Source organism: Impatiens glandulifera, chromosome 9, assembly GCF_907164915.1.
Source record: "Impatiens glandulifera chromosome 9, dImpGla2.1, whole genome shotgun sequence".
In the NCBI taxonomy this organism is placed as follows: domain Eukaryota; kingdom Viridiplantae; phylum Streptophyta; class Magnoliopsida; order Ericales; family Balsaminaceae; genus Impatiens; species Impatiens glandulifera.
In genome coordinates, this window is record NC_061870.1 from 26,364,931 (window position 1) to 26,425,878 (window position 60,948).

General features: G+C 28.8%; 4 protein-coding genes across 6 annotated transcripts; 1 reads left to right on the forward strand and 3 right to left on the reverse strand.

Annotated features, from left to right (window-relative positions):
• Positions 1-13,442: 13,442 nt before the first annotated feature.
• On the reverse strand, positions 13,443-15,369 carry LOC124914542 (scarecrow-like protein 15). The gene has a single exon (XM_047455118.1). It carries the CDS (start codon positions 15,122-15,124, stop codon positions 13,574-13,576), a length of 1,551 nt encoding a protein of 516 aa, XP_047311074.1. The 5' UTR covers positions 15,125-15,369; the 3' UTR covers positions 13,443-13,573.
• A 9,249-nt stretch (positions 15,370-24,618) lies between these two features.
• LOC124915133 (probable protein phosphatase 2C 55) lies at positions 24,619-26,728 on the reverse strand. 2 transcript variants are annotated; one of them, XM_047455797.1, is made up of 5 exons: positions 26,603-26,728; positions 25,942-26,265; positions 25,495-25,819; positions 25,222-25,371; positions 24,619-25,092 (listed from the first exon to the last, which is right to left on the reverse strand). In XM_047455797.1, exons 2-5 carry the CDS (start codon positions 26,259-26,261, stop codon positions 24,790-24,792), a joined length of 1,098 nt encoding a protein of 365 aa, XP_047311753.1. In that variant the 5' UTR covers positions 26,262-26,265; positions 26,603-26,728; the 3' UTR covers positions 24,619-24,789. The 2 variants fall into 2 exon arrangements, with proteins under 2 accessions (XP_047311753.1, XP_047311752.1); XM_047455796.1 differs by lacking the exon at positions 26,603-26,728 and having other exon boundaries at positions 25,942-26,276.
• A 3,288-nt stretch (positions 26,729-30,016) lies between these two features.
• Positions 30,017-32,325, reverse strand: LOC124915488 (probable protein phosphatase 2C 80). Of its 2 annotated transcripts, XM_047456212.1 has the most exons (5): positions 31,982-32,325; positions 31,290-31,688; positions 30,850-31,174; positions 30,578-30,727; positions 30,017-30,459 (listed from the first exon to the last, which is right to left on the reverse strand). In XM_047456212.1, exons 2-5 carry the CDS (start codon positions 31,682-31,684, stop codon positions 30,157-30,159), a joined length of 1,173 nt encoding a protein of 390 aa, XP_047312168.1. In that variant the 5' UTR covers positions 31,685-31,688; positions 31,982-32,325; the 3' UTR covers positions 30,017-30,156. The 2 variants fall into 2 exon arrangements, with proteins under 2 accessions (XP_047312168.1, XP_047312166.1); XM_047456210.1 differs by lacking the exon at positions 31,982-32,325 and having other exon boundaries at positions 31,290-31,763.
• Positions 32,326-44,881: 12,556 nt separating this feature from the next.
• Positions 44,882-47,558, forward strand: LOC124914225 (probable mediator of RNA polymerase II transcription subunit 26c). The gene is made up of 9 exons (XM_047454733.1): positions 44,882-45,749; positions 45,863-45,931; positions 46,001-46,083; positions 46,161-46,228; positions 46,331-46,392; positions 46,483-46,516; positions 46,601-46,713; positions 46,901-46,994; positions 47,081-47,558. The coding sequence occupies exons 1-9, from the start codon at positions 45,339-45,341 to the stop codon at positions 47,197-47,199; spliced, it is 1,053 nt and encodes a 350-aa protein (XP_047310689.1). The 5' UTR covers positions 44,882-45,338; the 3' UTR covers positions 47,200-47,558.
• The last annotated feature ends 13,390 nt before the right edge of the window (positions 47,559-60,948 follow it).

The following is a 60,948-nucleotide window of genomic DNA, read 5'->3' on the forward strand; positions in this document are numbered from 1 at the left end:
AAATATATAAAAAATGTATAAATAAAAACTAACGACAAAATATATAAATAAATAAGATAACGATAAAAAAAACATTTTAAATTATGTGTTAGATAGTAATAATCACCCTTTCACAACATCCTCTGCATATTAAATACAAAATATATAAATAGATAAACTAACGACAAAAAAAATAAATATTTTAAATTATTTGTTTGTAAGTCATAATTACATTCCACGACATTCTCTGTCTATCTTTAACTCATATCTCATATCTCCTATCTCTTATCTCATATCTGATATCTCCCATCTCTCATCTCTCATCTCCCATCTCTCATCTCTTATCTTCTATCTCCTATCTCATATCTCCTATCTCCTATCTTCTATCTTCTATATTTTATCTTCTATCTTCTATCTCATATATTTTATCTCCTATCTCATATCTCGTATCTTCTATCTTTGCTCAACAAATTATAGTAATTATTTATTTAATTTATTTATTCTCCTAATATTTCTCTAAAAAAATATGATATATATATATATATTTATAAAATATATCTATGAATATATGAATATGCTAACGACAAAATATATAAATAAATAAGCTAAAAAAATATATAAATAAACAAGCTAAAGACAAAATATATAAATAAAGAAGCTAACGACAAAATATTTAAATAACGACAACAAAATAAACATTTTAAAATATGTGTTAGTTGGTCATATTCACCTTTTACAACATTCTCCTTATACTAATATATGAATAAACAAGCTAAATAAACAAGCTAACAACAAAATAAATAAATATTTTAAATTATTTATTAGTCATTCATAATCACTTTTCCACGATATTCTCAGTCTATCTTTAATTACTCTATCATTAACAATATGAATTAAAATATTCACACATTACACTAAAATATAATTTTTACTAAAAATAATATTTAATTCAAAGAATAGTCATACTCTCTCAACAAATTACTTAAATAATTAATTATTTAATTTATTTATTCTCTTATTATTTCTCTAAAAAATATAATATAATATATATTTTTAGTTTATTTATAAAAAATTTCGCTTTTTATTACTCTAAAATATATAAATAGATAAGCTAACGAAAATATATATAAATATATAAGCTAAAAATGTATAAATAAACAACTAACAACAAAATATATAAATAAATAAGATAACGACAAAAAAAAAATATTTTAAATTATATCTTAGTTAGTCATAATCACCCATTCACAACCTTCTAAATACAAAATATATAAATAGATAAACTAATGACAAAAAAAATAAATATTTTGAATTATTTGTTAGTATGTCATAATTACATTCCACAACATTTCTGTTTATCTTTTAACTCCTATCTCCTATCTTATTTGCTCAACAAATTATTTAAATAATTATTTATTTAATTTATTTATTCTTCTATTACTTTTCTAAAAAAATATAATATATATATTTATATATTTTGTTAGTTAATTGTTACTTTTCTAAAATATATATAAATAGATAAGTTAACGACAAAATATCTATGAGAATGCTAATGACAAAATATATAACTAAATAAGTTTAAAAAATATGTAAATAAACAAGCTAAGGACAAAATATATAAATAAAAAAGCTAACGAACAAAATATATAAATAACCGACAAAAGAAATAAACATTTTGAATTATGTGTTGGTCGGTCATATTCACCTTTCACAACATTCTCCCTATACTATATATGATATATGAATAAACAAGCTAACGAACAAAATTAATAAATATTTGAATTATTTATTAGTCACTCATAATCACCTTCCACGATATTCTCTATCTATCTTTAATTACTCTATCATTGACAATGTGAATTAAAATATTCATTCATTACACTAAAATATAATTTATACTAAAAATAATATTTGATTCAAAACATAGTCATACTCTCTGTTCAACAAATTACTTAAATAATTATTTATTTAATTTATTCATTCTCTTATTATTTCTCTAAAAAATATAATAAAATATATATATATTAAATATATATTTTTAGTTGATTTATAAATTTTCACTTGTTATTACTCTAAAATATATAAATAGATAAGCTAACGAACAAAATATATAAATAAATAAGTTAAAAAATGTATAAATAAACAACTAACGACAAAATATATAAATAAATAAGATAACGACAAAAATAAAATAAACATTTTAAATTATGTGTTAATTAGTCATAATCACCCTTTCACAACCTTCTCTATCATCTAACTACAAAATATATAAATAGATAAATTAATAATAAAAGAAGTAAATATTTTGAATTATTTATTAGTGAGTCATAATTACATTATCTATCTTTAACTCCTATATCATTGACAAAGTGAAATTATTAGTATAAAAATAATATTTGATTCAAAATATAGTCATATTTTCTGCTCAACAAATTACTTAAATAATTATTTATTTAATTTATTTATTCTTTCATTATTTCTCTAAAAAAACATAATATAATATATATATATATTTTAAAATATATATTTTAAGTTGATATATAATTTTTGCGCTTGTTATTACTCTAAAATATATAAATAGATAAAGCTAACCACAAAATATATAAATATATATATATATATATATGAATAAGAGACAAATATATATATAAGCTAAAAAAATGTATAAATAAACAACTAACACGACAAAATATATAAATAAATAAGATAACGACAGAAAAAATAAATATTTTGAATTATGTGTTAGTCATAATCATTCTTTCACAACATTCTCTACATATTAACTACAAAATAGATAAATTGATAATATATATTTTAAGTTGATTTATAATTTTTCGCTTATTATTACTCTAAAATATATAAATAGATAAACTAACGACAAAATAAATAAATATTTTGAATTATTTGTTAGTTAGTCATAATCACATTATTGTCTATCCTTAACTTATCCATCATTGACAAAAGTGAATTTATTAATATAAAAATAATATTTGATTCAAAATATAGTCATTCTCTCTCAACAAATTACTTAAATAATTATTTATTTAATTAATTTATTTATCCTCTTATTATTTCTCTAAAAAATATAATATAAAATATATATTTATATATATTTTTAATTAATTTATAAATTTTCGCTTGTTATTACTCTAAAATATATAAATAGATAAGCTAACGACAATATATATAAATAAATAAGTTAAAAAAAATGTATAAATAAACAATTAACGACAAAATATATAAATAAATAAGATAACTATAAAAAAACATTTTAAATTATGTGTTAGTTAGTAATAATCACCTTTCACAACCTTCTCTGCATATTAAATACAAAATATATAAATAGATAAACTAACGACAAAAAAATATTTTAAATTATTTGTTAGTAAGTCATAATAAATTCCACAACATTCTCTGGCTATCTTTAACTCCTATCTCATATCTTTGCTCAACAAATTATTTAAGTAATTATTTATTTAATTTATTTATTCTCTTATTATTTCTCTAAAAAAATATAATATATATATATATTTATAAAATATATCTATGAATATGCTAACGACAAAATATATAAATAAATAAGCCAAAAAAATATATAAATAAAAAAGGTAACGACAAAATATATAAATAAAGAAGCTAACAAAAAAAATATATAAATAAAGAAAACAAAAATAAACATTTTGAAGTATGTGTTAGTTTGTCATATTCACCTTTCATCTCCTATAAATGTATCATCTATGTTTTCTCTATTTAAAGACTTGAAAAGACTTGAAGTGTGTGTTAGTTGGTCATATTCAACTTTCATCTCCTATAAATGTATCATCTATATTTTGATATGCTATATTCTAACCATGTATATTTGATCAGTAACATTAGACTCATTAATTTATTGAGAAGACTCATGTTGGTCATGTGATATAAAAGTACATATTCGTTTATATAATATCTCCATTATTCTATATCCTACATAAAATAAATAATTAAAAATAAATATGTGTCAAGCCCCTAAATAAAATCTAACAAATACATTTATTTGTTGAAATAATAAATATTGTATCTTAGAAAATATTTTTTTTTTTGTATAAAATAAAATATTAATAATAATTACTTTAATAAAATTATATTTAAAATTAGAATACTATAATTATGAATTAGTTTTTTTTATTAATTTTTATAAAAGAAAGTGTTAGTTTATTGTAAATATTAGAAAATAGTGTTTGTATAAAATAAAAATTTTATAAAAAGAAGTGTAAGTTATTATAAAATAAATATGAGAAGCAGGGTTTAATCACTTGACCTCTATTATAGATTTCAGCTCCAATACCATCATAACAAAGCCTTATTTGGTAAACATATATATATAAATTAAAAATATGTATAAATAAACAACTAACACGATAAAATATATAAATGAATAAGATAACAACAACAACAAAAAAAAACATTTTGAACTATGTGTTAGTCATAATTACCCTTTCACAACATTCTCTGCATATTAACTACAAAATATATAAATAGATAAACTAACGACAAAAAAATAAATATTTTGAATTATTTGTTAGTAAGTCAAAATAATTTTTTTGAATTATTTATTAGTCAGTCATAATCACATTCGAAGATATTCTCCGTCTATCTTTAACTTCTCTATTATTGACAAAGTGAATTTATTAATATAAAAATAATATTTGATTCAAAACATAGTCATTCTCTCTCAACAAATTACTTAAATAATTATTTATTTAATTTATTTATTTATTCTCTTATTATTTCTCTAAAAAAATATAATATAAAATATATATTTATATATATTTTTAAATAATTTATAAATTTTCGCTTGTTATTACTCTAAAATATATAAATAGATAAGCTAACGACAATATATAAATAAATAAGTTAAAAAAATGTATAAATAAACAACTAACGACAAAATATATAAATAAATAAGATAACGATAAAAAAGCATTTTAAATTATGTATTAATTAGTAATAATCACTTTTTCACAACCTTCTTTGCATTTTAAATACAAAATATATAAATAGATAAACTAACGACAAAAAAAATAAATATTTTAAATTATTTGTTAGTAAGTCATAATTACATTCCACGACATTCTCTGTCTATTTTAAACTCCTATCTCCTATCTTCTATCTCCTATCTCATATCTCCTATCTCTTATCTCCTATCTCCTATCTCCTATCTCCTATCTCCTATCTCTTATCTCCTATCTCCTATCTCCTATCTCCTATCTCCTATCTTCTATCCCCTATCCCCTATCTCCTATCTCCTATCTTTTACTCAACAAATTATTTAAATAATTATTTATTTAATTTATTTATTGTCCTATTATTTTTCTAAAAAATAATATATATATATATATAATATATCTATGAATATGCTAAATATATAAATAAATAATCTAAAAAATATATATAAATAAACAAGCTAAAGGCTAAAGATAAAATATATAAATAAAGAAGCTAACGACAAAATACATAAATAGCGACAACAACAGAAATAAAGATTTTGAAATATGTGTTAGTTGGTCATATTCACCTTTCACAACATTCTCCTTATACTAATATATGAATAAACAAGCTAAATAAACAAGCTAACAACAAAATAAATAAATATTTTGAATTATTTATTAGTCACTCATAATCACTTTCCACATATTCTCAGTCTATCTTTAACTACTCTATCATCGACAATGTGAATTAAAATATTCATTCATTACATTAAAATATAATTTATACTAAAAATAATATATTCATTCATTACATTAAAATATAATTTATACTAAAAATAATATTTGATTCAAAACATAGTCATACTCTCTGTTCAACAAATTACTTAAATAATTATTTATTTAATTTATTCATTCTCTTATTATTTCTCTAAAAAAATATAATATATATATATATATATATTAAATATATATTTTTAGTTGATTTATAAATTTTCACTAGTTATTACTCTAAAATATATAAATAAATAAACTAAAAAAATGTATAAATAAATAAGATAACGACAAAAACAAAATAAATATTTTAAATTATGTGTTAATTAGTCCTAATCACCCTTTCACAACCTTCTCTACCATCTAACTACAAAATATATAAATAGATAAATTAATGATAAAAAATAAATATTTTGAATTATTTATTAGTGAGTCATAATTACATTATCTATCGATAATTATTAGTATAAAAATAATATTTGATTCAAAATATAGTCATACTCTCTACTCAACAAATTACTTAAATAATTATTTATTTAATTTATTTATTCTCCCATTGTTTCTCTAAAAAAATATAATATAATATATATATATATTTAAAATATATATTTTAAGTTGATTTATAATTTTTCGCTTGTTATTACTCTAAAATATATAAATAAATAAAGCTAACGACAAAATACGAATAAGAGACAAATATATATATATATATAAACTAAAAAAATGTATAAATAAACAACTAACACGACAAAATATATAAATAAATACGATAACGAAAAAAACAATAAACATTTTGAATTATGTGTTAGTCATAATCACCATTTCACAACATTCTCTGCATATTAACTACAAAATATACAAATAGATAAATTAACGACAAAATAAATAAATATTTTGAATTTTTTGTTAGCCAGTCAAAATAAATATTTTGAATTATTTGTTAGTCAGTCATAATCACATTCAAAATAAATATTTTGAATAATTTTTATTCAGTCATAATCACATTCAACGACATTCTCGGTCTATTTTAACTTCTCTAACAAAGTGAACTTATTAATATAAAAATAATATTTCATTCAAAATATAGTCATTCTCTCTCAACAAATTACTTAAATAATTATTTAATTTATTTATTATTTCTCTAAAAAATATAATATAAAATATATATTTATATATATTTTTAATTAATTTATAAATTTTCTTTATTACTCTAAAATATATAAATAGATAAGCTAACGACAATATATATAAATAAATAAGTGAAAAGAAATGTATAAATAAACAAATAAAGACAATATATATAAATAAATAAGTAAAAAAAATGTATAAATAAACAACTAACGACAAAATATATAAATAAATAAGATAACGATAAAAAAATATTTTAAATTATGTGTTAGTTAGTAATAATCACTCTTTCACAACATTCTCTACATTCTCCTCTCTCCTCTCTCCTCTCTCCTCTCTCCTCTCTCCTCTCTCCTCTCTCCCATCTCCCACCTCCCATCTCCTATCTCTTATCTTTTATCTCCTATCTAATATCTTTGCTTAACAAATTATAGTAATTATTTATTTAATTTATTTATTCTCCTATAATTTCTCTAAAAAAATATGATATATATATATTTATAAAATATATCTATTAATATGCTAACGATAAAATAAATATATAAATAAAGAAGCTAACGACAAAATATATAAATAAAGAAGCAAACGACAAAATATTTAAACAACAACAACAGAAATAAACATTTTGAAATATGTGTTAGTGGGTCATATTCACCTTTCACAACATTCTCCTTATACTTATATATGAATAAACAAGCTAACAACAAAATAAATAAATATTTTATAAATAAATATTTTGAATTATTTATTAGTCATTCATAATCACTTTTCACGATATTCACAGTCTATCTTTAACTACTCTATCATTAACAATATAAATTAAAATATTCACTCATTACACTAAAATATAATTTATACTAAAAATAATATTTAATTCAAAACATAGTCATACTCTCTCTCAACAAATTACTTAAATAATTATTTATTTAATTTATTTATTCTCTTATTATTTCTCTAAAAAATATAATATAATATATATTTTTAGTTGATTTATAAATTTTCGCTTGTTATTACTCTAAAATATATAAATAGATAAGCTAACGAAAATATATAAGCTAAAAAATGTATAAATAAACAACTAACGACAAAATATATAAATAAATAAGATAACGACAAAAAATACATTTTAAATTATATGTTAGATAGTCATAATTACCCATTCAGAACCTTCTCTACATACTAAATACAAAATAGATAAATAGATAAACTAACGACAAAAAGAAATAAATATTTTGAATTATTTGTTAGTAAGTCATAATTACATTCCACGACATTATCAGTCTATCTCCTATCTTTTATCTCATATCTCCTATCTCCTATCTTCTATCTTCTATCTCCTATCTCCTATCTCCTATCTCTTATCTCCTATCTCCTATCTCCTATCTCCTATCTCCTATCTCCTATCTCCTATCTCCTGCTCAACAAATTATTTAAATAATTATTTATTTAATTTATTTATTCTCCTATTATTTCTCTAAAAAAATATAATAAATATATATATATATATATATATTTATAAAATATATCTATGAATATATGCTAATGACAAAATATATAAATAAACTAAAAAAATATATAAATAAACAAGTTAAAGACAAAATATATAAATAAAGAAGCTAACGACAAAATATATAAATAATCACAACAAAAATAAACATTTTGAAAACTGTGTTAGTTGGTCATATTCACTTTTCACAACATTCTCCTTATACTAATATAATAAACAAACTAAATAAAAAGCTAACAACAAAATAAATAAATATTTTGAATTATTTATTATTCATTCATAATAACTTTTTTCACAATATTTTCAGTCTATCTTTAACTACTCTATCATTAACAATATGAATTAAAATATTCACTCATTATACTAAAATATAATTTATACTAAAAATAATATCTGATTCAAAATATAGTCATACTCTCTCTCAAAAAATTACTTAAATAATTATTTATTTAATTTATGTATTCTCTTATTATTTCTCTTAAAAATATAATATAATATAATATATATTTTTAAATATATATTTATATATTTTTAATTAATTTATAAAATTTCTATATATAAATATATAAGCTAAAAAAATGTATAAATAAACAATTAACGACAAAATATATAAATAAATAAGATAACGATAAAAAAACATTTTAAATTATATGTTAGTTAGTCATAATCACCCATTCACAACCTTCTCTCCATACTAAATACAAAATATATAAATAGATATAATGACAAAAAGAAATAAATATTTTGAATTATTTGTTAGTAAGTCATAATTACATTCCACAATATTTCTGTCTATCTTTAATTCATATCTACTCAACAAATTATTTTATACTAAAAAATTATTTTCAGTCTATCTTTAACTACTCTATCATTAACAATATGAATTAAAATATTCACTCATTATACTAAAATATAATTTATACTAAAAATAATATTTGATTCAAAATATAGTCATACTCTCTCTCTCAACAAATTATTTTAATAATTATTTATTTAATTTATTTATTCTCCTATTATTTCTCTAAAAAAAATATAATATATATTTATATATTTTGTTAGTTGATTGTTATTATTCTAAAATATATATAAATAGATAATTTAACGACAAAATATCTATGAGAATGCTAATGACAAAATATATAACTAAATAAGCTAAAAAAAATATATAAATAAACAAGCTAAGGACAAAATATATAAATAAAAAAGTTAAGAACAAAATATATAAATAATCGACAAAAGAAATAAACATTTTGAATTATGTGTTTGTCGGTCATATTCACCTTTCACAACATTTTCCCTATATTATATATGATATATGAATAAACAAGCTAGAACAAAATAAATAAATATTTTGAATTATTTATTAGTCACTCATAATCACCTTCCACTATATTCTCTGTTTATCTTTAATTACTAGACAATGTGAATTAAAATATTCATTCATTACACTAAAATATAATTTATACTAAAAATAATATTTGATTCAAAACATAGTATTCAACAAATTACTTAAATAATTATTTATTTAATTTATCCATTCTCTTTTTATTTCTCTAAAAAAATATAATATAGTATATACATATTTTTTAAATATATATTTAGTTGATTTATAAATTTTCACTTGTTATTACTCTAAAATATATAAATAGATAAGCTAACGACAAAATATATAAATAAATAAGCTAAAAAATGTATAAATATATAAATAAATAAGCCAAAATATATAAATAAATAAGATAACGAACAAAAATAAAACAAACATTTTATTATGGGTTAGTTAGTTATAATCACTCTTTCACAACCATAAACTAACAACAAAAGAAATAAATATAAACTAACAACAAAAGAAATAAATATTTTGAATTATTTATTAGTCAGCATAATTACATTCCATTCTACGACAAAGTGAAATTATTAGTATAAAAATAATATTTGATTCAAAATATAGTCATTATCTCTGTTCAACAAATTACTTAAATAATTATTTATTTAATTTATTTATTCCCCTGTTATTTTACTAAAAAAATTTAATATAATATACATATTTTTTAAAATATATATTTTTAGTTGATTTATAAATTTTTGCTTGTTATTACTCTAAAATATATAAATAGATAAGCTAACGAAAATATATATATATATATATATTTATATATATTTTGTTCGCTTATATATATATATATATATGAATAAGCGATAAAATATATATAAATATATAAACTAAAAAAATGTATAAATAAACAACTAACGACAAAATATAAAAATAAATAAAATAAGAAAAAAAAAATATTTTTTGAATGATGTGCTAGTCATAATAACCCTTTCACACCATTCTTGGCATACCAACTAAAAAATATATAAATAGATTAACTAACGACAAAATAAATAAATATTTTGAATTATTTGATAGTCAATCAAAATAAATATTTTAAATTATTTTTTAATTAGTCATAATCATAATCATATTCCATGACAATCTCTATATATCTTTTAACTTCTCTATCATTCACAAAGTGAATTTATTAATATAAAAATAATATTTGATTTAAAATATAGTCATATTCTCTACTTAACAAATTACTTAAATAATTATTTATTTAATTTATTTATTCTTCTATTATTTCTCTAAAAAGAATTATATATATATTGTTAGTCGATTGTTATTATTCTAAAATATATATAAACAGATAAGTTAACCCAAAATATATGCTAACGACAAAATATATAAATAAATAAAATAAAAAATATAAACAAAATATATAAATAAACAAAGTTAATAACAAAATATATAAATAAGGACAAAATTCAAAAGAAATACATTTTGAATTATGTGTTAATAGGTCATAATCATCTTTCACAACATTCTCTGTATACTAATATATGAATAAATAAGTTAACGAACAAAATAAATAAATATTTTGAATTATTTATTAGTCACTCATAATCACTTTCAACGACAAAATATATAAATAAATAAGCTAAAGATAAAAGAAATAAACATTTTGAATGATGTGTTAGATTGTTATAGTCACCTTCACAACATTCTCTGCATATTTTTAATTTGAAATGTACAATTTTAAGTCTTTAACTCTTATATTATTAACTAGCATTTAGCCCGTGCATTTGCACGAGTAATAATATAAAAAATCGTGAAAAAAATTACGGATAACATTTTTAATTTTATTTTTAACCGTTTTAAATTTATGGGTGGGTCAACACATAATCCGACCCAAGTATCCATTTACTCAACATCATTATATATTAGTTAGTTAAAAAGTTGAACTTATATTAATATTAAAACGTCCCGCATTTATCAAATTTGGTGTTTGAATTTAATATATAAAGTCTTTGTACCCTAGTTGGTTAAAGAGTTATACTTGTTTTGTTAAGCTGCAAGTTCGAAACATACCTCTAGCTTTTTTAATTTTATTTTTAACCGTTTTAAATTTAAAAACGGGTAAACCCACAATCCGACCCAAGTATCCAAATTAACCACAGCTCTCGACCCGGCAATCCGGACACTTTAAAAATTAAGCATCATTATATATATATAGATTAGTTAGTTAAAAAGTTGAACTTATATTAATGTTAAAACGTCCCGCGTTTATTAATTTGGTGTTGAATTTAAAATATAAAGTCTTTGTAGCCTAGTTGGTTAAAGAGTTGTACTTGTTTTGTTAGGTTGCAAGTTCGAAACATACCTCTAGCATTTTTAATTTTATTTTTAACCGTTTTAAATTTAAAAACGGGTAAACTCACAATCCGACCCAAGTATCCAAATTAACCACAGCTCTCGACCCGGCAATCCGGACACTTTAAAAATTAAGCATCATTATATATATATAGATTAGTTAGTTAAAAAGTTGAACTTATATTAATGTTAAAACGTCCCGCGTTTATCAAATTTGGTGTTGAATTTAAAATATAAAGTCTTTGTAGCCTAGTTGGTTAAAGAGTTGTACTTGTTTTGTTAGGTTGCAAGTTCGAAACATACCTCTAGCATTTTTAATTTTATTTTTAACCGTTTTAAATTTAAAAACGGGTAAACCCACAATCCGACCCAAATATCCAAATTAACCACAGCTCTCGACCCGGCAATCCGGACACTTTAAAAATTAAGCATCATTATATATATATATAGATTAGTTAGTTAAAAAGTTGAACTTATATTAATGTTAAAACGTCCCGCGTTTATCAAATTTGGTGTTGAATTTAAAATATAAAGTCTTTGTAGCCTAGTTGGTTAAAGAGTTGTATTTGTTTTGTTAGGTTGCAAGTTCGAAACATACCTCTAGCATTTTTAATTTTATTTTTAACCGTTTTAAATTTAAAAACGGGTAAACCCACAATCCGACCCAAGTATCCAAATTAACCACAGCTCTCGACCCGGCAATCCGGACACTTTAACAATTAAGCATCATTATATAGATATATTTATTATACTTTTACCTAATTTTAAGTAAACCAAAATATTTTCTCACTATTATTATTTTTACAATTTTTAATAATAAAAAAATAGTATTTCTTATTTATCAATCTTTATTTTGAGCATTATTAATATTTTTTAATAATTATTTTCTTTAATTTTATATAACTTCAATTAGAGAAGAGGATAAAATAAGTAGACAAACATAAATTTTATCAATTTTTTTTATTAAAATAATAAATTAAATTGATTTTTTTTAAATGTTAGGTTATATCACATTTTTATTATAAAAAATATATATATATATAATTCTTTTAGGTTGGGCTCCACCACATAAACCCACTGACTTCAAGAATAATAAGATACAAATGGGAAGATTTTATGTCCAAGTAAAATATATTATTATTATTATAATTCATTAATAAATAAATAACTATTCTTTGTAAAAATTTACTAAAACAACTAATTAAATTATACATTTTACTAATAATCAAATTAATTTACATGTTATAATTTAAATTAATTCTAAAAATAAATGAAATTAATAATATAAACATGTCAAAGGCTAAAACTGATTTGGTCCACATGAATAAACATTTGTTATCAAACAAATTCAAAAATATTTTAGAAAATAAATTAACATAAAATGTTACAATTAAGAAAATTAGACAACAATAATCACCATAAAAACATTCTTAGAATTACATACATATAAAAAACATAAGCCAATTACATTGTTATAATATTTTTTCCCTCCCACAAAATATAATAAAAATACAATTATTGTTGTTAGCACTAGCACCTCCATACTGACGTGGCAATTAAGGGCCTATCATGCCAACACAGCACCATCTCAGCCTGTCGTTTTGCCACGTGGAAACCCCTAACCTGTACTTTCCCCAGCAAAAACTCCGCCTGAAAGTCAGCAAACTGGCTCAGAGCCACCGCCCGCATTCTCGCCGCCGCAAACGCCTCCCTCCAATGCGTCGCCCGTCTCCCCGCCGCCTCCACCGTCGCAATAATCTTCGGCCGGAGTAAGAAATTTTCAATCTTTCGAACACAATCGTCGCCGCCTCCGATTACGTTTGCAGCATCCAGCGATTCTATGAACGTTGAGTAGAATTCCAGTCCGTCGATCACACTCCGACGTAAAGAAACCTCGCCGCCGTCCGCCATGCCGTCGCAATCGACGTGCACAACCACGCTCGGTGATATCTGCCGGAGATCGTTGAGGAAACCGGGTCCGATTCGTCTGATTATCCCTGGGGATAAGAAAACAGCGATTTTCTCTCCTTCGATGAACTTGATTGACTTGAATGATAAGAAATCGAACGTTCGGGTTGAAACGAAATCGATCTCGAATCTGATTTTGAGATCAGAAGCGAAGTGGGTTAGATTATCCATGATCAATCTCGACTCTGCAACGTACTCTTCAGGAACAACAGCTGTTATTCTCACCACCGGCGTTCTAGATTTCCTCATCTCAGAGCGATCAGCGATTTCCTTCATAAACGATGCCCACTGACCGCCAAATCCAATATCAAAATCTATAACATGTACGATCATCGAACCATCAACAGCCTCAAGAATGGCCTGATTCGCGGTAAAGTTAGAGAACATGGCGATCGGCGATATGTTTGAGAAATTCTTGTAGGCTCGAATAGCCTGCACGACTTCAGATGATGACGCGGGTCTAATAGGCTGCCGGTTCGAACCAGAAATCAAAGATTGAAGACCCTCTTTGAAATAAAAGGCAGCCCTTTGAAGAGGCTTACCTGCCGGAGACGGCAATTGTTGATTCAACCTTTCCAATATCACGTTTGCCAATTGTTGCTCCTTTGATTCCAAACATTCAGCCGCACGAATAAGATCATCTAGGAAATTCAATTCACCAGCCCAGTAAGCATGAATATCGTCTGATAGATTGAGATTTGGATTGATAACTTGATCAGAGAGTGCGAAATTGAGTGGGTGTGAGGTTTGGGCATGTGAGAATTCAGGAAAGTGAAGTTCTGAATTGGGATTTGGGTTTAGATTGAGATCATCATCGTCCAAACCCAAGTCTCTCATCAAAGGCTCCCAGTCGTCGGACTGGTTAAGAATGTTGTCCAGCTGAATTGAAGCGTAATCCTCGGGTAGGGTAAAGGAAAGGAGATCGGAGAAGGCTGAAATGTCTGGAGGGCTTGGACTCCGGCGTAGGTCAAGAACAGATTTGGGTTCGTAGATGTTGAAAGAAGTGGGTGGTCTAGGCAGAGTAGCCGCCGGTGGAGAGGTATTGCACGTGAAGAAGATAGGTTTGTTGTTTGATGACTGATAACTTTGGGTTGAGTTGAACGGGACTTTCATTTCTCTTTCATGCAATTCTTCTTCTTCTTGTTCTTCTTCACCGGCGAGTATCTGAATCTGATCTGATCTGGGTTTTTGAATAAGGGAGGGGGGGTTTTGGCAGAGCTATGATTGATGGGCTTTTATGTTTGAATTTGTGGGTGTGGGTGGGGGAGAAAGCATGCAATCGTGGGCGATCTTCTTATCTTTTGGGAGAAGACATGACATGACTTGACAGACATGCACAACACGAGTAATGAAGATGATTAAGTAAGCTTTATTAGAAGCTTCAAAATGAAGGATGTCTAAAAGGCCAACCTTTTATTTTTGCGCTTCTGCTTTTTGTTGGATTCGCATCTTCTTACCTTTCTTAATTATTTTCTAATTCCATATTCAACTTGCTTCTTTTAATACTTGTCATCTATATTCATTTTCCAACTGGGTTAGCCAAGTATTCACTTCTAAGTATGATTATATTGTTGATTGGGGAATGAAATCTCTTGAGGAGATTCATAATTAGAATCTATCTAATGCAAAAATATGTGTATTGGGAATTAAATGTGTTTGAAGTCATTCAACTTTACCCGATGATTGTTGGTTGATTTGTAAAGATTGTTTCGGTACGACAATCTATTGTGAACTTCTCAGATGTTAGGATCGAGATGTACATGTTAGAAAGACGGTTTCGGTATGACAATCTATTGTAAACTTCTCGGATGCTAGGATCTAGATGTACATATTATCTTAAATTAAAGACATAAAAGACTATGGTTAAACTGATTAAAACTAATGATTGATTTTCACATCTATGATATATTAAGTTAACAATTTATGGCACTTTTAATTTTTACTAGATTCAAGGAATCTTTGGACTTCATTTATGAAGTTTATTCTAAATGTTCCTCAACTAGTTTTTGTTATAGTTTTTACTAGTTATTAAGTATAGTTATGAGTTTTTTAATCATCTGACTTTTCTAATGTCTTTGTAAGCTCTTGAGGTTAAGGTTCTATGTTTTTTCTTTGACCTACTTTTGATGTTTTTAAAGTCAATTATTTTATCAACTCTTTGTGAATTTTTTTATTCAAAAAAATATAAAAGCTTTATTAAATAGAAAACAAACAAATTGTTATGAATACATGAAATTGAAACTATTATTAATTAAATTTTGTAATGAATCCAACTAACATGAAAAATTATACATTTGGAGTTGCCTTAGATATTTAACTCTAGATTTTACTTTGACTACTAACAAACTCTTAAACTTAATTTTTCATTTATACTCTTAAAAGTTTCATAGTATAAAACTACAAATGAACATTTGTTATTTTTGAAATTGTCAATAATTTTTGAATTCACGATATTATAGTAACAAGTATTATACGGTCATAACTATTGCGTTATATCATTAAGTTAATCAAATATTTGTATAAACTGAAAATAAATTTGTAAACATCATCCATATTAAAATTGGTCCCCATCCACCTTAAATCTCAAAATCTTGATCATGGACCATGATCTCTTAACAATATTTCCCACATTCATTGAGTAGAATCTAGTAGCTTTAATTTAACTATAAAGTTAACATGTTAGATTCATATGATGCCAACTATTTTTACAGATCCGGGTAACATTCATATTCAAGTCCAAAATATAAATCTTTTAAAGTTTATAATAAATTAGTAGTTTTTAAGATAAATAATCTATATTGTATCTTAGGTTTGGTTATTTCAAAATGCATTTTGTTTTTGAAACTTTTTATTGCATTATATTCAAGCCCTTCTAAATTTTTCATATTCAAACCCTTTTAACTCTAATTTCTAGCTCTGTTTATGGGTATAGCTATATTACTTTTTTTTCAAATTCAAATTTACTCCAACTAATATATTTTCAAAGTTATTAATAATGATTTAAAATAAATTAAAGTGAAGAAAAAGGACAAAAGTAAAAAAAGAAGAAGGTGACACTTTGTAAAGGAAGAGTAATGAAAAGCAAACTCACTATCGCATTTATGAAGAAGACTTTACAAAAAAAAAAGAAAAAAAAAAAAAAAGACAATCAACCACCAAATTCGGCCGTTAAAGTTCCATCAATGGAAAAAAGCATCCTCTCATCTTGTTTGGTTTAGACAGAGAAACAAGAAAAAGAGTCTCTTTCAATTTTCTCTATTATAAGTTCTTACTGCGTGATTTCTCCGCTAAAGTTTGCTTTTACATAACATTATTGAAAAAAAATAGAAATTTTAGTAGAATTCGGTAATAAAAAATAACATTATTCAAGTTTTTTATATTTAAGTGAAAAAAAAGAAGTTACATTCATAACAAAAGCATTAATTTTAAATGGGTTGCAGTATTGTTAGGCAGCATCTCAAAGTGAATATTGATATTGGTTTTTAGTAATTTTCTTCATCTAAAGGCAACTTTGATTTCCTCAATTAGTGGCTTTTGGTGTATTCTTTGTTCACAACTTTAAGATTCAAGTGATCATATACTTGTTTTTTTATTATTATTATCAAACATAGAATACAAATTATTAGCAATTTTAGTTTTGAGACTTTAATATTAGTTTTGGATTTAAATTTAGATAGTATATTATATCCTCGAAGCTCGTCAAATCAACCACCAATCTCAATCGATCTTTAATATCGTGACTTCACACTTCGGCCAATCAATGTCTCATTCAAATATATTTTTAACCACCAATCACAATTAACCTCTAATCTCGTGATCTTACAATCCTTTGTTACCGGTCATTTATCCTTTATCAAATCAACTATCAATCTCAATCTTACCAGCTCTTATCCTTTGCTAAATTAGTCACTAATTAGATTGACCTCTCGTATCGTGATCTCATACTTTCATATGTTTATAATCTATCACAAATCAATTATCAATCAAAATTGACCTATAATCTCGTGACCTTACAATCATTTGTTACCAGCCTTGTATCATTCGACAAACTAACTACCAATTTTAATTGATCTCTCATCTCGTGACATCATTATCACACGTCTCTTATCTCTCGCCAAACTAACCATCAATCTAATGAACCTCTACATTTTGTGACATTACACTTTCATACGTCTCTTATTTCTCTACAAACCAACTACCAATCTTAATCATACTACCACACATCTATTTTATTTCTAGGGAAACTAAACACCGACATGAATCGACCTATCTCTCGACAAAATAACCACAAATTCTAATGTTATCGGCTTCTTATTCATCGGTAAACCAATTATCAATCTTAACCGATTGGCTAAAGGTAGGGATGACAATGGATACCTTACCCGTTGGGTAGTGAAATACTCATCCCATAACTCGATTTATATTTACTACCTGAATCCGACGAGTATCACTATTTCTATCCCCATCCCAGATTCGTCGGGTACCCGATCCCCGTCGATGGATACCCCATTACCCAATTAAAACTTAAAATTTTATAGAGGTTGGAGAAGAATAAAAATAATTGTAATTCATAATAAAGTTAGTAATATCGAAAGATTACACAAAAACATTACTTGTCTGTATACTTATATTGCAGATCTTAAAAAAAATAACAACTTTGTTGTGCTAAAGTGAAGAAAAATGTAGAATGAATGCTGAAAAAACAATATATAAATTGAATAGGAAGAGTTTAGAAAGGGAAATACATTTTGTTATTAAATAAAACTTGAAAATGATGAGAGAAATAATTATTTTGAGAATATAAACAAAATATTGTTGGAGTGAAGTGTGGATAAGAACAAAATATTTATGATAATATTTGTAATGATGATGTATTTGAAATGTCATATTAAATTTTAATAAAAAAAGCATTTATTTTTTTATATATAGTCGGGTATCGGGTTTGGGTTTTGCATACTCCCCATTCCCGACCTCGTACCCGATCGGGTACCTTCTCCTATACTCCATGCATGACCCTGATCCTGTACCCGATTTAAAATATCCGAAATCGACTATCGAATACCCACGGCTTCAGCTCACCCCGATTTTTTTTTTACGGTTAAAATGTGACATAACCCCTAATTTTTTTTAAAAAAATTCAATAGAATTTACTATTTTGTTTATTTAATTATTAAAAAATGGTAAAACTTAAATTTATTTACTCGTTTTATCCAAAATTTTCTCGTTTTTTATTTTAGCCTACCCTAAAATTTTTTTAAGCCCACCCATCACCAAATCCTAAGTCCGTCCATGGGCATACGAGTAAACGTTATCATCTCTAATTAAAGAGTTGTACTTATTTTGTTATTTTGAAAGTTTGAAACATGTATATAACATTTTTAATTTTATTTTTAGTCGTTGTAAATTTATGGGTGGGTCAACCCACGGTCCGATCCAAGTATTCACTTACTATTAGTATCATATATATATATAAATTAACCTAGGGGCTCGGGTGGGCTTCAGCCCATCCCGAAATTTTTTTATTTTTTTTACTGTTAAAATGTGACATTACCTCATAATTTTTTTTTAAAAAAAAAATCAATAGAATTAATATTTTGTTTATTTAATTATTAAAAAAAAATGTAAAATTTAAATTTATTTACTCGTTTTATCCAAAATTTTCTAGTTTTTTTATTTTAGCCCACCTTAATTTTTTTTTAAAGCTACCCCATCACCAAATCTTAAGTCCGTCCCTGGCTCTCTCGACTCGATAAATCAAGCAAATTCAAATTAAACATTATATATATTTTTTCATTAAGAAAAATAATATAAAAAATAGAGTATTTTAAAATATAAAAATCTTAAAAATCATGGTAAAGGTGATGGGGGCATGGAGAGAATATATTCGAATTGTGAAAAGTGCTAGTCACTAAGGAGGGGACTGTACTTGACCTTTCATTTCTATTTTTAGAAAACATGCATGAAATATTATCATTTAGCTAATAATACATTTTTTACTACCAGTGGATCATATTCAGCCAACACTATATAAGGATAATTTGTTATGAACAAGTTGAATTCTTTTTATTAATATTACTCTCTAATATAATAAAATTCGTGTGAAAAAATATAGTTTAAGAATTAAAGATCTCGTGTAAAATTTCAATTAAATATTTTAAATTGAAAGTTGTAGGTCATTTTATATTGAAAATAGTCCTATTTTTTTTTTTTAAATAATAAAAAAGAAATAAAAGTCCTATCATAGAAAAGAAACAAACCATTACAACATAAGGGATGATATATTAAAACTAAAATTAAAACACTCAGATTTAAATAACTTAATTTTTACATAAAGACAACATAACACTTTAACTTTTCTTACTTTATTAATGAAGATTATATATAATAATAATAATAATTTGTTGGAGGAAAAAAGTAATAGGGCCATCCTTACAAAAAGATGTTTCAACTTTCCAACCCTTATTTTCAATTAAATACTAAAGATACTGATCAAATACCACTGGCAATATATACTAAACTTTATAAAAATTAAATGAATTAATAATAATAATAATCACACTATAGAACGTAATGAATAATATTATGTTTCTGAAAGTATATACAATAAATGAATATTATGTATCTTTATTTATTTTATCTTTTGATCACATGATAATCATGTCTTAGTCTAATAATTAATTTAATAAAGCAATTTAATTATTCCCCAATTTTTGCTTATTTTTTCACCTTTTAATTTGATTCCATCCTTATAAATTAACACCATTCATTGACTCGCCTAACTTCAATTGGGTCACACCTTTAAATGATTGAAGTATGTAAATGGGTAAAAGAAAATAAATATAAATATGTTAATTTCAATTTTAACTAATTAAATTGTCAGCAAATTTCAGTTTCAAACTTCAATTCAAATTAATGATTTTAAGATTTGGAAGATTTATTTAGGGATAGTAAACTTAATATAGGATTATTTCAAAATAGTTTTTTCTTTTATTGAGAAAAGGGATTATATATGTTAGATGATCATATTTTATTAATTAATTTAGCTGATAATTTGATAAAGAAATTATTCATGAATAATATATTAATTTATTCAAATAATTAGATTTAATATATAAATAATTCACATCAAATAAGACGATTCCATGATATTTTGGTCTTTCCTGATATTTTAACTAATTTTAAAGTTTTGGGTTTGAAACTCAATTTTTATTAAAAAAAAAAATCATTCTTTAAAATAGAATAATACAATAGAATATTTGTATTTTCTTAAATTATAAAATCATTCATTTATTTATATTGAATATTATTTTACATGCTCTCTCCCACTTGTTATCTTCTTAAGTTTTGTTTGTTTTTGTTTAGTATTTCAATTTTCTTGTTTCAATTTTTTTTTTAAATGAGATGAGACTAATTTACAATCTTATTTTGTTTTTTTAAAAGTAAACACAATTTATCATTCTTAATAAATAAAACTATAAATTGATCCATTCGTTGACAATATATTTATCTTCCTTTGGAAAGATTAAAATAAAAAGAGTACATCCATTCTTTTGAGGGTATATTTATTCATATATATATTCTATATCCTTTTATCATCCATCATTTTTGAATGACATCATTCATTTCATTTAATTATATTCTCCTAAGCGACAATTCATCATGAAAATGACAAAGCGATCACAAATTCCATATTTTGTTTGTCCTTCAACTCAAAATAAAACCCATTACTTAAATTAAAATATATATATATATATATCATGTTCTATTGATAAGAATAAAACATAAAATTTTGATATTATAGGTAAAAAAAAGTTCATTCAAACTATCTTGGTTGGTTAAAAAATAATTAAAAATATTTATTTAATTATGAGTCTATGAGTCTTAATTAAATAGGTTAAAGAGAAAACAATTTCAAAACACTTAACTCAAAATAAATAGGACAATGTTATATATTATAAAAATTGAAAAGAAGTTGTCAAAAACAAAAAGGATAATGTCTACTTAAAAGTCAATATTGGATGAGAATATATAATATATATATATATATATATATATATATATATATATATATATATATATATATATATATTGGGTAAAGTACTTAAGGACTAAGGTTTCTAAATGAGAAAGAAAACTTCAACTACACAAAAGTATATTTATGTGACAATAATTGAATTATGAGATTCTCAACTCTCTCTCTCTCTTATCATTCACCAATTCATCTAAAAAGATATGTAGTCCATGCAAATTCTTAATAAATAAAGAAAAGAAAATTCACTTAGGAAAAATAATAATAATAATAAATTAAATAAAATTAAATTATCATAGATTTTAAGAAAAACAATTAAAAAGTTAAAGAGTATGTTTCAATGAGTGAAATTAAAATTAGAATTTCATTGAAATTTTAATTTCACGATATTGAAAAACTATAAAATTGTGAAAAATAATAATAAAAATATTATTATCTATATTATTAAAATATTAGTTTGTCACAACCTAATAGGATTATATAAGTGTTAAGAATTTTATCTATGATTCAATTCTCATTAAAAAAAAATGTTCGACAGATTAACTTTCTAAATAAAAACAAAAATATTAGCTTAACACGTTAACTTTCTAAATTCAAAATAATATATATATATATACTAAATTAAAAAATTTATAGTGGTTCTTTGAACTTTAAGAATTTTATTTTATGGAACATATACATATATCAATATGCGTGGATCTTAGGACTAGTGATGAATCTTTTCCGCCCAAAATGGGAATGGGCTAGATAAAATGTAAGAATTTCATTCACTGTATATCTAAATAATATAGGAAAATGCATTTTGGTTTCAATAGGGACATCCCATCCAAACCGTTTTCAACATAAAAACAACAAAAATTAGAACAAACATATAATAATCAAGTGTTATCCATTAATTCTAGTTTGTGGTTATTCTAAAATTTTAAAAGAATTTACCTAGCATATGAATTTATACTGTAAATCCATAATAAAAAAAATGTTTGTGATTGTTCTAGAAAAAATGAAACAAAAGATAGAATAGTCTCTCTTCATAGCCCGAAATTTAGAATGGAAAAAAAACGTATATACTAGAAAAACTCGTAATGAATGACGTGATCTTGCTCGCGAGGGTAATAAAATTATTTGTGAGGCTGGAAAATGAAGTTTCATCTAGCTGCTTGTGAACTTCTTAAACTAAAAAAAAATAAAAGTTTGAGTTCAACTTGTTAATTGTGTTTTAAACATAAAATAATAAAATATTTTTGTTAAAAATAAATAAATATTTGAATTACAATCCAAACTAAAAATAAGTAGAATTAATTATAATAAAATCACATATAATTTCAATTATAATTCTTAATATTAAATTTTTTGTCAAACTTATTAATTGAAATAAGATATTCCAAATTCAATTTAATGGTTACTGAAAAAAAAAATCTAATTTTGAAAACATCATTGGGCACTTGAATTTTATCCAATTAAAAAATAAACATATTTCATATTGATAATTAACAACACAATTTATAAAAATACTTGAGCTTATAAATGCACTTTTTTCAAAGTAACAAATTAAGCTTAAATTCCAACTTGATCACTCAATACAGAGATTGACATTTTCTTGTTGAATTTAAAAGTTAATTGGATCTCATTTATCCACATTATTACTACCCACTATTTACCATTGTATTTTTGCACATTTAACATGATTTCTTCTTGTTTGTTTTTGGTATTAGGATATTCTTTTATTTGGCAATCAAACAAGGCTTGACATTTTCTTGACACTGTCTAGGTGATCCAATTAATATTGAATTTACATGAATGTCAAATTTAAGTGTTCTCATATAAAACGTTTTAAGTTTGAGCTGGAGTGAATGTAAATACCGAAGTGATACTACGGGAAGAAAAAAATGTAAAAATGTTCATTTTAAGCAGAATATTTTATTGACTGCCAAATATTTGAGGAAATGGCACTATGGGTTAAATTTGTAATCTTGTTTCTTGCAATAAATTATTAAGATAATCATTTATTCAAATCATCTTTGTTTCCCATTTTAGTAACAAGAAATAGGTTTAGTGTGTTGGAGTATTCATGATTGAGGTAATGATTTAACGATTAGGATAACTCCAATGCTAAAAATTGATGATTATACTGTTGTGATAACTTTTAAAATAAATATTAAAAAGATTCAGGCTTGAGGAACACAAATTGCAAGTTTATAGGATTATTTGAAAATAATATTTGTAATCAGAAAAGGGACTATAATGTCAAAAGGGTCAATAGCTTACTATTTGATAAATGATTCATTATATAATAAGATATTGATTAATTAGATTTGATTCTAATGACCCAAATTAAAACAAGAAGTTCTATGACATTGCCCATTACTCTCTTCCATCATCCCCTAAGTTTGGTTTTTAGTTGTGTATTTTCTTCACTTTTCCAAAAACAAATATCATAGCAAAAGAGTAGAAAACATAACAATAGAATTAGAAATATCTATAAACCTTAACTAAACATACAAAAATAGGCCAATAATGTAATTTGAAAATTGAAAAGAAAAAAAAGATCTCTTTTTCTACTAAATATGCAATTTCCCAACATCACACAAGCAGTTATCATAAATGGCACTACAAAGAAAATCAATTATTGTCAAACTCCAAAACAAACAAACAAAAACCTCTAAGCCTTTTTCAGTTGGGTGTTTCAAGTTCAGATTTACCAAAATCAACACCAACCCTTCTCATTAATACTAAATAAATAAAAACTCCATCAGAGTTTACTACTACAGCCACTTGTTACAAAGGAAACGACGACTGTAGTGTCATCGAGTTTCCCTCCATAATAATGAAATCCAGCTTTTTGTGACTCAACAGAGAAAGGCGACTGTCTGTTCGTGTCAAGAGCTCGTTTCCTAGCAAGGGCTGCAATCTTCTGGGCCATAACTTGAGGGTCCAATCCTGCCTTAACTGCATCAACTATAACTGCTGTTATCTCCTCGTTGTACAAGTTATCAAACAGTCCATCCGACCCGGCTACAATTATGTCTCCTACTGACACTGGCACTGTGAAAACCTGGTTTAATTACAAACAAAACACATGTATAGCTTAATCTATATGAATTCAGTTCATTGGATAAATGTTATTCAATAGTCAATATATACCAATTCATTAGTTAAAAAACTACAAAATCTGACTTAATACCTGTCCAGAACTTGGTAGATCAGATTGAGTTCCCCTCTCAAGTTGATAGGGGTAATTGAACTCATGTTGTAGCACAGGTGATCGGAAAATTGAAATTCCATCTCTAACTACTATAAATCCACTATCCCCTAGATTTATTGCAAGCAGTCCCTGTTGAGAATTAAAGTCCGATTCCAATTATCAAAATGGATCAATGTAATATCAATCATCTTCATTCTAATTTGATTTCAGAATCTCATTTGGAAAAGCAAAAAGATGATAATGATAGTGAACCTCAGTTGTAAGGGTTATGATACAAGCTGTTGAAGAACCTTTTGCTTTTGTGAGTGAATGAGCTTTCTCCAGTACTCTTGCTGGATCTACAGAACCCTTTGGCTCATCCCTAATTGCAGCAATCGAGTTAGACATAAGCTCGCGTGCATAGTATCCTGCATCAACTCCAACATCTGCCCATCCACCAACACCATCAGCTACTCCAATTGTTTGTTCTTCTTCACAGATAAAATGAGCATCTTCTCCACCTGTTTTTACCTTTTCAGGATGTGGAAGATAGCAAGATCCAGAAACTAATCTTAATCTTTTCTCAACAACAACATTCCTGAAATGAGTAATAAATAGAATAATAAGGAATCTAGCACTAGGCACAGAAACAGGACTCCATGAACAACATATTAACATGAAAAATGAAGAAGAGAACAATAAGGATAACGAATCACATACAGGTCTGAGGACATGGCTGAGTTAACAAGCTGTTTGCCAATTTTCAAACCATCACCATATGAAGTGGTGGATGAGGTACAAAACCAATTACTCCGGCGACCAACAAATAGACTGGAATTGCAAGGTTTCTTGGCACTGGCAGGTGTAAAACTGTATTGCCTATAAACGCCATACCCTTTTGTCCTTTTTTTGAGTCTCAAACTAGTACAATCTATTTGGCAATGACGAGCACATCCATTGCTGAAATAAACCCCAGCTGGTTTTGCAAAGTTGGAAAGATTCCTACAAGTTGCCAATGCCCTTGTAAGAATGGAACGCATCTGTCTGGATATATCATAATCAGAAGTCAGAACAGGACAAATGGGTCCATAAAAGAAAGGTCTTTTTTTTTATCTTAACCTAAAAAATTAATAAACTAGACGATAGGATAGAGATCACATTCCCTAATGAATTGAGGGTTTTGAACAACAGAGCTAAATAATCACGGGAAAACACAGATAAAGTATACAAGCCAAGGAGCACAAAGAGAGCTAAATCATGTGAAAGAGACGGGCGGCGCATTGAGATTGAAGATAGAAAAACACCAACAAATGGATGATTCTATGAGAAGAGAAAACAACATAATAGAAATTGCAATTTGAGGAATGATAAATCGACTAACTTGAAGACAGCTTCAAAACTCCACACAAGCCCGATCAAGAAGAGAGAGCAATCACTATTCTTATTGGAAAAATATGGTGTTATGTTCTAAGTCTCACAATACTCTCTGCCTCCTTTTGAATAAGAGATTAAGAGCTCGTTTGATCTAGTGGTTATTAGGATTTTATATAGATTTTGCCCAAATAACCTATGTTTGACAAAATTAAGAAAAAAATCAGTTTTTTTTTTTTTTTTTCCTTTTTACCCTTTCTTTTGTTTTCACTCCTTCTTTCTACTCTCTCTCTCCTCTAACTGAACTTATATATATATTTAATAGTTATAATTAATAATTCAATTAATTGATCATTCTCTGTTCTATATTTTTTTTCTTTCATCTTTCTCAATTTTTTTTTAAAATTATTTTAAAATTTTAATTAAAACAAGGTATATTTATAAATTAATTATTTTGATATTTAGATATATTACCTTTATTTTTAATATAAATTATTTATTTAAAATTTTATAATATAGTAGATTATAATTAGATTTAGATTGTGTTTTAAATTTTATTTAAGATAATTAATAAAAAAAATTAAAATGAAATAATTTTAGAATTTAATTTATATTAAAATAAATTAAAATGTAAATAAATATTATATATATATATTAAAATAAATTTTTATTAATATAAAATAAAATATTAAATAGAATGTAATTTAAGTATTTATATAGATAAAAGACTTTCATTACTATATAAATAAAAATTTAAATGAATAATAATTTAAAGTTAATTTATATAAAAAAAAATTTGAATAAATTTTTTTATAAATATGTAATTTAAATGATATATATTTATAAATTAATGAAAATAAATTTTATAATATAATAAAATATTATAAGATATATATATTATTTTTTATTAATATAAAATAAAATATTTAAGTAAGGGTAATTTAGGTATTTTAATGAATAAAAGGATTGATTTGATTTATGATGGGATTGTTGGGTTTTAGGATAAAACCTGGGTTTTATCCCAAAAACCCAAAGATCAAACGAGCCCTAAGAGTAGTAGATACAATTACATAAAAAAAAATATATATATAAATTATATAATTTTTGTTATTTTATATTTGATTGATATATAAGAAAGTGTAAAAAATATAAAAAGATTATTTTATTTTTTTATATAAATTATTTTTAATTATTATTTTAATATTTATTTGATTTAGTCTAGTATTTTATTTTGTTTAATTGTACGTGTTAAATGAAAAATAATTATTTATAGTTATAAGTTTCTTATATTTTTATTCTTCTTATTCAAATTAATGAATTATAAAATATAAATTATTATTCTTATACCATTATACATTCTAGCAGACTAGTATTATGTGGTGATTTCAACTCCCATAAATACTGCAACACAAATTATACAAAACCACAGTGATTATGAGAGTTAAGTCTCCAATCAAATATCTAAAATGACTTTGAAGGTTTTTTAATAAAAAATTGAAACCATAAACTTCTACTTGCGAGATATATCATTTATTAGATAGACATGGAGTTATGTGTTATTCCTTTCTATTCTCCTTTTGAATTTAGAATCTTTATCTCATGCTTACATATAATAGAAGAGTATGTTTCGTTTGATCTCAAAATCAATTTGTGTTGTTGATAACTCAGTTATCAATTGAAGGAAAGAGAAAGATATAGAAATAAAAGTTTTAATAAGGCTTGTAACTGTTTTTTTCAGTTATAATTTTATAACTAATATAAAGTAACTTACTTATGTACTGTATATACAAATTTCAAAATCAAATACCTTACAAATTTGCTGCAGGTACAATTATATTGTATTTAGTATTTACAGTCTTATACGGTATAACTAAATGGAGATAAAATAATTATTCTTTTACTCTAAGAAAGAAATCCTCAAATATTTTATTATTCCTTAAAATCTTAACTAAATAATTATTCTTTTACCCACTATAACATTTAATGGTGAAAATGTTTTTAATGAACTTAATAAGTAAATCGAAAAAAATAGAGTTACAAAAAATGAGATTGTTACAAGATTGAGATGTGTTTCGAAACTTTATTTAAAGATTTACAAATACTCTTTGAGGAGAATGAGCTAGTGTTTAATAGTGTAGTTAGTTAAACGAATTTTTATAATATTTTTTATATTAAAAATGAGAACATATCTCATTAATTCTTTTATAAATTATTTTCATTACCAATAAATATTATTTACTTAAAAAAAATACATACCTTAACAAAATAAAATTACAAACTTAGGATAAGGGAAAATGTGGAATGGAAAGAATATATGTTCTATAGAAGAATATATGTTCTATAGCAAAACAAAAGAAAAGTTTATGAATATATTGTTTGATACCGTTTATTATTATTTAAATGCAACAATGATACTGTATAATTTTATTATAATTTATTCTTTTATTTTATTTGTAAATATTTTGGGTTAATTTTATTCATGTTCAAAAGTGGTAATGTTTATCTTTTTTTATAATATTTTAACTCATATTTTACACCATAATATTATAATTTAATCTTATATTAATTTAAATAAATAAATGATTTAAAAAAAAATATAATTTGTTTTTGGTCTTTTGTTTTGAGATGAAGAAAATAATAATACTACATCAAGTCAAACAGCCTAGACGCAACATGCAAGAAGCACTGGACCTTAGATCAACCCCCAAATCAAAAGATCATATAAGGACCCAAGTGCGGCACAAACACCCAGGTCAACCATAGCGGGACGCTCGCGCTATGGAAGGGCGACGAACGCGCGGTCAGCGTCCCTGCTGTCCACATTCTTCTTCTTGCGGCGCAAACAAAAAAGCTCCACTTAGGGAAAATGAGACATAACGCATTAATGGACAGTTTTTAAAAGTTTTCAGATTTTGAACCTTTAGAGCTAGTAACCTCGGTTTATTATTGGATCAATCAAAACACGTTTGTTGAATCACTTTTAAGTTGTGTAAGCCCCGATACCTTCCATTCATCATGTAGCTTTGTGAGTTTCCAAATATTCGATAACGAAAAAAATGCCAATCTTTGTGTTCAAGTTTGTGATGTAGTTTAGATCTAAGCATGTTATGTAACAATTCTAGACCTATTTGAATTTGCGAAAGAGTTTAGAAAGAAAAAAAGTTCAGTTTCAAAATTTTCGAAACCACATGTGCAGGTTTTGTTCTATGTATGGTGAATCTATTCTAAATGTCTTGTAGGAATGTTTAACACAACTAGAAAACGATTAACATCTCTGTCCAAAATTGCATAAGTTTTGGCTTTTGAGGATCAAAGACATCCTCTTTTTCTACTAAATATGCAGTTTCCCACCATCACACAAACAGTTATCATAAATGGCACTACAAGAAAATCAATTATTGTCAAACTCCAAAACAAACAAACAAACAAAAACCTCTAAGCCTTTTTCAGTTGGGTGTTTCAAGTTCCAGATTTACCAAAATCAACACCAACCCTTCTCAAGTAGAAGCAGATGGAGCTTGAATACATGTTTTATTAATAATAAATAAATAAATAAAAACTCCATCAGAGTTTACTACTACAGCCACTTGTTACATAGGAAACGAGGACTGTAGTGTCATCGAGTTTCCCTCCATAATAACGAAATCCAGCTTCTTGTGCCGCAACAGAGAAAGGGGACTGTCTGTTCCTGTCCAGAGCTCGTTTCCTAGCAAGGGCTGCAATCTTCTGGGCCATACCTTGCGGGTCCAATCCTGCCTTAACTGCATCAACTATAACCTCCGTTATCTCCTCGTTATACAAGTTATCAAACAGTCCATCCGACCCGGCTACAATTATGTCTCCCACTGACACTGGCACTGTGAAAACCTGGTTTAATTACAAACAAAACAAATGTATAGCTTAATCTAAATGAATTCAGTTCATTGGATAAATGTTACTCAATAACAATTCATTAATTAAAAAACTACAAAATCTGACTTAATACCTGTCCAGAACTTGGTAGATCAGATCCAGTTCCACTCTCAAGTTGATAGGTGAAATTGAAGCCATGTTGTTGCACAGGTGATCGGAAAATTGAAATTCCATCTCTAACTACTATAAATCCACTATCCCCTAGATTTATTGCAAGCAGTCCCTGTAGAGAATTAAAGCCCGATTCCGATTATCAAAATGGATCAATGTAAAATCAATCATCTTCATTCTATTTTGATTTCAGAATCTCAATTTGAAAAGCAAAAGATGATAATGAGAGTGAACCTCAGTTGTAAGGGTTATGATACAAGCTGTTGAAGAACCTTTTGCTTTTGTGAGTGAATGAGCTTTCTCCAGTACTCTAGCTGGATCTACAGAACCCTTCGGCTCATCCCTAATTGCAGCAATCGAGTTAGACATAAGCTCGCGTGCATAGTATCCTGCATTAACGCCAACATCTGCCCATCCACCAACACCATCAGCTACTCCAATTGTCTGTTCTTCTTCACAGATAAAATGAGCATCTTCTCCACCCGTTTTTACCTTTTCAGGATGTGGTAGATAGCAAGATCCAGAAACTAATCTTAGTCTTTTCTCAACGACAACATTCCTGAAATGAGTAATAAATAGAATAATAAGGAATCTAGCCACTAGGCACAGAAACAGGACTCCATGAATAACATGAAAAAGGAAGAAGAGAACAATAAGGATAACGAATCACATACAGGTCTGAGGACATGGCTGAGTTAACAAGCTGTTTACCAATTTTCAACTCATCAAAGGTCACATCAGCCTCAGCACCATCAGCATACGAGGCGGTGGATGAGGTACGAAACCAATTACTCCGGCGACCAACAAATGAACTGGAATTGCAAGGTTTCTGGGCAGCTGCAAAACTGTATTGCCTATAAACGCCATGCCCTTTTATCCCTTCTTTGAGTCTCAAACTAATACCAGCTTTTTGACAATGATGAGCACCTCCATCGGTAAAGTAAACCCCAGCCGGTTTTGCAAAGTTAGAAAGATTCCCACAAGTTGAGATTAAGCTATCCACCACAATGTCTCCTGCAGATGCAATTGAACCGGTGGAAGCCATTACCCTTGTAAGAACGGAACGCATCTGTCTAGATATACCAGAATCAAAAGTCAGAACAGGACAAATGGGTTCATAAACGAAAGGTCCGCCAAGTGTTTGGGATAATCATAATAATATATGTTAAGCTAAAAGAATAAAAATTTATAAATAAGCTAGACGATAAGATAGAGGGTTGTGGACAACAGAGCTAAATCACGGACAGGGTATACAATCCAAGGAGCACATAGAGAGCTAAATCATGTGAAAGAGACGGGTGGTATTGCATTTTAAAGGTAACACCAACCAACAAATGGATGATTCTATTAGAATTTGAGGAATTACCTCAGGAATGATAAATCGAGTAACTTGAAGACTTCACTTTTGGTCTTTGCAGTTCTCTATTTCTTCTCATGAACTCAAAACTTCGCCGCTGGATTGGGTCTTGTTCGGATTGGGATTATAATAATCTATTAGGTCATGACAAAAATCCCATTTTGCCTCCCCATTTCTTCTCTAAACGGCAGCAAAACCCTCAACGATTTGCGTCGTCCTCTTTGCAATCAATCGAAGCCAGTCGTCGCGCAAATCATCGGACAACAGAGGTCATCTTCCCCGATTGGGATCCCTTTCTTCTTCGTCTTCAGCAGATCGCCTCGGAGAAATCGCCGTCTTCCTTGTTCTTCTGCTTCTGTCTTTCGTAAATGATTGTATTTTTTTGTATGATTTGAAAATTTAATGGAAATAATATAAGAAAAAAATTAAGATTATAAATAATTATTAAACCAACCTAACTATGTACGAAAAGATTAGGATTCAATGAAGATATGGTTAGCGTTACTATTAAATTCACATAAACTTATAAGTAAGTGAATTTATTGAATATATAATTTTTATATAATAAAATGACTTATCATAGTTAAATATTGTTGTAATATTTGATGCTTTAAAATTATCATGTCTAACTACTAATAGGACCATAGAGTATATTGTTCATAGAAAAATGCATATTGAATTATTGATGCAATAACCAAGTGAGACAGACCTAGTGGTATATATATTGAATATAGAGAATATTGAGCAATCACGGTTACTATTTAAAAACATTGTTATCATATAACTCAAAATACTTTCAATAAAACTAATTATCCTTGTACAGTGTACTTCATAATTATTTTAAAAAATAAAGTAAAATATGCGTGTAACTTTTAGTCAATTACTTTTATAAGGTCTTAAAGATATGTTTTATGCAATAGTTGAACTCAAGATAATAATACTTTTAAATTATTTAACTAACTATATTACTTTGTTAATTTAAATATAAAATTATTATATATTTTTAATATAACATACCAATTAAATAAAAAATAAAAACAATTTTTTTTTAGGTCTCTTCAACTTTAGGGTGACTCTACTCACCCTAAAGGTTTTAACATATTTATCATAAAGTGTCAAAATAGAACTCTTTATTTGGTATATTTACCATAAAGGGTCAAAATAAAATTTTTTATTGGGTCAGTTAAGATTTTGAATTTATTTCTGTTTGGGTTTTTATGGTAAAATTATACAAGATGAGGGATTGTTTTAACAATTTCAAATGACATTAATTTATTACATCGGAGACATTTATAAATAAATAAAATTTTATTTGATTACTTTAATTATTAAATTTTAATTAATTAAGAGTTTTTATTACTGAATTTTAAAAAATTAATAGTGAAAATTTTCTATTAGTTAAAATTCGATAATTAAAATTAGTGACATTAACTAATTATTTATTTATAACAAAATTTGATAATAAGCTAACAACGTTTGAAATGGTTAGAATAAAATTTCATTTTTTATAACTTTAATACTAAGAAGTATTGGTGAGATTTGAAAGAAAGGTCATAAATCTTAACTGACCTTCTCGAATAAAGAACCCAATTTGATAATTCCACCATTTATTATATAAAAATACTCAAAAATATTTAAAAAATTATTTTTAACTTCTTTCTTAACTATCTTTTTATTATATATTATTTTATTTTATAAATAAATAATATATTTTTAAAAATTTAAACTTTATAACTAACCAATTTAATTATATATTATTTTATTTTATAAATAAATATTATTCTTTAAAATCTTAATTTTACAATTAAACATTTTAATTATATATTATTTTATTTCATAAACAAATAATATTAACAATATGTAATATATATTAATAATCCACCATCATTTCTTTATAATAGTTATATGATTAATCATATTAATCATAGTTAATTTTCTAGAAAAGATTTCTAAATATATTTTTAAAACATTAACTCCATAATTAACTTTTTATTATTATTATATATTATTTTATTTTATAAATAAATAAATAATAATATTAATAATTGTATATTAATAATTGTATGCGATTATTAAAATATATTTAAAAGACAATTAATTATAAAAATAATTAATTTTGATTGGCCACCAAATTTTATAACTTGTTATTTCCTTAATCTAAAAAAAAACTAAGGATTGAAATAATATTTTTTTTATAAAATTAAATTTAATTAAGGGTCATTTTTAAGAGTTGATACTTAATAAAATTCAAGATTATATATAAAAATTTTAGTGATAATTAGAAAAAGACATTTTTATTATGTCTTTTGAACCTATTAAAAAACCGTCTTTATTTCACAAAATTTTAACTATTATTTAGTTCACAAAATTTTAACTATTAATTAGTAGAAGATTTGATTTTTATTTTTTTTTCATATTATTTTTCATAATTTAGACATATATTTGATATTTTAAATTTAAAAATTAAATAAACATTGACACCTAACTACTAACATTGATGTCAAAAATTATGAGAATTTGTACCTAAAAATATCAATTGAAATTGAAAGTGTTAAAAAAAATAAAAAAATTCAAACCGACCTTTTATAAAATAGTATTTTATGAAATAGTATTTTATGAAAATATTTTTAAAATCATTTTCTATTTTTTTAAAATTTTAAAAATAGTTTAGGACTTTAAATCTTGAAGAAAACATTTAAAAAAAGCAAACAGGCACTTGGGCAAGTGGATTGTGCATTAGATGGACCACCGTTTCTCGAGACACGGTTCGGGCACAAGCTAGGCCAACTATTGACACTATCTGGGTCGGGTTCAACCGGTTTAACCTTCGGTCAACGTGCAGCATGAAGCGCTTTGGGTGGACCAAGCGCGCGGGTTAACTCAAGCGGAGTAGCAGAGTTTTTGCCAAATTAACTTCGTCTTCAACCAACAGCCAAGACCTATTGCCAAACTAATTTCGTTTCCCCATTTAGAATTTGTCTAATGTGGTCCGGAGTCGTCATTCAACCACAAGGAGTCTAGGGAACTCCGACAGTATTTTCCCCAAAAAATTGAATTTCGATTTTTAAAATCTTAATTTTCAAATGGGATTTCCAGTAGTTTTCTCATATTTATTAGAATTGATTTAAATAGAAACATCATAAATGGCTATAACTTTAGTTCGATTCAAGAATTGAAAATGTTTTATACAAACATGCATTGTATCGATCAAAATTGATTTGAATATACTCTTAACATCACTAGAATGTTTTGGAAGATTTAGGAGTGACTATTTTTGAGTTAAGACCCAAGAATAGAAACCCTGATTTTAGAATTTTTAATTTTAAAATTGATTTTTTCTGTTTTATAGCTTAATTCGTTTAATTTTTACTTCCATATATAGTTTATAAATGACCTTAGAATCATTTTCAAACCATAAAATCAAAGAATTAAGCAAGGTTAAAAAACACTAAAACTGAAATATAAAAAAATCATGTTTTGTTCATGATATTAATTACAACGTGTTTAAAAAACTAACATTGAGTTGGAAAACACCTAGATTTTTGTTAAAACTTTAGAATAAGTCATAACCGAGCTTTGAAGCTCTGCAAGATTTAAAAAAAAATACTTAAAAATTTGAGAATTTTAAAGGCGGATCTTAATTTGATGGAGGTTGATTAATCTATTAAGACTTGATTCTCCTCCTTCATTTTGGCCAAGGGAAGCTATTTATAGCCATCCATGGTCGGTTAGTTGATAAGTGGATCGAATTCGGGACAAAAGATATTAATAACTTTTATTACCGGGTCGATTACTATCTTTTTAGGTCACGATTCGACTTAGGTTGATAGGCGAATTGATCATTCTTTTTTAATTTCATCGTTTGGTCAGTAATTGCGAAGTTTGATTCTTGGAAAAATTAAACTTTACGGTTGTTCTTATCTGGTTGTCGCGAGGAAGAAGACAACACAAGACAAAACAACGTCGTTTTGTTCCTTGGGTGGACGTGCAATCCACATTCTGTCTTTGTTTCGTCGGCGATGGCCGATCTTTTTGTTGAGGCATTAGCATTTCTGTCTATTGATCCAACGAGACGCGAAAACGTGCTACTTCCGTTGAAACGGGTGACATAGTGGGTTGACCTGTGTTGGATGATGGTTAGTAGCTATTCGAGATATGGTTTGACCTACTACACCAATATGTTTTAAGCCTTAAGAACTTGTTTGAAATTAATTCTTTCTTTCTCATTTTAGTTTTATTTTAATTTTTAAAAATACAAAAAATATAATTAATAGACATAAGACTTATTTTACATATTTTATTTAATTTTTATGTATTTTAGGGTTACCTAAAAAATTATTTTTAGATTAAATGAACATAACATTTTTTCAAATAATTATTTAATTTACTTTAACCTTTTTAAAACTAATTTGGTATTGTTTTATACCATCATTATTTCAATTTATTTATTTAATTTATTTGATTTAATTCAAGATACAATAATTATTTCAAATATTAATTTTATTTTAGTTTATTTTAGTTTTTATTTTATTTTTTTTTAAATTATTATTATAATATTTATTCAAAATTATTATTTAAAATTTATAAATTGTAAGGATAAAATTTTACTATTTAATAATTTCTTCCTAGACCGAATTTGAATTTAACAAATTTGTTTTAGAAAAACATTCACTCATTAATAGTGAGATTATATATTGAAAGAATTTAGAGTGGAGATATAAGGGCATTTGTAGCAGAATCCTTAAAATGTGTTATATCTCTATTATAAAGATAAATAATATAAAGTTGTAAAAAAAATGTTTTATCAAATTCTCTATCCTTATAATTTTTTAGGGATGATGAATAGTGAATCTTTATATTTAAGGATTACTATAGCATCCCTAAATAATAAAATAATATATTTTCTCTTTCATGTCTATTTAAATATATATGAATAAGTAATTAAGTGGTTGAGGTGGTTGAAAAGTTGGTTGTTTTAATTAATATTTAAATGATATATGGATAAGGATAAGGAAGCTGATATAAAATAATTTATATTTTAATTCTCTAAAATATAGATATTATTATTTTATATTATTTTTAAAAATACAAAATAAGGAAGCCAGTACAAATGCCCTAATTTACTTTAAATTCAACCATCAAACTAAATTAATTCATTAATCTAACTATTAGTCTTTCATAATGTTCATTCCACATTTCCCCTTATATATAGTTTGAATTGTTGTTAGCAAATCACTTAAATGATTGTCATTATTACAATAACAATTAATAATATTAAATATATTCAACATTGTTAATTATTATTCAATCTTAATTTCATTCGAATTAAATTTTATCATTAATTTACATTTTTAGTTTGAATTTTATTTAATTTGTTTACCGACATCCTATTTCCATTTACTTAATTGAATTATTCTAATTCTAAATTCAGGCTCTTGAACCTTCTTAAATGTTTCTATATGGAAAGTTGACTTTCTTTCACCTAGAAACTTTGTTCACCTATAATAAATTTAATTATTCTACATGTGATTTGTGAAGTCATATATATCTATAAAACAAGCACTGTTAGAGATTTACAAATCTTTTACCAGTTTCAATTTTTGTATTACAATTGGTTTCTAACTTCTATACTCTTTATATTGATATTCATAGGGTGTAATATGATGTTTTTTTATTATGACGATGATTTCTTTTGCTCTCGGTCTCTTTGTTTTCTCTCCCAGGGAAGAGCAAAACATAAATTTTTCTTAAAAAAAAAATATTGTTTTATCGTCTTTCATGTGAGGGGAAGTGAGGGAAACATAGAGAGATTTCAAGAGGATCTTATCACTTTTTATTATAGTATATAATTTATGAATTTATTAAGGTTAATTCTTTATATAGATTTAATAAGATCCTATAATTATGATGTCTTATTCTTATTTGAGAGCAATATAATAGAAATTTAATTTTAAAACTTATATTTTCATTATCAACATTATATTTACTAAATAGTTCATTTTTAAGCAATATTTTTCTAAAAAACATTGTAAAAACGGATCAAACAAACTAATGAATATAAAAATGATTTAAATAAAAAATTAACTAAATACCATGCAATTTAAGACATAGACTCATAGTGAATGATAATTAAAACTACCATATGCATTTATTTTTTTGTTCAAGTATAACCTCGCTATGGTTAGGATATTTTTGTTTATTACTATTAAACACATTTTTATCTAACTTAGAGTTAAGACTGGGGACATATTGTGGGAGCATTAACCATGTTATTCTTTTACTCACTAGTGGAAAAATAGGCTTCCGTAACGAAGCTTAGTAACGGCGCTCGAACGCCCTTACTGATATTTTTATTAGTAACGGTTATAATAAACCGTTGCTGTTATGAAGATATCAGTAATGACTATATAATACCGTTACTCTTATAAATCTTCAGTAACGAACATAAGGAATCACCGTTACAAATAATAGCGTCTTAATTTTTTTTTTGAATTAAGGGTATCAGTAACGATTATTGTTAAAACCGTTACTGATATGCCTTCACTTTAAATTTCATTCAAGGAATATTAGTAACGGTTTTAGAGGAAAATCGTTACTGAAAGTGTATTGGTAACGATTTTGAGAATAATCGTTACGGATATGGCTTCACTTTAAAATTTTGTTCAAGGAATATCAGTAATGGTTTTTTGAGAGAAATCATTACTGAAAGTGTATTGGTGACGGTTTTGAGAATAACCGTTACTAATATGTGCCCTGTCGTTTCATCTTCACAAGGGGTATCAGTAACAATTTTTAGTATAACCGTTACTGATATGACTTCAGTTTAATTTTTTTGAAGATTTATCAGTAACAGTTTCCCTTCAAAACCGTTACTAATAGAGTATTGGTAACGGTTATTTTGAAAACCGTTACTAATACGTGCCATGTCGTTTCAACTTCACAAGAGGTATCAGTAACGGTTATTGAGAGAATCGTTACTGATAGCGATTTAACATCAGTGACGGTTGATCTAAAACCGTTACTGATACTCTAATAAAACCTAAGAGTGCGCCATCCTCTTTCTTTTTTTCTTCTTTCTTTTTTCCGCGCTCCCGTTTTCTTCTTCTCCGCCACCTATCTGTTGAAGTCACCGCTGGTAGAAGACGTCAATCATCCGCAATCAGGTAAGTTTTCTTCTTCTCTCTGTTCCGCCTCCCGTTCAAGCCCACTATCAGTTGAATCTGATCTCCTCCGCTGCCCGTTCAAGCTCCCTACAGTCAATCAGGTAAGTTCATCTATTTCTTTCATTATCTTCTTTCAATCTATTTCTAATACTCTTCTTTTATGCATAAATTTCAATTTTTGTCGTTTGACCGGTTGAATCAGCTCCTCCGCCGCTCGTTCAAGGCCCCTGCAATCAGGTAACTTCTTCTATTTCTTTTTGAAATACGTTTTCAATCTATTTCTTTTTGAAATACACTCGTTCAATCTATTTTTAATACTCTTCTTTCATTTCTTTTGCAGAAATTTCAATTTTCGCCGTTTGAATTGCCCCTGCCCTTACTGCCGCAGATTGAAGTCTGCCTTTTAAAATCCAGGTTAGTTCTTATTTACAATCAATGTTAGATTGTTAGATTATAGTATTGTTTGATTGGTAGATTATTGGATTATAGCATTGTTAGATTAGTAGATTATTGATGTTAGGTTAGATTATTGGATTATTCAATGCTAAGTTAGATTATTTGATGTTAGATTAAGTTAGATTATTTGAATGTTAGATTATTAGATTGATAAATTAAGTTAGATTATTTGTATGTTAGATTATTGATGAATTGTTGATTTATTTGATTAAGTTAGATTATAGTATTGTTAGACTAATAGATGATTTGTATGTTAGATTATTGATGTTAGGTTATTAGATTATTAATTTGTATGTTAGGTTAGGTTATTGGATTATTGAATGCTAGGTTAGATTAGTTAGATTGTTAGATTAAGTTAGATTTTTTGAATGTTAGATTATGGGATTATTGAATTGTTGAATTATTGGATTATTGAATTGTTGATTAGGTTATGATATTTTATTGAATTATATGTTAATTAATTGGACTAGTTAGATTTATGAATAATTTAGAAATAATATACTTCATTTGACATAGTAATATTTTGTCTAGTTCTAATGGAAGTTCCTAACAAAACATGGATGACTATACTTCGTACCGATCCAAAATATATTGAGGGGGTTGAAAAATTCATAGAATTTACTGAAAGGTCTACGGGTAGATCATCGATTGCATGTCCTTGTATAAGGTGTGTAAATCGAGTATATGAGAATAAGACCATCGTTAGATCTCAACTGATTTTATTTGACATAAAATAAAATTATGATTTTTGGTATTTTCATAGTGAAAAAAAAAATTGAACGAGTTGTTAGTGAGAATGTGGAGGAAGATGAGCTTGAAGACGAACCGATCAATGTACCACCAAATAACGAGAGTAATATCATGTAAGACGAACTTGTTGACGTTTGTGAGGATCATCTAATGAAAGATATTATTGTTGATTTGTACCTTAATATCAACAATGATAATGAACATCCGAGTGAAAATGAGCATCCCGTTGATGATGCTAAGACGTTTTACAAATTGTTGGACGATTCGAAATTACCTTTATATGAAGGTTCTCACATTTCCAAAGCCTCGTCTCTTCTTAAACTTCTTCACACAAAGAATGTAGGTTAGTGGACAAACACGTCATTTGATTTATTGTTGAGTTTATTGAAGGAATAAATACTATCAGTTCATAATCAGCTACCAAATTCGTATTATGAGTGCAATAAATTCATTACAGACATGGATCTATCGTACGAAAAAATTGACGCGTGTAAGAATGATTGCATGCTTTTTCGTAAAGAGGATAATGATTTGCAGCAATGTAAAATTTATGGGCTTTCTAGATGGAATTTTAATAAATCTAGTGGTGCAATTCGAACGAAGGTGAATAAAAAGTATATACCCAATAAGGTGCTACAGTATTTTTCATTAAAACTGAAGTTACAAAGATTATACACGTGTTCCAAAACTGCTCCACGCATGACTTGACATAAAGATTATTTTCTTGATCGTCGCTTTTTCACTCCGGAGTTTAGGGTAAGTTTATTTTTTTAAAGAGCTCTTACATTAATCATTCATTAAACACAAATCTTTTCTTATTTGCAGAAAACAAGTAATATCAATGCGAGTAATAGGTCGCATGTTGTGTACAAGAATCATGCGGGCAACATCTCATTTTCGCAAGTCGAGAGACAAATGGTGTGTTTTATCATTGACAACGAAGTTTTTAATGTTATTACGTTTTTATCAATTATTAAATTTGTATAGGAGAAGACTATCGGTACCTCGCCTAATTTTGCTGACTTATTTCTCCACACTCATACGAAAAAACCAACTCTGGAAAGTCCAAATCTGGAGGTTCCCCTATTATTCAAGAAAAGGTGGTAAGTCGTGTTTATTAGTTTTATTTATTTTATGTCTATAATCAAATGTAATTTGTGTTTGTAGACTGCCTTGCGAACTGCTATAGAAGAAGACCCGAGTAGGAATGACATGTAGTTGGTTGAGTACACGTTTGGGTCTTAGGGACATGGGCGAGTCGTGGGTATGGGCTCAGGTGTCACACCTACATCTTTTAGAGAAGATGCTCCTGGGGTTCTTCTAGCACTCCGCACAATGACACGCAATAGATCCGTGAGGAAAATCGAGTTTTACTTGAGGATATGCAGAGAATGCGAGAGGAGCGTGAAGCTGAGAGACTTCAGTCACGGAGAGAGCGCGAAGAAGCATTAATGGAGCATGAAGAAGCACAAAGGGAGAGACATCAATCTATACAGGAGCGTGATCAAATGTGGAATGAGATGATCAAGATGAAGGAGCAAATGACCTTCATATTATCCCTTTAACTCTCGCCCTCCACGTCCTCCTGCCCTTCCCACTAGAGATGATGCCCCTCCCACTTGAATTCTGGTTAGTTTATGATTTATGTGGTTTTTGAAGTCTGGGTAGTTTATGGTTTATGTTTTTGAAGTCTGGTTAATTTATGGTTTATGTGGATTGATAAATTGTGGATTTATGATTGTGATTTGTGGATGATTGTGGTTTTGGATTGATGATTGTGGTTTTTATAATATATTAATGGTTTTGCAAAATGGATAATTATTATTGTTTATATAGGTACAAATATGAAATATTAAAAAAAAAAAATAAATGATTATGTTTTTTAGTAACGGTTTTATAAATAAGAAAACCGTTACTAGTAATATATCAATAACGGTTTTACAAATAAGAAAATCGTTACTAATGCTATATTTGTAACGATTTTATAAATAAGAAAACTGTTACTAATTCTATATTTGTAACTATTTATAAATAAGAAAATTGTTACTAATGTTATATCTGTAACAGTTTTATAAATAAGAAAACTGTTACTAATGTTTTATCTGTAACGGTTAAACCTTAGCTAAAACCGTTAGTGTTGTTTGATGAGTTTCAGTAACGTTTGTCGAAAGTTGTTACTGATATTCTTCTAGTATCAGTAACGCTTGTTTCTATAACGAATGGTAATTATTTTATTCGCCGTTACAGAATATTATTAGTGACGATTTTTGATGCTTTTAGTAACGATTTTCGCCCTTACTGATACCCTTTTTCTATTAGTGCAATGATATTTCTAGTTGAGAGTATTTTTATTTTTTTAATAAATATGTTCATATTGATATAATTCGATTTCTATTAAACACATTTAATTTAAATAGAGACAATAATTATGAGTTATTTTATTGAGCTTTCTCTATATTGTGCACAGATGCAAAGGAAACATTAAAGCATATGCTTTGTAATAGTTTATATACTAGTATCTTCTCGAAGAAATTAATTGATATATTGACAAAAAAGAGAGTAATAAAAGTTGAGATTGACTCATTTTGAAAGATAAAGATTTTTTTTATTTGAAGATCTTCAAATACACTTTGGAGGTAATTATGAGCTACAAGATACGAAGGAAAATAGATATTATAAACTTTGAAAAGACAAAAGTTCATGATGATGAAATATAAAAAAAGGGTTCAATCATATTAATTCAAAATTGAGTGTATAGACTATAGATAGAAATAAAATAACTTCGGCTCACTATTAGTGAGATACTAAGGTGGTTAGTGAGATTAGGGGTGAGTCGGTACGATATATCTTAATTTTTTATTGACTTGATTTCGGTATACTTAATTTTAGTACGTATTATACATTTGATACCTAAAAAATATATTAACTTAAACAAAAACCAATTCAACTAAGAATAAATAAAAACCATACCTGTAACTTTATTTCGATCAAGAACCTTGAACCTCAATTGTGCTCCATGTAATAAGTTCACAAACCTCTTTCCTTCGACAACTTAAAAGATACTTCATCAAGGATCTCATACTCGGTCAATTTTATTTCACACATCTTCTGGTTAAAAGTATGTAAAACCAAAGCACTTTCTTGCCCCACCGTTTCGTTCGTCAATATAGTTTGATTTTTATCACCTCTACAGACTCTACTTGTTTCATTGAGTGGACTCAACTTAAACATTTTTAATAATTATTTTTTCAACCCAATGTTATTTTTAGAAACGGTTGTAATCTCAACTTGACAGTACTTACATATCCCAATTGGTTGTATTCTTCCATCAACCAACTCTTTTGTCTTCTTTTTACCTTGTTTCCTAAAATCCTCTTACTCTCTTTCGAGTCGTATCTTGTATTTGAGATTAATTTGACAACATATTAGACTTCATTAGATCTGTTTCGAAAAAAAACATTAAAATTAGTTTCATATATAGAATGTATATAGACCGCATATATTGAATTATATAACAATATAATTATATTTTGATTTGATTTATAAAAATTATAATTATATAATTAAATAATTAATATCAAATTTATTTATTTCTTTATAAATATTATATAATATAAATTTCTTAATTTATAAACATTATTTAGGTATATTTTAATATACCAAAATTTTAAAAATTTCATACATTCAACTTACCAATAATTATGGTACCTTACTTTTTTTGGTATATATTATGGTAAGTTAATTTCTATATATTTATAATTTTGATAATTTTACATGGAAGGATGAAATTTATGAAAATAAGCTATAATTTATATTTTTTATTTAAAAAATGAAAACATGACTAATTATTTTTTATAAATTATTTTCATTAATAATAAATAAATATTATTTATGTAAAAAATACATACCCTAACAAAATAAAATTAATAAACATAGGATAAGGTCTTATCAAAATGCGGAATGGAATGGAATGAATATATTCTGTAGCAAAAGAAAAAAGAAAAGTTAATGAATATATTGTTTGATTCCACTTATTATTATTTTTTAAATACAACAAGATACTGTATAACTTTATTATAATTTATTCCTTTTATTTTATCTGCGAATATATTGCTATTTTTGATACTGGTTAACAAGTGTATACAATTTTTTTTTTTATTTTAGTTTATTATTAAAAAATTTATATATTAAATATTACAAAAAAATTGTGCATCATATATATAAGATATTTTTATAATTTAAATTATATTATTGAATGACAATAGGCGTGATTAATGAAAACGAGTCACTCATAAGTCACTGTTAAATATTAAATATTTTATTGTTAGGAATATCTAATAAAATAAAAAATACAAAAGATACAAAAAGGATATCTAATAAATATTATACCCAGTCAAATTCTCAGTCAAATAAAATATATAGTTTAGGGAAAATAATATTTTTATGCTAATAATTAGAGGAAATAATGAATATTACATACATTAATAATAAAATCTTAAAATATATTTGAGAATATGCTTTGATTTGTTCTAAAAACAAGGAAAATTCGGTGGGAAAGTCTGAAAATAATTACCGGCAAAAGAGAAGAACAGAATTGTAGAGAGAGAGAGAGAAAAGCCTCCAATTACCCGACGGTTTTAACTCTCTTTCTCTTCCAAGCAGCCTTGAGGATCAGATCTACGTTTTCTGCAATGGCTGATTGCGTTTCCGGCGAATCACCGGCGGCGATCTTCACGTGTTCGTTTTGAATTTACTTTGTAAGATCTGCTGTAGTAATTACAGAATCTGATCCTCACTTCTTAATGATTGGATTTCTTCGTCCGAAGATCCTCTTTCCTGATTTCTAAACATTGATTATTGTGATTCTCACATTGGTGTCTGACTGCTGTTATTGATATAGACGGAGAAACAGAAACAGAGCGGTTGTTAAATTAATTGATTGTGATATAGTTGAAGTTAACTAGTTCGAATCAAATTTCATCTAGTTCTAGTTTGAGATGGAATTGAATGATTTTCGGAGAATTCTGTTGACCTCGAAGACCGATGTGTGGAAATTCATTGATGCGGCTATTACCGTCGCTTCTTTAGACTATGGAGACGAGCTTAAGGCACGGAGAGATAGAATCGCCGAGCACTTGTATATGAAAACCTCTTCTCGTTGCCAGAACTGCACCGCCGGTGTCGATCAGATGCGAAACGGTTTCCCGAGCAATAAGGTGTTAACCGAGAACAGTCCGGTACAGCAAAACAGAGGTTCACCTTCGACTCCTGAATCAATTCATTCACGCGACGGCGGCGATGACGAAGAAGAAGAAGAACGAGATCCATACGCTGCTATCTTCGACGATTATGAAGATGAGGAGACAAAAGTTCTCAAAATTAAAGAGAATCTCGAGGATCCTAATCAGGTTTTGTTTAAGTTTAAGATGATCGATGACTGATAACTGATGACTGATTTTGTTTGTAATTGAATATAGTTTCCTTAAATCATTGTATATATCGTTCGTTCATGTTTGTACAGTCTGAAGATTCTCTGGTTAGTTCACTCCAAAGTCTAGCGGACATGGACATCACATTCAATGCTCTCAACGTGAGTTTCTCGAGTGATTGCTTGCTAGATCTCTCTGTAACTCTGTTCTAATCGTTGAGCGTTTTCCAGGTAACTGATATTGGAAGACATGTGAATGCCTTACGGAAACATTCATCGAATGAGGTTCGAAGATTGGTTAAACAACTCGTGAGGTAAATTACATAGATATTATTAGGTCAAGCTTGAGGAAAACGATGATTGTTGATTAATTATTGATTCATTTCAACAGAAAATGGAAAGATTTGGTAGATGAATGGGTTAAAGAAAACAAGGATGGATCAGATTCCAATCTTATTGGTAATAAGCCAGACTTAAATTCTCCATCTCTAATCTAAATTTCTCAATCATTGCTTTTGATCTAAACAAGAAGTTCATTCATTCATTAATTAATGGCGGCAGCTTATGGGGACTCCCCGCAGCAGAAAGCACCACCGAAGAACATTCAAAATGGTCACCACCAGGTATGAATTCAAGGGTTTTAGTCATACAATTATTGGGTACTTTTTCTTTCTTTCTTTCTAAAGTTGTATTTACTGATGGTTATTGAACAGGTTCCTGATTTTGCCTTCTCTCCAAATCTCTGCAGTAAGAATCAGATCTCAAATGACCCATTTTTATCTTCTTTCATTCGAATCTTACACATTTTTCTTGTATCTAATGATATGTCAGATGGGAGTTCTTCAGGGTCCGACAAGAATGGTTCACCTTTTGAACAGAAAGCTAAATCTATTCCTCAACCAAAACCAGTTCAATACAAACAAGCAGCAGCACCAGCTCCCAATGTAAGTATACTATTTAATCTTCAAAAGTCAAACAACCACCACTTGTATTCTATTATATCTTCAGTACTTGCTTTTGATCTATTGGTTGAATTGGACGTGGAGGGCACCCAACCCAACAATAACATGGGACCCAATTTTAGACTTTGTATTTTAACTAACTGTTAAACAAACACCCTGAACTTTGTAGAGACAACAGAAAGAAAAGGAGTCAAGTTTCGATATTGATAAATTGGCTTCAGCAAGGAAACGTCTTCAAGAGAATTACCAAGAAGCCCATAATGGTTAGTCATTATATGACATGAAGGACCAATTTGTTTCTAATTTTTGGTAATGGGTAATAAATAATTTGGTTATTTCTCTTATGAAGCTAAGAAACAAAGAACAATTCAGATGATGGATATTCATGAGATACCAAAACCAAAGAATGGTTTCTTCGCCAAGAACCGAGGCGGCGGTCCTCCTCCGGGAAGGCAGTACCACCGATGAGATAACGAACAATTCATAGCAGCATTGGATCGTCTAGTCATTATTATTATTATTATTACTACTACTAACTTGGCTTGGGAAAGGAAGAAAATTGTTTAATATTTAGATAAGAGAAAAATGTTTGTTTTGTGGCTTCCATAAGGGATGCGTCAACACACGGAGTAATCTAATCCAGTTGGTAAAGAGAGACACAATTCCCCACTAGTGTTGGAATGTGGGCTCCAAAATGCCTTTTTCATTAATGTGTGGTTGTGCATTCATTTTACAAATGTTATAAGTACATTTGAAGGTTCTTTTGGTTGTAGCTACATGTAAAACAGGTCCATCATTATTTACCTAACTAGACATTTTTTTAGTTATTTTTATTTTTATCTAAGTTAGTATTTATTATTTTAAATAATTCATTATTCACTAGCTACTTTAATTATTTAAATTAGTAATAAAAATATTAAAACATATTTTGAATATTAAAATTTCAATATTTAATTCTAAATTTAAAGTGAGAATTAATCTTAAAAAAAATTAGGTCATAATTAAGAAAAATAATAATGTACTGTTTGATAATAAGAAAATACCTAAACCTAATACAAATATATGTTAGAAAGATAAATTTGTCTTTTTAATAAAAAAAATTTTGAGTAATATACATTTGAAAAAATGTGTAAAAAAAAAAGAAAAATTATTTTATTTTTTCAGTTCAATCAAATTATGTCAAGTAATCTCATTCTCATCTCTTATTTCAAATTCTTTCTCCTCATTACTTATATTTTATGTATATTTCAAAAAAAAATTAAGTGTTTATATACACATTATATAGTAAATTAAGTGGTAAAATATTTTATAAAATTATTGTCTTCCAAATACTAAAATATATGTTTATTTAGTTTTCATTTTTTAAAATAAATATAACTCTAAGAGCTCAAATGTCAAACTTGTTTGATATAGCAAATATCTCTGATTAATTTTTTTGTTAAACTAACTTTTTAGAATTAAATATATATTTAATACTTATATTATATGTCTATATTCTATTGAAAATTTATTTTGAAAACGACACGCCTTCAAAAATAATTGCAGAAGAAAATGTGACAAAAAGATAAGGATGCATGCATTTTGTCTCTCTCACACTTTATGGGCCGTAGTTTTAATAGTTCCCAGTGTACCACAGCTGTAACTATATAGTCTAATAATAATAACAATAATAAATTATTTGATAAAAAGTCATGTTTGATATTTGATACTTGATTTTAATTTCATATATTAATTTCATTTTTTTTTAAATTTTATAATAAATAAATTAAAAAATCTATTAATTTATAATTCAAATAATATAATATTTAGAAAATATATGTTTCGTGGGGTGTAATAATTTAAAATTTAATTTACATCAATCATATTCAAGCTCTTAAAAAAAATAATAATAACTTATATAAAAAATTACTAAGGCCTTGATTGATGTATGGGTTATTTGGATAAATCCTGGTTTTTTCTAAATAACCCTTGTGTGATGAAAATAATAAAAAACCAGATTTTTTAATTTTATTCCTATTATACCCTCCATCTCTCTCCCCCTCTCTCTTCCTCCCTATATATATATATATATATATATATATAATAAAATAATATTATATTAAATAAAATTTTAAATATAATAAAATAAATATTAAAAAACTATATATATATATTAATATTAACTTTTATTAATATATAAATAATTTTTTTATAAATACTTATAAATAACTACTATTATAATTCAAATATTACATAAAATAATATAATAGATTATAATTTTATTTATATTGTGTATTTATTTTTATTTAATATAATTAATATAATTTTTTTATATAAAATTAATGTTATAAATATTTTTATTTAAATATATATTACTTTATTTTCTAACATAATTATTTATTTACACTATTTAAAATTTAAATGGTATATTAGATAATATAGAATGTTATAATTTTATTTATATTTTAAATTTATTTATATTTAATATAATTTTTTAAAATAAAATAATTTATTAATTTAATTTATATGAAAATAAATTTTATAATGTAATAAAATAATATATATATATATTTATAAATATAAAATAAAATATTTAAGTAAGGATAATATGCTTATTTTAATTAATAAAAGTGTTGATTTGATTGATGATGGGATTATTGGGTTACCCAAAAGATCAAACGAGGCTTAAGTGAAAGTGGAATATACTCTATAATATTAAAAAAAATTTATTATAAATTTATAACCGTTGGTTGGACGGCCGGCATCCAATACTGGAATCCCACAGTGACGTCAGCCTGTCAATTATTTGAAATAATACCCTCGCAATTTTGTGTCAATTTGGACCTAAATTTACTACATAGGCTTCTTTAACCCCTCTTATATATCAAAATTTATAATTAAATAGTTAAGCACAATTTAAAATAAAAGTATTGGTTTCAATTTATTGATAAGTTACAAATCGGGTCCGGGTTAATTTAGTCGATATAATTAGTTTTATTTGTTAAAAAAACTAATAATAATAATAAATAGCATATAAATTAATTATTTAGTATAAAACAAATCTCATTTAAGAAAGTAAAATATTTATAGTATTATTATTTATATTTTAAAATATTTATTATAGTGTTGCAAATAAATTATAAATTATTTTTAATTTTAAAAATTATTAACATAATAAATCAAATAATAAGATGAACGTCCTTTCAGTAAGCTGGCTGGTTGATTTATTATTATTTTAATAACTAAAATTATATAAAATTATCGTTTTATTATCTTATTTAATTTATTAATCAAAATATTAAGAAATAGATAAATATCCAAATTTAATATACCCAAATTTATAAGTAATATTATTAATTTATAATAATATTAAAATAATATTTTGAATTTTTAGAATAAATTGAAAAAGAAATTTAAAATTAAATTAAGGTAATTATTATGATAATTAAATCCTAATTAAAATAATTTGAGGTTAAAATATTGTATTTATTTTATTCAAATTAAACCCAAAAAGGGATGAAATTATTTAATTATGATTTTAAACCTAAATTATGTATGACTTAAAACAATTAAACAAATACCTCAAAATAAAATAAATGAACATAATTTTTATTATGTTGTCAAAAATATTTTTGTGTAATAATTTGGTGAAGAAAAATGGAAGAAATAAGTTAAAATTCAATTTCAAATAACCCTTCTAATATAAATAAAAGTTAATAATCCAGTGTAGCCGAAAATTAAAAAAAAATCACTTGTAGCAGGATTCTTATCCATTGGATTAGCGCTGGATGGAAGACGCCACGCCTACCAACTGTAAGCAAGCACGCACGTGCTCGGTCCACACCAGAATAATTAACGGGAACGCAAACCCTATTAGTCTAAACTCTCTAGTGCTGATGGATCGTCAATAGAACGCAATGGCGCATTTTGTTTAAACAAAACGACACTGTTTTCTTCTTCTTCTTCTTCGCAAACGCCGGAGGCGCTCGACGCAGACAGTCTTCCAAAAGACTTATCTTCCCCGTTTCTCAACCTTATCCTTCTATTTTTCACCCATGTGCATGTCTCCTCCTTGCCATCATTTCTCCTAGGCTGCTAAGTCAAAACCTATCCCCTAGCTAAACTTTCAAAGACGAAATATAAACGGGGAAGAAGAATTTCGAAAGCCAAATCAAAGTTGAATTCGTCCATGATAACTGACCTAACTTGGTATAAATAGTCTATAGGTGATCTTCTTACAATCCATCAAACAATCACCAAACATTACAGCCTAATTTGAAGAATTGAAGAACTCCGACGAATTGAATTTTTGTAAAAACCTCTTCGGCGAGCTAAGCTTCGATCTAGAGCTTGGAAAAGCTTCCTACACATCATTGGAGTGTTCTTCAATCATTGGTAACCTTCCAGACCTGTTGTAATTCAATTTGTGATTTGAAATTGGATTTTTCCAAGTTTGATCGGATTGATCATATTTAGGGTTCAATTTTGTATTTTTTTGTTTGAAATTATTCCCTAGATGATTTATAAGCTTTCCGTCAAAAGAGATTTGATCAATTAAACCTTAATCGAAAAAACCTAAATTTGATTTGAAAATCTAGAAAATTTGAATTTGTGTTCTTGAGAGGTATGACTTGGGACCGAGACTCCCAAGTTCCACAACCAAGGGAGCTAGACCTGGAACCGAGCCTCTCAAACCTAAGACCGAACAATCCGAGTTCAGGACCGAGCCTTTTGAACCCCAGGGTCGAACCCTCCGTTCCCTTGTTCGAGTGTCCTAAGCCCCAGCCCGTCCGAGCCTAGATCGGTAAAAACAGACCCAAGCCTTAGGACTCCGGTCATAGGCCTATTTGGTTCCACTTTTCAAAATCCAAAATTATTTTTTATTTTGGATCCCAATTCGTTTTCAAATAATCCTAAAAGGTCAAAAAATGAATTTTAAATATTTTCGGGATATTTCCTGAACAAGTACTTTTGCTTAGGCCACATTTTAGATTTATTTTCAAGTTTTAACATGTTAGATAAAATCAGACCGGTTCAAATAAACCTAACTTAAATAAACTTTCCATGCAGGAACAAGGAACCGGACCGGATAAACAAAAGAACCGGCTAAAGAAAACTAACCGGTCAAGCTAGTAAACCGACCAAGATTACCTGGAACTTGACCGCACAAAGAAAGGATCGGCCAAAGCTTAAAACCGGAAACATCAAACAACCGATCATCCACAAGGCAGAGGAATAACAGGAAGAAGACCGGTTACATCATTCATACCGAAAGCCATTCGGTTAAGTCAAAATAACCGACCAGTACAAGAAGACAATTCGGGTATCTGTTGAGAATGATATCAAAGAAACAGACTGAACACTTCCATATCCATACAAGTCCGAGGAAAGACTGTAGGCTGCAAAAGACAGTACTACCGGATCTTTTCTCTTCGGGATAAGTCAGAAAGAAGATCTTCCAAGAACAGACAACTGTCCAACAGACAGTGCCTACATCAAGTAAAAGACAAACCCGGCAGGTTTGTCTTACACACCGGAAGAACAGACTACCAAGTCTGAGGTTGACCATCAGGTCTGAGGAAACGACCGCAGGTCTGAATCTCTGAAACACTGAATCACTGCACATATGCTCAGCCAATCAGATTCAAGGTAGTGAAATATGACCGTTGGCATATTTCACCTATAAAAGGGGCAGTTGAAGAAGAGTAAATGTGGGACAAGCGACACAGTGGGACAAGTGAGAAATTCTGAGAGCATTTATTCTACAAGTGATAAGACTGTGTTGTTCTAAGAAAGCCTAAGTGCTAAAGTTAAAGTGTGTTTTACAATTTCGGTGTAAATTGTAAGAGTGTTATCGAGCAGGAAATAAGTCTCGATCGGATTGTACTTGTATTCCTTAGTGAATATCCTTCTCGCGGTTTCGAGAGGAAGGGGTGACGTAGGAGCTTTATCTCCGAACATCCATAAAATCTGTCCTGTTATTTACTGTCTGCCGGTCTCATTATCTAACCGATCTGTACCGCTATAACCGACTTAACCTTATCCAAGCCGAGTTTCCAGATTACCGAAGCCGACCCATCAAATCTCAAACCTCCATTATACAATACCGATTCTGCCTATCATACAAGTGTGCCGCTTCAACCTGAAAGCAAACCTCTTCCGCGCTTGAACCTAGTTCAAGGGTTTATGACATGTTGTGTAGTATTGAAACCCCGGTGTTAATCTCTAACTGGATTAACCACCACCCTTCGAGTGAGAACCGCTAACCGGCCCAACCCCCGGTCCTCCAGCGGCTACCTAGATCCTAACAATTGGTATCAGAGCAGTTAGTTTCAATACTCAAGCAAGCATGTATCAGGATAGGCCTCCAATGCTAGAAGGTGATGACTTTGCCAACTAGAAGGCACGCATGCACCTGCACTTAGTCACCTTGGATGATGAAATGGAGTCCATTCTGACCGAAGGACCGATATTCATTGATAAGGACAGAATGGAATGGACGGCTGAAGATAGGAGAGGAAACAACCTGGATAATCATGCTAGAAACCGGATCTCCAACAGTGTGGACAGAAACACATACTGCAAGATCAGAGACTGCAAAACCGCGAAGGATACATGGAACACGGTTATCCAGATCTTTGAGGGCAATGAAAGAACAAAGGAGAACAAGATAATGGTGGCCACACAGAAGTTTGAAAGCATCAAAATGAAACTAGGAGAAACTATGAAGGAATACAGTGACCGGTTCACTGGTGTGTTAGATGAGTTAGCAACTCTGGGCAAGAAGTATGACAACAAAGAGGTCATTATGAAAGCTTTGAGATCTCTTCCAAGTACTTGGGACATAAAAACAATGGTAATGAGGGAATCAAAGAGCCTACGTAAGATGAAACTACACGATGTATTCGAAGATCTTAAGGCATATGAGTTCGAAATGAGATCCAGGACTGAAGAAGAAGTCTCGGCCTCAACATCAACCAGAGCACTAATCACATATACAGAACCGGCTGCACCAGCACCGGTTCCTGCACCGGCACCGGTTCCTACACCGGCACCGGTTTCTGCACCCGTACCGATCAGAACCGCCGAACAGTTCACCGAGGATGCCATGGCAATGCTTGCACAGAAGTTTGGGAGGTTCATGAAAAGAAGCCAACCGACAAACAACTACTATGGTGATAAATCCAATGTAAGATGTTATAACTGTAACTATTTGGGACATTTTAAGTGGGAATGCAGAAAACCGAGGAGGGATACCCAGAAACCGGACTATCAAAATGACCGAAATAATTATCAACAAACCGGTGAAGGAAGTGAGGTACCGAAAACACTGATAGCCGACGATGGAGGAAGTCTATGGGCTCACAGTGACAGTGATGATGAACTCACATGTCTCATGGCAAATGAAGAACAGGTATTTGACTCTCCTTGTGAAGAATTTACTAAAGATGAGTTATACAATGCATTGAATGACATGGTAGAAGAATATAGGAACCTACTAGCCATGCTACCTAAGCACCTCAACATTAAAACCGATCCCATAGTACCATTCCGACAGAACCAGAGGTACGTATTATAACCGAACCGGAGGTCATACAACTTGATGATACCCACACTTTAGAGACCGAATTAGATCCTAAGACCGAACAATCTAGTGAACCGGCTAGAGAATTAACCGAGGAAGAAAATGCCCGACTTCAATATAAGATGGCCGCATATAAGAGATCTAGTGATATAGTAAAGAACATGAACAGTCACTACAGACATCCTCGTTGCAAGTTTGGCCTAGGATACACAGAGAATAGCTTCAAAGACCAAAAACCCATAGAGAAAGCAAGGCTTACAAGAGGAAACCTTCCCTTTATAAAATTTCTTAAAAGCTCCTGGACCGCTGAAGAAGAGGAGACCGCATACTATAGGGAAGAAAAGCTAAAATACGACTATGTTGGTCCAACCGAATCTGAGAAATGGCTTGACCCTGTGAAAAGAAAAGCCGAAATCCTCAAATATATGAAAGCCTTTCCTGAACCGCGTAGGTCAAACCACAGATCACCGAACCAAAGACCATCACCATTTAAGACCTATGTAGAAAAACCGAGATACACGAGACCGAGTGCCAAAAGGATAGTTAAAACCCTAGCAAAGAAGACCGTCCGGTTTATCAAGGTTTGGATACCTAAGGGACTAATCGCATGTGGACCCAAGTAAATGTGGGTACCAAATAGTTGTAAATATGTACATTTTGCAGGATCCAAAGAAACGGCTAGGAAACTCTGAATGGTTCTTGGACAGCGGTTGTTCCAGGCACATGACCGGAAACAGCAATTTGTTAACCGATATCAGAACAGCAACCGGTGCTTTAATCACTTTTGGTGACAACTCAAAAGGTAAAACTGTGGGCAAGGGTAAGATTGTCCATGGTAACCTAACTATTGATAATGTACTTATAGTAGAAACCTACGTTTTAACCTACTTAGCATTAGTCAGATGTGTGATGCTGGATACACGGTAGAATTTCTTAAACATGCATGCTTAGTTAAAAACTCTCAAGGTATCGTTTTACTGACCGGAAATAGAATAGGTAATATTTACAAAGTAGATTGGAAAACTAGAGTAAAATATCCTATATGCATGATAGCTAAGACTGATCAAACCTGGTTGTGGCATAAGAGATTAAACCACCTAAACATGAAAACCTTAAACTACATTCGTGGTAAAAAGCTAGTTGAAGGCATTCCTGATATAGTATTTAATCAAGATAAAGTTTGCTCAGCATGTCAAATGGGTAAACAAACTAGGTCAACCTTTAAGAGTAAAGGAAATATCCAATCTAGCCGATGCTTAGATCTTCTTCACATGGATTTATTTGGACCGATTCAGGTCATTAGCTTAGGAGGTATGCTCTAAACCATGGTAGTTATTGATGACTATTCTAGATTTACATGGGTAATATTTCTACCATCTAAACGTGAAACCGTATCAAACCTGATTACACTTCTTAAGCGCCTGCAAAATGAAAAATCAACTCGCATTAATAGCATTCGAAGTGATCGAGGTACCGAATTTACCAATAGTACATTAACCGCATATCTTGATGAATCCGGCATTAGACACGAGTTGTCTAGTGCTAGGACTCCTCAACAAAATGGCCTGGCCGAGAGAAGAAACCGGACTCTCAAGGAAGCCGCACGGTCCATGATAGCCGATTCCGGCATTGCTCAGAAATTTTGGGCTGAGACTATCAACACTGCATGTTATACACAAAACCGGTCTTTAATAAACAAGTTTCACAACAAAACACCGTATGAGGTTTATTTTAATAGGGTTCCCAAACTTAAGTACCTCAGAATTTTCGGTTGTAAGTGTTATATACACATAAATGGTAAAACCCAACTCACTGTTTTTGATGCAAAAACCGATACCGGCATCATGCTAGGATACTCAGCAGTAAGTAAAGCATATAGAGTATATAATAATAGAACTGCAACCATGGAGGAAACAATTCACGTTGTTTTCGATGAATCGGTTGAAAGCAATACTGCTTCATGCTTTGATCTACACAACAGATTGGAAAATAACAATATTCATTCTGATAGTGAAGATGAGACTCCGGTCTTCAGGCGGTTTGTCCATGACCAAATGGGTAACATTGAAACCCAGCTGGATCAAGCTGTTCCACAACAGGAAGCTGACACTTCGGTCCAATCCGAGGAAGTCGGTCGGTCTGACAATCCTGCTCAGCCTACCGACATGTCTAGCCTTGATCAAGTAAACGGTAATTTGGTAGACATCCCTGAACTGAATCTCAGAAGAAACAGTAAACATCCTCCTGAGCAAATCATAGGTGACCCTTCAGAACCTGTTCGAACTAGGGGTCAACTTTTGGAAGGATACTTTAACTCCGCTTTCATATCCCAGATTGAACCGAAAAGAATAGATGAAGCATTGTCAGATCCGGATTGGATCTTGGGAATGCAAGAAGAGCTAAACCAGTTCGAGAGTAGTAAAGTCTGGTACTTAGTCCCTAGACCGAAAGATCAATCGGTCATAGGAACAAGATGTGTATTTAGAAACAAACTCAATGAGGACGGTTTGGTCACGAGGAACAAAGCCAGATTAGTGGCACAAGGCTACAAACAGGAAGAAGGCATTGATTTTGAAGATTCATTTGCTCCTGTAGCTAGGATTGAAGCTATTAGAATTTTTCTAGCCTTTGCTGCTTTCAAAAACTTTAAGGTTTTTCAAATGGATGTTAAAAGTGCATTTCTAAACGGTGACCTACGTGAAGAGGTGTATGTTGAACAACCACCCGGTTTCAAAAACGCTGCATTTCCAAACCATGTATACCGGTTAAATAAAGCTTTATACGGTCTAAAGCAAGCACCTAGAGCCTGGTATGATACACTAACCGCATTTCTAGTACAACATGATTTCACCATCGGTTCGGTGGATAAAACATTGTTTAAATTTGAAAAGAAGGAACATATCCTACTTGTTCAAATCTATGTAGATGATATCATTTTTGGCTCCACTGATCCTAAGCTATGTGATAAATCTCAAAAATGATGACTGACAAGTTTGAAATGAGTATGATGAGAGAATTAAGTTTCTTCCTAGGTCTTCAGGTTAAACAACTCAAAGAAGGAACATTCATTAGCCAACCTAAATACACCAAGGAGCTACTAAAGAAGTTCGGGATGGACACCTGCTCCTCGGCGGCTACTCCAATGAGCTCATCGATTAAACTGGGACAGAGATGATGAGGGCCAATCGGTAGACCAGATTGCATACCGAGGCATGATCGGCTCCCTCCTATACTTGACAGCGAGTAGACCGGACATCCTGTTCGCAGTTGGTGTATGTGGGAGATTCCAAGCAAATCCAAAACAATCCCACTACACAGCCGCAAAGAGGATACTGAAGTATCTAAAGGGCACACCTGATGTCGGCCTATGGTACCCAAAGGACTCGTCCTTTAATCTAACAAGTTACTCAGACGCAGACTATGCAGGTTGTAAGATTGACAGAAAGAGTACCAGCGGAACATGTCAGTTCCTAGGTGACCGGCTTGTTTCATGGCATAGCAAGAAGCAGACATCAGTGGCCACATCAACCGCGGAAGCTGAATATCTGGCGGCCGGAAGCTGCTGCTCACAACTCCTCTGGATACAACAACAGCTGAGGGACTTCGGTGTCATAGCCGAAGAGTCTCCGATCTTCTGTGACAATACAAGTGTCATCGAAATCACTTACAATCCGGTTCTCCATTCTAGGACCAAGCATATCGACATACAGCATCACTTCATCAGGGAACATGTCACGCTGAAGCATATCCGGCTGGAATACGTATCAACTGACCAACAAGTAGCCGATATCTTCACTAAGCCTTTACAGGAAGCTAAGTTCTCTCAATTCAGACTTACTCTCGGTTTAACCGACATTAGTCAGATCCTTCCTAAGGATGCTTAAAGGGAAACCGGTTCGGATAGATAAAACCGGTAGTTCCTCCTAAACTGTTGGACCTCAAATTTTCGAGTTACCTATGGAAGAACCGCCCAGCTCATCAGATAGAGTAAACCGACCGCCTACTTGGTGCATGCACCAAATAACCGCATCGGGATGAACAACTGATGACTGACCGATTTGGAAGCAGGCCATCCTAGATTATTTGAATTCCAAACAGAAGTGGAATAATTATCAGTGTTTAAAGACATCTGTTCTAAAACATTGCCCTTTCAAAGTAAACTGGTCACACCTAAAAAGACGTGAAGATCTGTTGATATCTTTCACAGTCCAGGTCTATGACCAACACCCTAGACTGCAAAACACCCTAGACTGCAAACATACCTATTTCATGCAATACACATCTATCCTGCAGTTAATAGATATCATCTCATTAAATACCTGGACAATAGGATAATCCCTAAACTAGTATTTAAGTGAAGCAAACATTCACCACAACACTCACAAGACAAAAGATTATCTTCTCACTAAGACAAAAATGTCTCAGTTCCCCAACATCCTCCAGGTTGATTTTCAATCCTGTTCAAACACAGAGCACTATGAGGTGTATAAGATAATCAAATCTCTGGAAGAAACCGGTCTTCAGAACTTCCTAGACGACAAACACACCATCTATCCTGAATCCATTCTGGAGTTCTTCTTTCACGCTAGGGTGTTTAGAGGCACCCCCCACTTTGAAACTCACATTCAATCTAAAGTGGGAGGTATTGTCTTTGATTTCACCGAAAGGGACTTTGCGCGGTGCTTTAGCCTGCCAAGGCATGGGATAACGGATCTAGAAGTTCCAGCCGACATAAAAGCCGAGATCTCCATCGCCTTCGCACGATCTAACGAACCGGTTGAGGATCACGGTACAAAATCACGCCTGAGAGCTGAATATCAGCTCCTCAATGATGTGATCGGTAAGAGCATCTTCAGAAAGGATGTCACAAATACCTACTGTACCTCGAACTTCAACATGATGGCGGCTATAATCACCGGCACACCGGTGAACTGGTCCAGGGTGCTGTTTGACATCCTTATCTGGATGGTTGGCATCCGATCAGTCAGTTTCATCCCCCAACTAAGCTGTCTCCTTGTGGAGCTTGGTGTTCCAACCTGTCCCGGAGAAGGTTTGAACCAAGCCCAGGTGCTGACTAAAGAAGTAACCGACCCCTTTTATGAGCGGTTCGAGAGAGCTTGGAAGAGAAGAAACCGCCGCAACGGTGTCGTCAACTCTTATGCACACTAAGTCACTCCTTCTTGCACCCGGTCGTTTTGCTTCATGCACCGGGTGTATCTTTATCCAATCTATGATTGATCGTTTCGGCCTGATCTACGTCCTCTTCGGTTTCACTTATGTTTCATTTGATTTCATGTTTTCTTCATTATTATCCATGCCTTTTCGGCACTGTCCTATGTTACTTTCGGTTTCAACTAATTAATCTCGGTTATGATTAATGCATTCAATGAAGAAGGAATCCCTAATTAATGAGATAACCCCCAACTACCTGAACATTTAATATCCAACTAACCTGGTTACTTCTCAACTAATACCTACCTCGGGCTCCGCAATCTGCCTCTTCCCCATGCACCTTGGAAACATAAAGATTTTTTTGCTTAATAAAACAAAACTAACAATCAAAGCTTATGTTTTCCCTCCAAAACCGATCCTATATAAGGAGCCATCTTCTTACCACATCCGAAAGCATAAAACACTTCTGAAATCCTTTGAATTCCATCTCTCTCAATACCGTAATCATGCCGAGCCGAACTTTGGGAAACTTCTTAAGCATTGACTTCAACTCTTGCATGGGAGAGAGGGACGGAAATCCTGAACAGGAGTTCATGTTTCACTCTCTCACTGCAACCGGTCTTCAACCTTTTCTTGAAGAGGCCGGTCCAATTCTCCTAGAGGATGTCAAGGCCTTCTTTCGAAGCGCCTGCATCAGGGAAAAGTATGTCGTCTCTACCGTCAGAGACCACACATTCTGGATCGATAAAGCTGAATTTGCTTCACTATTCGGCCTACCCACTGAAGGATTCTGACTTTCCAACCATAGAGGACCTAGCGGGATTTCAACTCGCCCAATACCTATCGGCCACCCCTTCTCCGGTGGAACACTATGGGCCAAAAACCCAGCTTGCTAGTCACGGTTAACTACTTCTCGAAATCGTGACTCGTTCGATCCTGTGTCAATCGCCGAATCAACGGTATTCTAGAAATACCTACAACATTATGACCCACATCATTGGGGAATCGGCCATCAACTGGTCAACGGTCATATTCGAAAACCTCAAGAATATGGTGCTGACCAAGAGAGGTCTCGGTTATGCACCGCATATCAGTAAGCTGATTCTTGGGTACCGGCCAGAGTTTGGACCAGGGACACCGGCCTCCTCCTCGAACATCCTCGACAAGAATTCGGCAATAGACCGAATTTCTAGAATGTCTTTTCCATAGGCTGTACCTTTCCTTTAATTATGTATGCCTATTTCAATACCGACTTATTTATCGGTCTTCTTTCTGTAACGCTTCTTGAATACAATTTCATTTCAGTTTAAATGACCGAGTTTTCTTAACATTTGAAATATCTAAGTAACTGATTAACACTATCAAAACAAACGCTTTCCTATCCGGTTTCAAAGGTAAAACGCTCAAAAGATTGCAAAACTTCACATAACCGGTTAACTTTAGAAAAACCGGTGCTTCAATCGGTCTCAAACGTCATCGAT

Coding starts and splice junctions, on each gene's coding strand:
- LOC124914542 (XM_047455118.1), bottom strand. CDS start 15,124: ATGAAAGTCCCGTTCAACTCAACCCAAAGTTATCAGTCATCAAACAAC.
- LOC124915133 (XM_047455797.1), bottom strand. CDS start 26,261: ATGCGTTCCATTCTTACAAGGGCATTGGCAACTTGTAGGAATCTTTCC. Junction 25,820..25,941: donor TCAGCCATGTCCTCAGACCT/GTATGTGATTCG, acceptor TACTCATTTCAG/GAATGTTGTTGTTGAGAAAA. Junction 25,093..25,221: donor ATCTACCAAGTTCTGGACAG/GTATTAAGTCAG, acceptor TAATTAAACCAG/GTTTTCACAGTGCCAGTGTC.
- LOC124915488 (XM_047456212.1), bottom strand. CDS start 31,684: ATGCGTTCCGTTCTTACAAGGGTAATGGCTTCCACCGGTTCAATTGCA. Junction 30,728..30,849: donor TCATAACCCTTACAACTGAG/GTTCACTCTCAT, acceptor AATTCTCTACAG/GGACTGCTTGCAATAAATCT. Junction 30,460..30,577: donor ATCTACCAAGTTCTGGACAG/GTATTAAGTCAG, acceptor TAATTAAACCAG/GTTTTCACAGTGCCAGTGTC.
- LOC124914225 (XM_047454733.1), top strand. CDS start 45,339: ATGGAATTGAATGATTTTCGGAGAATTCTGTTGACCTCGAAGACCGAT. Junction 45,750..45,862: donor ATCTCGAGGATCCTAATCAG/GTTTTGTTTAAG, acceptor ATGTTTGTACAG/TCTGAAGATTCTCTGGTTAG. Junction 45,932..46,000: donor TCACATTCAATGCTCTCAAC/GTGAGTTTCTCG, acceptor AGCGTTTTCCAG/GTAACTGATATTGGAAGACA.